This window comes from Calypte anna, chromosome Z, assembly GCF_003957555.1.
Source record: "Calypte anna isolate BGI_N300 chromosome Z, bCalAnn1_v1.p, whole genome shotgun sequence".
Lineage (NCBI taxonomy): Eukaryota > Metazoa > Chordata > Aves > Apodiformes > Trochilidae > Calypte > Calypte anna.
Genome location: NC_044274.1, coordinates 30,940,921 through 31,012,446, shown reverse-complemented (window position 1 = coordinate 31,012,446; position 71,526 = coordinate 30,940,921). Strand labels below are relative to the sequence as shown.

Here is a 71,526-nt window from a genome sequence, read left to right as displayed (position 1 = left end):
TTAATGGGGTATCTGTTACCTCTCCTTAATTGGCCCTTAATCGGCCACCCATCTGTAAATAAACCTTTAGTTTGTGCTAACAAGGTGTCAGTACTTAATTTGAGAAAGCTCCTGGGTAGTGGTTCTTTCTCACCCTGCATAAAGTAACAGACTGTGACACACCCGTAACTCCCAAATACTTCTACCTGTATTCAGAGGTTTGGTTCTCAAAGTTAAAAGCTCTGTTCTGTCCCACATGCTACATAGGAAAAAGAAGCCTGTGAAGGTATTATCTATTGATTTTAGTCCAAAAAGCAAAATCTCTGACAAATAAGTCATTGATAAATATGCTTAAATCATTTTACAGGATGGTAAAGCAAGTCTTGGAAAATTGTAAAAGGAAAAATATGGGCATTTATTGCTGTTTCAATTTGAAATATCTACAGTTTGAAAATATTAATACACAAAGTTAGTGGGTCGGTGTATATAAAGCAATGATAAATTTTCCAGTGATAAATTATCTGAGCCAGATATAGTTGACTAAATAAAGGCAAGAACATGGAGTGCAAGTGCAAAAATAGAACCAAGGAAATGTGAACAACCAAACAACCCCAAACCAAGCTGAACTAAATATCTTTAGATTCAATTTCCTTCTGATTGCTAAGTTACAGTATAAACTTTTTTTTAAAACATTGTTTTAGGAAAAAAAGCTTACCTGCTGGGACAAAATCCACCTTCTACAGCCTCAGGTCTACATGTCACTGTGGCTGCTCAGAAAACGTACCTATAGAGCCTTCCTAATTATTCTTTTCTGCATTCGAGGGATACCACCAAGTATTTGTATAATTTGTCATACATGCTATACACTAGCTTTTATTTGGGAAGAAAAAATAAATAAATAAAAAAAGACATGCTGTTTCTCCTTCTTTATTACATCATATGGGAATCTGAGAGACAGCTTCACAATAAATGTTGCAGGAGAACTTTTTACCTGCACAGGGCCCCACCATTTATTGGAATATTTTGCAGATGAATACAGATACTCTATTATAAACACTTCAGAAGAAGTACAATGTTTTCCTACTTGCATTGTGAGAAGATAACAAGCCTTTTGGAGGTGAAATAATATATAAATAAATTAGCAAATAAAGATATATTTCATGCAAGTGTAAAATAGAATGGTATTTCTTTTCTCCCATTAAATCTTTCAACTGCTCACTGTTTACTACATTAGGATTTTATTTGTAGAATATCTAAGAAAAACATCAGAATAAAGCAAATACATGCTTATCTCACAAAATTTTTAAGGATCCAGTTGAATTCAGGGAAGCTTATTAAATAATAAAGATGCACAAATTGTGCAAGACCACAAGAATATGAGAGGACTTATTTTAAACTCAGCAAATCAGAATCTCTAGGGACCCTGCTACCTTTATCTTCCTTATAATCACCAACATTTTCATATTTCAGGGACGTGTGTCATGGACCATCCATCAATATAGAATGTATTGCATGAACACAAAAATAAAACAAAACAACCCCCCCCTCCCCCCAAAGAGAACTCAGACATCTTGAAAGGATATCTGTGATTATCGAAAGTAGTTAGTGAGTAAATATACATTTTGGTCTGAGAAATTAACATATTCACCCCCATGATTCATAGACACTTTTCAGTGCACTGATAGAAATTAATAGAGAGCTAGCAGGAATTTACATAAATAACCCACACTTATGCTGCATTACATCAATTTTCTTACAACACTAGGGAACATGTATGGTAATACGTCACATATGCAGCAAAGCCAGCAGTTAATACTCAGTACAGGGAATAACAGGAGCAAGAACGTAACCAGAGTACCTATAGAAAAAGAATTAAAGAAGGCTTACAGTGACCTTACAGCTGCTTTCTAATACCTAGAACTAGCCTACTAATCTTGTAGGGGGCCTACAAGAAAGCTGGGGTAGGATTTTTTGCATGGGCATGTAGCAAGACTACAAGAGGCAACGGTTTAAAACTATAAGGAAGAAGATTTAGATTATGTAATAGGAGGAAATTCTTTACTGTGAGGGTGGTAGGGTACTGGAACGAGTTGCCCAGGGAAGTCATGGATTCCCTCTTCCTGGAAGATGGCCAGGTTGCAGGGGGCTTTGAGCAACTTGATCTAGGGGCAGGAGGGTCAGATCTAGATTATCTTTAATGTCCCTTCCAACCCTAGTCATTCTATGATTCTATGATTTCAGTTAATCTTAAACGGAGGAGAACTGAATTTAAAGAACCTATTTTGTCCCTGGCTATTGTTTGCACTGGGTAAATACTAGACAGTTCCTTTTCCAAATAATAGTCTTTGAGCATGTGATTGCCTGTATGATTGCACTGGAGCACTTCTGGTTGAATGACTAAAAGTAACCTGACCTTCTTCCCTCTCATATTCTGGAGCTGCAGAAAAAGGCATTTTCCATAATGCCCAATGATAAATGGGGTAGATTGAGATGCAACAGTTGAATGCTCACAGACACAGCTACAGAGCTCACTTAGAGTGACATAAGTATGACATCCAACAATCTCAAAAAAAGTGTCATGCTTACCAGATGCTAACAACTTCAATTTCATTTAATTTTGCTTTCTGAACAGTGAAAAATATTGTAATTTTGTCGGAAATACTGTCAAACTCACAGCTCTAATTACATCCTGCTACTTCAAAGTGCTTACATGTGCATTTAATGCTTCCAAAGATGTCACCCTGAATACTGAAATTCTCTCTTGATTCACAGAGGAAATACAGGATTAATAGCCAAGACAACAGCACCTTAATGTAAGACAAATCACCAAGGAAACTAAGGCTCAAGCTGACATTTTTCCAACTTGAAATCTGAGGTATATTTATGCAGCTACATTTGTAGTGTTGCAAAATACCCATCTTCTTCCTTTTAATCAGCTTCATGCAGCAGAAAGAATTCTGACAAAGCCAAAATAAACATTGAAGAACTGCTGATTTTAGACTGAGCTTGAGACCCTTCCCTCATATCTTTTTTTTTTTTTTTTGTCACCATGAAAGTGAAGCAAACACAAGGACAAAGATAATTTTATACTCTTACTGTCTAATTTCTCTTATCTAACTTCTCTTATTCTTTGATATGCCAGAGTAGATTAAGTTCAACATTTGCACAGGAATGTACAATCCATTTGCAATTAATAGACCCTCATCTAAAAAAAATCATCATGAACAACACTTGGAGCAAAACACATTCCTATCCTGTGACAAATGATAGAAACTGGAGCACTCAAAGCACTCTGAATTGATAATGCAGTATGCCTTCCACAAGCATGTTGTAGTTACAAAAGCTCAATCATATGATTGACAATATAAAAACCTAGATATTTAAACATATATAAAACCTCACTACCTAGGTCATCTCTTGGAAACAACACCAAACCCACACTTGGTAAGGCACTTCTGAAACAGAACAAAGTGATGTATTTTAGCAGTTGTGAGGGTTGCATGCTTTGGAAGTTTGGGTAAACTATGGGTTTTTTTAAGCATTTCTATCAGCCTTTAGTGAATTACTACCACTTAACATCCTTAAGGAAGGTCTTCCTCTTGCACCCTACCCATCTCCAGAAATAAGCTGACTGCATTGACAAACTATGCAAACCTTAAGTCAGCAAGTTCAAGATTCTTACATTCTGTCTGATGGCTCTATTCTAATTTTACGCTTTGAGACAGCATAGAATTAACCATCTTGAAGGTTAATTTTTCCCACTCTTTCAAATACAGCAGTAAGGGCTTAAACAAGGGCATACAACTTCCAAGTTAAGACTGTCATTCGATGCTACTAATTTACAGTAATTTACTTTGGTTATGTATAGATCAGGTAAGTAAGAGCATATGCTTAACTAACAGATGATACAAGATGTTATAGGACTGTTTCCTTGGTTAATCATTAATCATATGAAGCATTTTTTAAAACAAACTTGGCTTAGCAATGTTCTATTCTAAAATTCTTCGCTCAGACCTTTTTTCCCCTTGTGGTTCTATCTGCTGGTTGGAAAAAAAATTACAAGAAAATTTTACCATGGTAACACTTGCTATGCTACAAGACATAGGAAATGTAAAGACTTTGGACAGTTTTCAAATTCAAGCATAAGTAAGCCATACAAAGGTGCCCAACATAGAGAAACACTCCAAATATACTATTCTAGGAATTTCATAAATTTGTTATTTATATATATTTTACATTTTAAAAATATGACAGTGGAAAAATATTCTATCCCTAACAAAACACAACTTCACAGAATCACAGAACGTCATGGGCTGGAAGGTACCTCAAAAGATCATCGAGTTCAACCTCCCCTGCCAGAGCTGGGTCACCAAGTGAAGGTCACACAGAAACGCGACCAGGTGGGCTTTGAATGTCTCAGAGAAAGAGGCTCCACAACCTCCCTAGGCAGCCTGTTCCAATGCCCTGTCACCCTCACAGTGAAAAAGCTTTTCCTTATGTTTATACAAAACCTCCTAAGATCAACCTTGCACCCATTGCACCCATTTGACATCACTGACACGAGCCTGACTCTGTCATCCTGGCACTCACCCTTTACCTATTTATGAACATTAATGAGGTCACCCCTCATTCTCCTCTTATCCAAGCTGGAGAGACTCAGCTCACTCAGCCTTTCTTCATAAGGGAGATGTTCCATGCCCTTAATCATCATTGTGCTCTTTCAAGCAGTTCCGTCCTTGTTGAACTGAAGAACCCCGAACTGGACACAATATTCCAGATGCAGCCTCATCACAGGAGAGTAGACGGGGAGGGGAACCTCTCTCAGCCTACTAGCCATCCCCCTTCTAGTGAACCCCAGGATGCCATTGGCCTTCTTGGACATAAGGACACGTTGTTGGCTCATGGTCATCCTTCCATGCACCAGCACCCCCAGGGGCCTTTCCCCTATGCTGCTTTCTAACACCTCAGTCCCCAGCCTGTACTCATACATGAGGTTGTTCTTTTCCAGATGGAATACTCTGCACCTGCCCTTGTTGAATTTCATTAAATTTCTCTCCATCCAACTCTCCAGCTTGTCCAGGCCTTGCTGCATGGCAGCACATCCTTCTGGTGTGTCAGCCACTCCTCCTAGTTTTGTGTCATCAGCAACACATATTGCTGTTTAAAATACATTTCAAGTGCTCTCAAAGTGGGAACTGGCAATTTTGAAGGCTCAGATTCACTGCTCAGGATTCAAATATTGATGTAAATTACCCATGTCATTAAAAGGCAATTGAAAGGAATAAGGATTAGCTTTGAGAAACATTGGGCTGGTCAGACTAGGCTACCTCTCCACATGCTAATTTTGTTTTGATGAAAGTCCATCTCTGTCATCAAAGAGACCTAGATGACCACCATAAATTATCCGAAGTTTCTCCTGATCTCGTGGTCTTAAAAATCAAACTAGCCCTATCTTCACTGAGGGGTCCCTCGCAAGCAGCACAGATTAGTAGTAGCTGATACCAAGCAGGAGACTATAGAGCATGATCAAGTCAGAGCATTCTTCCCCTGTACAGCTTTGGATTTCACAAGAAGACCCTTCTAAATCCATATTGTGCTTGAGTATTTCTGCCAGCTGCAGTCCACGGAGAAGCAACTCCATTTCCTGCTTTCAGGGTAGATAATGACTCTGTATTCAACCTTTACTATTTTATTTTCTTTCTGCTGCACACCTGCCCCACGTATGATAATAATACATAACAGTAACAACGGATCAATGTAATTTGAATTTTTGCAAAGTATGGGGACTCATTTCAGATTTGTTTTGCCATTACGCATACATACAAAACAAACTGACAACACAAGATCTTCAAAATAAATTTCTTCCAACATGGAATGAAATGTTTTATATCTCTCAAGACCCAAACTCGAAGTATAACACCATATAACCAATGTGTAATAATTTTTCTAAGCAGTTTTTGTAACACTGAACCAAAAATACCGTACCTCAGGATACAAATAGTTTACCTAGTATCTTGAAACTCTCCTTGCTCCCAGTTTTGTTTTTGTTACCTTCCCAAAATAGATTTATTAGTCTAAAACCCAAGTGCATTTTCAAAGTTTTAGGCATTCAATAGCTTTTTTAACCACTACTGTTCCAGATTTATATCTTTACCATACTACAGTTGCAAACCAAGAGCAATCCCAGTTCTTTGTTAAGAAATATTAGACATTTAGCTTAATACAGTACATTTTAAATTCAGTTAATTACTCAGACTCAATAGTTTAGCATCAGGATGCAGGACTTAGAGCATAATATTGTGGAATTTGGTATACTATTTATTACTTAGCATGAGTATCTAGATTTGCTGAACTTTCTGTTTCACACTGTGAAAGCTGTGAACTTTCACCTAAATATGCTTTTGGCTGGGAAAATTTGTTTTATTCCTAGTAGATGGTACGTGCTGTATTTTGGGTTTCGTTTGAGAATAATGTTGATGACACACTGATGTTTTAGTTGTTGCTAAGTAGTGTTTATGCTAAGTCTAGCACTTCTCAGTTTTCCATGTTCTGCCAGCAAGCAGGTGCATAGGAAGCACAAAGCATAAGGATGCTTCAACTGTAGATAGAAGCTGCAACTCAAGAAGATAAGAATAGTTAAGGGTCTGTCTGGAGACAGAGAATGAATCAAATAAGGGGGTAGAAAAGCCCAGACCAGAAATCACCATTGGACCAAAAAGATGCATGGAGAGGGTGTGAAGAGAGCATGAGGGGATCTTAGGGTATACTTGCCCAGGGATTTTTTTGTTTGCTGCCCCTCTCCACAGTCACCCACCTTGAGCTAGTTTTCCACTGTACCATCTGAGCACATTATTTTTTAAAATTATATTCAATACCTTAGGCTGTACAACACAACAACAAAAGTTGAGTCTGAAAGAGGAGGAAGTGTGCCTGAGATTGTGTGTTGAAAGGGGCACCTGTGGGCTCCCTGGAGTCACCCACTGTGAAGAGACTTCAGTCTGAGTAGTTCCAAGACTGGAGTGGTTGCATGTGCAACTCCATAAGAAGTCAGTGAATGTTCATGTATCATCTATTCCCATAACATTCTATCTAAAGACAGCTGTAGGATTTGATAATGAAGTTACAATCCACTGGAAAACTACACCAACCAAAGACCTAGCAATGATCTTAATATCCAAAATTGTAAGGCAAGCCATCTAAGCTGAAAGGGGAAGCTATGACCAGGTTTGGATACTTATGGCAACTGTGTCTTGCAGTTCAATAAAGATGTGACTGCAAGCCCTTTCTACCACCCACTGTAGTTTCCACAGGAAATAAAATTGTGGCACACTTTGGCCAGTCTTTGGTCTGTGTAGTACAGAGCTGGAGCACCCAGGCTGCATCATGACAGGCACACAAATGCGAGTACACTGCCACTGAGCACATTCACTTAAAAGTGTGAATCAAGATTACACATCCCCACTCCTCACCCTGCTAAACACTTGCACTTCAGTCACTACTTTACCAAACAATTTCAAAACTCACATAAAGAGATGATAAATTAACATTTTTCTGTCTTCACAAAAAATTAAGCTAGAGTTTACTGTTTCGTCTGAGATTAATATCAGCACAGCCAGCAGTAAGTTTAGGGAATTCTGCAAAAGAAAATAAGAGAGAACCCATGAAGACTCATCAACCAGCAATATTTTGAGACACAATGCATCATACAACCTCTGGCCTGAGGCTGATGATGGGGGGAGTCACACAGACTCCAGCTCTGTGCTGTACAGCAGGTAGGATGAGCAGGACTGGTGCGTGAGTCTGGAACTGCAGTGTTGCCCCCCAAAGTCAGGCAATACCAGCATCACAGAGGGGAAGATGAGTTGGAGAAAGAGTCTGGGGGAGAGCAGAGATTGAAATCCCACTGTCTTCTTTTGTAGGCTGGCACATAGTATTAGGGTTTGAATTTACAGTAAATGACAAACAAATTACATCCATATGTATGAAAATAGACATTGTCTCTATTACAGACATGACAGTTTTAAGATACAACTGAAAAAATTCGGTGTCAGGAAAAGTGCCCCTAAAGGAAGTGATGCTGTGAGCCCACTGTGACAGTAGAGACAGCAGGTCCAAGGTCATCGGCCAGGCACAGGCGTGCCTGTGACACGGGTGGGATTGTCGCTTGGGTCAGATCCAGCTTCAAGCAGCTCTTGCAGTCTGGGGTCAACCCTGGCATGGCACTACCTGGGAGCCTCCCACCACTGACACCAGCAGTGAGGGGCTGGTCCTGGTCCCTGCAGCCAGCTCCACACAGAGGGGGAACACCTGTACTGAGCTGAAAGTATCAGAAGATATAGCAGTGAAAGATAACTATTTCCAATTCTGCTGTCAGTCCACATTTTGGACGTCTGATGAAAAGATTATGGCCCAAAATAAAAGTTTAAAAAAAACGTGTTTCAAAAGAGGTAGCCCCAATACTTAATATTTTGAGTCTGTAGGCCTGTCTCACAGGCATGATAGGAGTTACAGAGGAAAGAGAAGCAAGATACAGGAGGTGCACTACCAGATTAAGCCAACAGAAACATGCAGTTTCTAGTGTTTTCCAGCATTAGATAAATCTTGTAACATGCATCTAATTTTCAGCAGTGGAATAACACATAAAAAATATCTGACAACCATTATAAAACAGAACATTTGCTGTCATTCTACCGATTACTTACACCCAAGTCCAAGAGCTGCTGAGATAACTGAAAAGTTTTCACTGATTTCAGTTGACTCTCAACCAAGCCTTTAAGAATGGTTAATGTATAGGAAGGGAAAAACATATTTCTAGCACACCAACAAGATGGCAAAACAGAACCTGCTTCAGTTTCCATGACAACACTGCTGATGTGGTGCTAAAAACATGAAAAGGCATTAACACCTGTAAAGACTTCTGAATCAGTTTGCTTGTGTTCTTCTTCCATGATTTCTGAACTTTTTTTTTTTTTAATAGTCTATATATGCATATATGTAATGATGTATGATTCAAGTATGGCCAAGGAGACTTCAGTCAAGGACAACTGCTATCCTAGGATAACAGAAAAAAAGCATGCTCTCCTATGTTACTCTAACTGGAACCGTTTAAGGCAGAGGTAATTCCTTTCATTCGATAAAGGGATACAGACAGAAAATAAGGTTTCAAACTGTGCACATTTTCAGTATACATTCATTTTAGAAGTGAAGTAACCTGAAGAATTTTGTATCACATTTGCAACATGACCCCATGAACAGCAAGAATGGTGTAAATGCAATGCAGAGGTGAGTTTCGTGAATGTTTTTTAGACTGAGCAGTAGGAAGGATTCTGACTTTATTTCCAGATAGAATCTTCTTCCCATCTATGTTACAACTGTTACATTCAGTTTCCCTGAAGTAAGGCAACAGACTTAGCAAAATTCTGGGATAGTACACATAGAAGCAGACAGAATAATATAAGGCCACACTTCTGGGCCTGACTTACTGATGAGGCTTCTGCGTCACACACAGAGCAACGAAGGGATGTGAGAGTGGCTCCTCAAAGTGGCTCCTCCTTGCTCCCTGACAGGATGATTTTTACATTTTTATGGTAAAGGGCTGGGAACACTGGTTGGTTTTGTTTACGCTATGATATTTATCTCCTACCTTCCATGACTGGAAAACTAATGAAAAAAAAATCCACCTGGGCCTGTTATTTGCAAAGAAATCCCTCAACAGTAGTCCTTAGCATCTAGTGTAATCTAGTGTAATCCATGACTGGAAAACTAATGAACAACAAAAAAAATCCACCTGGGCCTGTTATTTGCAAAAAAGTCCCTTAAGAGTAGTCCTTAACATCTAGTGTAATCTGGGAATGTGTCATCTCAAACTTCTTCAACTCTTATATTAGAGAAGGCATCCATTACAGAAAGCTGCAGAGATACATTTGGCTAAAAAGAGCTTTTCTTAGGCCTAGAACTGACATTTTAAAGTTTAAATGTAACCTTTACTCAAACTATTTAATCACTGTGTCAAAAATATTCAATAACTAAAGAACTCTGAGATCCCACTGCAGATTTTTGCCATTGTTCCACTGTGAGATATTGCCACATTGCACAGCCTACAGGAAAAATCTGGGCAAGATTGTGCCTCATTTGGCAGCATCTTCTTGTGCTTGATTCTCCAGTCATTATATGCTATCATCCTGAATTTGTTATAGGAGCATTTGTTGCTATGGAGATCACCATCTGCTATATGCAGCATTTTTTATTTTGTTAATATGGGAATACTTTAGTGTGGCTCCTTTTCAGATCTGAGCTGTGGATTCCAGATCTAACCTGCAGCCTTTAGATCATGTTCTGATCACTCCCTTCACAGGAAAATCCACAGAAAGAGGTTAAAGAATGAAATCAATGCAATGACACAAATCAATTCTGGATTCAAATCTCTGAAAGGATCTGAGTGGATTGCAGACATTCTGTATTTCTGCCCTCAGTGCTGAAATCTGTGCTCACTTGGCATGACTTTGGACTACTTTATTCCAGAACACCTACAAAACACAGATCTTGAACCAGAATAGGTACTGGAAGGAAACTGCATCATAATTGGCTCTGCTTCTCAAGTCAGTTTATCCTGTCTCAGATGGAAATTTTCAGTTATGCAGCTAAATTATTTTCAAAACTTACAGTAGCTTATTTACAGATAGCACAGCATCAGGTTTCTCCAAGACCTGGTTCACATTTTTGTGTGAACTGAAAAACAACAACAAAAATTCCATTCTATTCATTAGCTGGAAGAAAGTTACAACTCCATGCTTCTGAAAAGTTTTTCAAATTTAGTAGCAATAAATACAAATTTAAGTACCTAAATTGAGGTTAACTGATTTTGAAGATAAGTCTGTGAAGACAAATTTTATTCATATTGTACAAACAAGTATCCAGATAAATCTGTAGGATCAGTGATCTGATGATTACTGGGGCTGTAAAATACATGGCAAATACCACATAAAGCCAGAAAGTAAGATCACAGTCAGGTAACGAGTTAGTTTACTAAATATCAGAATTAAGTAAGGCTCATTTTCTCCCAACTTGTGGCTTTCCTGAATTGTTTGCTTTACTGTTTCAGAAGGAATGCACATCAAAGTCTGAAGAATATTTACCAATGAGACATCTATTTGAAGTATTTTTTCATATGTTTTTTCTTTCTGCCTAGTCTGGCATGAGATTACTTACATCACTGCCTCCCCACCAGAGTACTTCTGATAGACTGGATCAATGAGCCCAGGCCAGTAATACGAGGTTCTGTAAGTCCTGCATTTTGGTCACAACCCCAGGCAATGATAGCAGCTTGGACAAGCTGGAAAGCTGCCCAGAAGAAAAGGACCTGGGGGGTGTGTTGGTCAATACCTAGATGAATATGAGCCAGCAGTGTGTCCAGATGGCCTTCTTGGCCATCAATAGCATCCTGGCTTGTACCAGAAATAGTGAGACCAACAGGAGAAGGGACATGATTGTTGAATAATGAATCATATAACTAGATGAAATGGCCTGAAGTTGCACCAGAGTTGGTTTAGTCTAGACCTTATTAGAAAGAATTTCTTTACTGAGAGAGTATTCAAGCACTGGAACAGGCTGTCCAGAGAAGTGGTAGAGTCACCATCCTTGTAGGTATTTAAAAACAATGCAAATGAGGCACTTCATGACATGCTCTAGTGGGCATGGTGATATAGATTTATATCTATATATCTATATCTCTGCCGTAGCAGAGATTTCCCTGGAGTCTGTGGTGAGATGGCAGCTGTCCTCCTGCAGAAGCCTATGGAGAAGTGAAGAAGAGAGTGGATCAGGCCAAACTGTTTATGTGAATTACTTAATGAAAAATTAAGACTTGTAATATATGCTAATGAATTTGTGTTCATAACTACTAATAATTCAGGGTTAAACTGAGAAAGAAGCTAACAAAGCAGCCGAGACATTTCACTTTCCCATACAAAGCAGCTGAGACATGTCATTTTTCTACTAGAACAATGTAACCAATACAAGGTCCTAACGGGATTAATTTCTAGCTAGCAAATAATTAAAGTGTAAGTCTTTTCTTCTGTAACTCTTTTCTTAAAACAAGTCTTGTTCTAAAAGCAAGGTACTGCCAAGGCCAGCTGGACACTAAAGGATGTGAACATCCGCACAAGAAGACTATAAAGATATCATCACCAAGGGATAAGAAGAAATTATGGCTGGGGTCTTGTAACAATATTGCTTTGTAACAACCTAATGAAGTCAGCAAGAACTAAGAATGTAGTATTGTTGTAACCTCCCCCTTTTACTGTATAAATACCCTAACCCCTTTTCCCTTAACCCTTTGGAACTCTCTGTCCGGCGCAAGCTGGGGGGTTCCCCGGATCCGAAAATAAATACCTTTGCTGTTTAAAGACTCAAACTCTGTCTCTAAACAGTTTTGTTTGGCCTTTTTCGGCTTCAGAAGCACAGTGGAGCAGTCCCTGAAGAAGCATGATAAAGCAGTCCTTGAAGGACCATGATGGGGTAAATGTGGATTTGTTGCCCCTAAAGTGCCACAAGTGAGTAAATGTGAAGTGTCAGCCTGCACAGGATCACAGAGAGGCAGAGTGGATCTGTAGCCATGGAGGACCCCATGGCAGAGGAGGTGACTGCTCCTGAAGCAGCCATGACTCTGTGAGCAGCCCAGGCTGGAGCAGTTCCTGAGGGACTGCACCTGTGGGAGGTGGTTCCACATGTTGGAGGGGTTCCTGAAGGACTCTTTGCCATGAGAGGGACCCTGCGTTGGAGCAGGAGAAGAATGTGAGGAGTCCTCCCCCTGAGGAGGGAGGAGCGGCAGAAACACCATATGGGGAGCTGACCCTAAACCCCAACTCCTCTTTCCCCTATGCTACTGAGGGGGAGGCAGCAGTGAAGCAAATTAAGGCCTGGAAAGAAGAGAGGTGTGGTGGGGAAGGTTTTAAGATCTGGCCTATTTTTCATTTTCTCCTCAAAGATTAAATTAGATTTTCTTTCCTCCCAATACGAACCTGTCTGGTTTTTGCCTGTAAATGTAATTGGGGAATGCAAACCTAAGAGAGAATCATAATAGGTCACAAAGCCTCATCCAACCTGAACCTTAAACACTTCCTGGGAAGGGCATCAACAACTTCTCTAGGCAACTTCTTCCAGTATCCTGCCACTCTCATGATGAAGAAAGTTTTCCTAATATCTAACCTAAATCTACCCCCTTTCAGTTTAAAACCATTACCCCTTGTCCTATCACTACTCTCTCTGGTGAAAAGCCCCTCTCCAGCTTTCCTGTAGCTCTTTCATGGACTCTTTGTCTCAATTAATGACCCTTAAGGTGGATTTTCTCCTCCCTGTCCCACAAATGGGGTGACGGTGAGCAAGTGGAGGCCTGGTTGATACCAGCGGGGCCTAAACCATGACAAGAGGTTCAAGAAGTAATTGAGGATCAAAACTGAGCAAGCATACAATTGTTTAAGCCTTGTTTCCATAGGAAACATAAAAAATATACAAGCACAGATAACCATTAATCATAATACGTTGTGAATGTGATTCCCACTCAAATTAATTGCAAATTATTGACTGTGTATCTGACTCATAAAGAAAGTACAAAGGGTTCCCTGACAGTGATCTTGCTGTTCTATTCAGGAAAATACATTCCAGTATCCAGCATTAGGGTTTTATAACTCATGGCTTGGCTTCACGAACAAAGCTTTAAGAAGGGCTCTCCCCACGCTTGCTGCAAGCACACTGATGGCTGATGAGGTCAAAGCAGGACAGGCAATGTGGCTGCAAAAAGCACAGCAGAAAGTCTCCTGTGAGGGGACAGCCAAGGCACGGTTCTTTCCACGCTGTCTTTTCTCCTTGAGGCTGATTCTACGTGTGCTTTCAAAGGAGGCAGCAGCATTATGGATGGTGTCTCCATGTCTTCTGATGGGAGGCCAGAGTGATGGCAGTCAGTATGGCCAAAGCTGAGGGATTGTTTCAGGGAGTCCTTGTGTCTCCTCTTCGGGGCTCCTCTGTTGCGGCAGCCAGTGGCAAGTTCACCACAGAGCACAATCTTAGGGAGGGGGTGATCCTCCATCCTGGAGATGTGCCCTGCCCAGCACAGATGTGTCCTCAGTATCATGGCCTCAATACTGGTGACCCCTGCCTGTTCAAGGACAGGAACATTGGTCATGCAGTCAGTCCAGTGGATGTTCAGGATTGTACGGAGGCAGCACTGATGGAAGCGTTAAAGGAGTCACAGGTGGTGGAAGTAGATGATCCATGATGCAGACCCATATAAAAGAGCAGACAGTACAGTGGCTCTGTAGACACTGATCTTTGTACTTTTCTTCAGGTGTTTATTGCTCCAGAGTCTTCTGAATTGCTGAGCCTTGGACTACATGGCTGGCACTGAATAGAGTTCAGGGTGGAGGTTTTATCTGTCAGAAGCATTTGGCCATCTGCACTGAGTAGGGGGCTTTGGACCTGGTGTGTGGGTCCATACACTGCTTTCAGCGCTTCATTGAGCTCTCTGTGGTCACCCATAACTGTGCATAGTTCAGTTTTTTCTGCTAAGTTGATCCACCAGTTGTTCTGAATGTCTCAAAGTTTCTGTTGGAGCTTACTGCATGCAAGAAAAAAGGCTGCTTTTCTTACATGGCAAGATGGCTGAGCAAGGTGTGCTTGGTGAGTGGTTCTCTTCTTTGTCAACAATTCTTGGATCTCTTGGATTTTTTCATCAAACTAATATTTGGGGTTTTTTGAGGATAACCCTAGAGATTCTTCAGAGGACTGCAGGATGCTATTTTTAATGTGTTGCCAAGGCACTTTAGGAGAGGGATGATCTAAAAGTCTAGCTTGAAGGTTTACCTGGAATGTCTTTATCTTTTTGGAAATCATTACCTGTGAGCCTCCTCCTTGGGATGCCACCCCTCTTAGGTTTGGGATTAAAGTAGAGGGTAAGTTCACATCACACAAGGAGGTGGTCTGTATGACATTCTGCATGAGGCATCGCTCAGGTATGACGGACATCGCCAACATTTCTCTGGCACACTAAGACATAGTCAGTGAGGTGCCAGTGTTTGGATGGAGGATGCATCCAGGTTGCCTTCAGTCTGTCTTTCTGTTGGAAGATAGTGTTGGTGACGGTGAGCTGCTGATCAGCACAAAACTCTTGCAGGAGACTTCCACTGTCATTTCAGTTTCCAACACCATGCTTGCCTGGTACTCCTTTCCAGGCTTCATAGTTCCTTCCTACTCTGGCATTGAAGTCACCATGGATTATGATCTTATCACCTGCAGTGATAAGAGGTGAGGGTGAGGCTGCTTTTGTGTGAGGCAGCACAGGCCAGTGTAGTATTTGACTTTTTCTGCACAGTCAGCTTGGAGGGTTGGGGCATAAATACTCTCCAAGGGCACCCCCTTGTCATGGGGGAGGAGCTTGCACGCCCTTGTGAGGTTGCGAGCTCTGCTGACAGTGGCATATGGCTCCAGGAGGGTCTCCCATGCCAAGCAGGTGACAACTGAAGGGTCAGACAAAGTGTGTCCATGGGCAGGACAGGGTTTTATATGGACATGCTTAAGAACATTACTGCAGTTAAGGTAGATGTGTCTTATTTTTTTCAAATATCTCATAGAACTGAACAGAAAAAACTGCAGAGAATTGTAATCAGAAATTGCTAAGAACACCCCAGATGGGAAACTCCATCTTCCCTCTCTGTCAAAAAGCATTGAAAATATTTTTTACCACCGTTTTCTCTTCAGCTTGGAGAATCAGGGGTGACCTCATTAATGTTTTTAAATACATAAAAGTAGAGAGCCAGGAGGATGGAGCCAGGTTCTTCTCTGTTATGGCTAATGACAGGACAAGAGGCAAAGGATATAAGCTTGAGCACAGGAGGTTCCATATAAACACGAGGAGAAATTTTTTTACTGTGCGGGTGACAGGGCACTGGCACAGGCTGCCCAGGGAGGTTGTGGAGTCTCCTTCTCTGGAGATATTCAAAACCTGCCTGGATGCATTTCTATGTGATCTCTTGTAAGTAACCCAGCTCTGTCAGGGGGGCTGGGCTTGATCTTTCGAGGCCCCTTCCAACTTTATGTCTTCATTCCATCTTTAATGAAAGGTATTTCACACATTTAACTGTATCGGTACCAAAAAACTGGCTTCATTTTGTCATTAAATTATGTGTTTCAGTATGCCCTAAGATGCAGCCCAGTAAAGAGAAAAATATTACTGCTAAATTATCATAAGCATTCCCCTCAGTGGCTGTAAGTCATGAGATGGGTTTAAACTTCAGCATTTAAGACATCAGGCTGCAGCACAAGCCAAACCAATGCTGCTAAAAGAAATTATCCCTACCCACATGTCAGCACACGTGCCTCACATTGGTTTTTCTTCCCATCAGAACAGATTCCAAGACATATGTATTACATGATCACAGAGAATACCTATGGTTCTGGTAGTATAATGAAAGCATAAAATTAGACACATCTTTTTTTACTACACAGGCCCAACAAGGAGAGAAGACAGCAGCCCTCCATGGATAGAAGGCAGTAAATGTGAAGAAGCAACTGTGAGACTGCTCTTTCTGGCAACATTCCCACAAGCATCTCATCTCATCTCACAGGGCAACTACACCCAAGAAGGCCCACAGGTCCCTAGGATAATAGCAGAATTCATTATTTCCATACTGAAAAAGCTTGATTCCAAAAATAACATTTTTACCCCAGGAACTGCAATGCATTTTACCAAATCCTGGCAACCTACTTAACATTTTACTGCGCTACTTTGCTAGCTCAGTTTGTAAACTTCAATCTTGCTCTCAAGCCTCACAGAGCACTGAACAAACGGTGCTAGATGCAAGCAACTGTGTATTACTCAGTTATACATATGCATTACAGAAGCATGTATATGCATACAAGAAGCAAGGTTATTCAGTTATTAACATAAGTCTCCACCCATCTCCACATGTATACTATCGCTAGGTTGTCATGTGGAGGCCTCTTCGGGATGAAGGCTTCAAGTCTTCCTCACAGTGAACTTTTCGACCGTTGGTTCAAAATGCTGAGTGGTCATGACCCGTTATTCACAGAGGTAGCTCAAACCAGCACTTATCTTAGCCGCCTGCCTTTGCATACCGCGAAGTTCCTCGGCAAAGTCCTACTCGTTTCTACTTTACTGTCCTCTTAGATGCAGCTGCACATTAAGGTATGCCTTGTAAAAAACTGTTAACCCAATGCCACTCCTATACCGTGTGCTATTTTACTAGTTTACACCACACCTTTATTAATTGCTCTGAAGCCCCCTTATCAGAACGCTCCCGGCACCAGCAACGCAGTGAGCAACCGACAGTGCTCCCGCCTGACGCCGCAGAAGCTGAGCCAAGCAACGACCGCAACCGCCTCACCCCCTCCGTTCAGCCCAGAAACTGCTGGAATGCGGGGCCCTGCCCGCGGCTGGCCAATCACCGCGCTCCGGAGCCTCAGCGCCCGCCTATCAGCGTCCGCCCCCTCCCTACTTCGTCCTGCCCCGCTGCTCTCCCAACCGTCCCCCCTGACGTAATGCCCCCCAGCAGCTTCCGGGGATCGGTGGGAAGGGGAGAGGTTGAGTCACGTGGCTGCCGTCGCGTCGTGGCTGCGCGGCACGCTATTGGCTGTGCCGGCAGCGCCAATAAGAGTTGAGCTCTGAGATTCAAACGGAGCGAGGCTCGGCAGCGGGCGGTTACTCTCCTGTGGCGGCTGCGGGAGCGTCTGGTTCGGTCTCGCCCCGTCGTTGTTCCTTCTGCCTCTAGCCATGGCCCACAAGCAGATCTACTACTCTGATAAGTACTTTGACGAGCAGTACGAATACCGGTACGAATCTGGGAGAGCGCGGGAGGGGCGGCTGAAGGGATAAAGGAAGCGTTTCCTGCTACTCTTTTCGAGGTCGCTCGGCGACTCTCCTGGGATTTAGGAGATGTCGGGGAATAAGACCCGCTGGCGGCAGCGGGGAGCGTGGCTTTGCCTTCCATGGGGCTGCAGGTCAGGGGGAGAGGGCATGTTTTTGCGTAGCTTTCGGGGACCAGCTAAGGGGAAGGAGCGGGTGAGTCGGCTGACGGTCTCGGCTGGCCTCTGTAGGGCGACCGTTCGGTAAGCAGGCGGCCTCAGCCCGTGGCGGTGGAAGGAGGCGTGTGGCGAAGCGGGTGCTGCTGAGGTGGGCTGGGGGAGCGCTCGGGCCCCTCTGAGGAGGCCTGCGCAGCGGACAGCCCCACACGCACCGCTGGTGGCGCTGACGCGGCTGGCGCGAGGCGGCGGCTGTGGCGGGCGGAAGGGCTTGGGGCCGTGCCGGGGGTTGGGGGGGAGCTGGCGCCTCGCTCGCCTCGCTGACGGGAGGAGCTGGGCCGCGCAGCTTTAAAGGAACGTCATATGCCGTCTCAGTTCGAGCTCTGAGTGTCTTTTAAAGGCAGTTCGTAAGGATACATCAAAACAAACTACTATTAACTGTAGTTTATGAAATCTTCGAGACCATGCTCTTTCTGCTAGTTTTCAAAGCTATGCTGTAGCACCAGTTTTGAATTATAACCGACACTCTTGAAGTTCATCCCTTTAAGCTTGCTTTTTGTGTGGAGATGTAAGTGTTGCTCTCCAGTGACTCTTCCAGTCTCAAAAGCAAGACGGTATACTTTGTTTTGCATTAAGAGATAATTGCAAACATGGGGAGTAAACTGTTTCTCCTCAAGGGGATCAGGCTCTGAGCATGCAGGAGAATTAATCTCTCTAGGAAGTAATTTAGCTTTCAATATACAGTTGCATTACCTATGTAATGTTAAGCAGACAAGGTGATTTTAAAACTGGACTCTGAGGCAGGTGCTTCATGATCGAATCAATAGTATCTTTAAGCACCCTATGCTTCTCTGTAGGGAATGCTTGTATTCATCACTGAACTTGCTTACTATATTTCAGTGCAAGTGTGCTCATGTTCACAGATATTGGTGTATGTATTGTGTTTAATAATTATACCTCTCCAGACATGTGATGCTGCCAAGAGAACTTTCAAAGCAAGTGCCAAAATCCCATCTAATGTCTGAAGAGGAGTGGAGACGACTTGGTGTTCAGCAAAGTCTTGGCTGGGTTCACTACATGATCCATGAGCCAGGTAAGCATATCTGAACAGACTTAGATTAATAAAATTCATAACACTTCATAAAAGCTGAGCACCATTTGCATGGTGCTTTGCTGGTGTGTAGTGCCTAACTGCTCTTGATACAGAATCCAGCTGGAATTCACTACCGAATGTTTAGGGTCCTCTTTATCTCCTTGCTATTGTAGCCATTTATCAACAAAGGGAACAGAACAGCCTGTGTCACATCTTCCTCCCAGGGCCGCAAAATGCTACCCTGTAGTCTTATCAGTAGATAAAACAAGTCACACTGGAAACTTCCTAGCTCTGCCTATATGAGTAAGCTTCTTGGGAGCTCTTGAATAATGTTAGTATCTCAGTTACTGACGCAAGCTTAATGTAGCAGTGTACTTTTAAATCATAAAGCTGACACATCCACTTCTTGTAAAAAAAGACTAAATAAGGTGGACAAGGTCCTATATTAATGCACTAAAAAAATCTACAAATATAGTTTGAGCTCCAGTTACAAACCTACCACAAGTAGCACTTAAAACCAGTCTTTCCACTGATTGGATGTGAAGCCCTAAAAACTCATACTGATGTGCTGAAAAAAGGCATTCAAGATAAGGTACCATTGATGAACGTGACTAACTGGTGACAGGTGAGTTGTGACAGCATCATGGAGTTCCCAGTTTCTGAAGAACCAGGTGAAGAAATTAGTGTAACCTTTTAGAATTTCACTTACCTTGGTGTCTTTGATAATTCAGGCTTGTTAAGAGGAGTTTACAATTCAGTCTGATCAGTAATGATGGGAGCTGGCTGTATTAACTAAAGCAGCTTTACCTAACCAGGACAGCACCAGCAACTTGGTTAGTGTAAGTTATAGCAACAAAACTCATCAAATAGCCTACTTTAGAGAGATGGAGTTAGTATTGATACTAACTAAAAATACTCTATATTTCCCAGTTTTTCCTTCCTTTAAGTATCTTATGATACTGCCGACATTCAATGGAAAGCCTTCCAAAGCACCTGTTTAAATGTTGTTAGTTACTTGCAAAGTTGGTCTGTAATACTACACTAATATTAACTAATACTACACAAGATGTACTTGTGGACTTATTAATCTGTTCGTATGACATCAAGCTTTAACTTCAGTGTTCAAGACATCTTAAATGAAAGAAATCACTGTAATCAAGACCTGTGTGAAGCTGACACATGTTCAATTTTGTTTCCACAGAACCACATATTCTTCTCTTCAGAAGACCTCTTCCAAAAGATGAACAGAAATGAGCTACTGTCTATAAATTATCTCCCAAATCTTCTGGAACTATGTATATGAGTGTATATATCTTGGTAGTATTCAGTGAATACTTTAAGATGTACAAAACATACATCCAAACCTGTGCATGAGCTGTATTATTCACAGCAACAAAGCTCAGTCAAATACAATTGCAGATAGGCTGCTATGGTGTTCAAAGAGTGATGAATATAAGTGCCTGTCTTTTCAATGGATTTTGTTTCTTAAAGTTTACATATTCCATGCTCTGATTAGATGATCCCTTGTTACCTCTGTTCAATAACTTTTGCACTCTGCTTTTCTGCTGATGTGTAGCTTGTTCAAATCCAGTAGGTCACCTGTTCAATAGTAGGCATAAGGAAATAAACTGGTTTTAAGGATTTATAAAGCCTGGTTGTCTAGAGTTTTAATTCACCCGACAAACCAAATATTCATGGTTTAGCATGTTTAAGATTACCCATTTCAGGGGGAAAAAAAAAAAGAACTTAGTGCATCTTTTTTTTCTCTCCAAGAATTATTTTGCCCTACAGGCCAAAGTTCCTAATGCCAATTTAAATAGGGAACTGCAGGCAGCCTAAGAAGAAAGCTGGCAGTGGTGGGTAATACTCTGGCTTCTGGCATGCTAAAATTATGTCTCTGATGTAGGTTTTCATGAGCTGAATTGTTCTGCAATGATTACTGGTCCTGCTTCTACATCCAACCAACATTAGGTGTGGGTGACAGGGTGGAAGGGAAAAACTTAACACTATATTAGGGGAAGTTCAGATTGGATAGGTAAAAAACGTTCACTGAGAGTGATCAAGCATTGGAACAGGCTCCCTGGGAAGTGATCATGGCCCCAAGCGTAATGAGCACACCTGGAGATACAGTTTTAACTTTGAGATTTCCTTTTGTGAAGTCAGGAGTTGAACTTGGTCCTTGTGGGTCCCTTCCAACTCGGAATATTCGATGATGACTTGATAAAAAATTTTCAAAAGGTGTTAAGTGCTTGATTTATTTATAGTAGTGCCAGTTTAGCCATTTGCCATAAACTGTGGGTTGTTTTTGTGTGTGTGTGTGTCTGTGTTTTAATCTGTACTTTCTGTTTTGTGTCCTGTTTTATTCTGGGAAGTTAGTTTGTACTTGTAGGCAGTAGTGGTTTAGACGCATTGCCAAAGTAAAGGGTGCTTTTCATCTGGCAAAAGCAGCTGCTGGCTTTAGGATAGTATGAATTCTATGTCTTTACCATGTAAAAGGTCAGGGTTAATACAGTGAGTGATTAGTCCATTTTTAGTGTGCTGTGTGTGCCAATGAAGGTTTGCTCCTGCATGGAGCGAATCTCAGTTACAAATTTTATCAAATTGATCACTGGCATCTTGGGACCCTATACAAGTAGCCGTAAAATCAGATTTTAAAGAGTTGATTCAGTGTATTTGGTGTTCAAATAAGCGCATAGTACTGCTGGTGGTATCTTTAATTTATAATCCAAGCTAGCGTTACATCTGTGTGGGATTCTGAAGGGCAGTGAAAGTGGGAACATCTGCACTTAACTGGCAAGTGCACGCTCGCCCTGTGTCATGTGTGCACGGCATTAAGGTTGCTACAATGGACAAAGGTAAGTAACCTGCCAAGTTTAGTGAGGAAAACAACCCTCTGGTTTTTCCTCCTAAACGCCCGTGTCTCCGGTGGTCAAACGGTGTGTAATAGGCTCTCGGTGCTGAAGAGCAAGACTACAGAGTCCTGCGGGCACCTTAATTGGAAGAAACAGCAGTAAGAATCTTGTTGACTGGTGCTTATGCTGTACTTTTCTCGAGGGCTTTAGCACCAGAGTCCACGATGGTCTCTTTGATGTCCCCCTGCCAGTGATGGTCCGGAATTATTCTCCCCTGTGTCTCCCTCTGGCCCCAGGAAAAGGGACTGGGGGGCACAGATTTCAGCTGCGCGTGCCGGTAGGACGCCTCAGACAGGATCGAGACCCCTACGCTGCCTCTACCTGTTCCCCAGCTGCTGGGCAGGGGCACACGGTGGCCGAGCTCGCCCGTTCCCCCCCAACTCCGCAAGCGCCCTGTCCGTCTTTGGGCGGCGCTTCCGCCGCTTACCCGGGCTGCGGGGGCGGGATCAGCAGCACCGTGACCGCCCCGCTTCTGTCGCGGTGGCGTCATCGCGCCGCGCCGCTGCGCAGACCTCGGGCTGAAAGGGAAGAAGGAACCGAGGGCCTGCGGCCCGGGGCTGCGGCCCGCCCAGGTAATGTCCGCGGAGGGGCGGCCGGGCTCGGGCCAAGGCGTCGAGGTAAGGGTAGGGGCAGCTCCTCGGGGTCCCCAGCTCCTTCTAGCCTGTTGCGTAACGGGGGCGCGTAGCCACCTTCAGCCAGCCCGGTCCCTAGCCCGGTGTGGGAGGCGGGGGGGGGGGGCCACCTCGGCCCTACGGCTCCTGCCTTTCTCTCACCCAGCGACTGAGCTGGCGCCAGCAGAGGAGGCTGCGTGCGGCTCCATCCGGCCTTGCGCTCTGCCTGTCCGCGGACCGCCACCGGGGCCTTGGGTAAACCTTTGGTTCAGGACAGGGGAGGCGAGTCCTGGAAGGGCAGGGGGAGCTCGAGCAGGTAAACAGCGAGACGCTGCTCGTCACCCTAGTGGGGTGGGGGAGGGCAGGGGCACCGCTCCGTTCCTGTGATCCTAAGTACGAAGCCCTCTACTTAGAGTGTAGAGCCTGCTGCCAGACAGGTGGACAGACATCCCAGTCGCTCTAAAGATGGGTGCAGAAGTTGTCGTCAGTAACAACAGCGTTTCACTGCGTATGGTCAGGCTCGATGGTCCCTAAAGTTAGTGATAAGCCTGCAGTGACAGAACAAATAGGAAATCGATTTTAATGGATATGTTGAGCCGGAAAGGAGAAGGCTATATGCTTAAGTATTGATTTAAGTCAGATTACCTTAAAATACAGGGGTACACAAAGACATTATTGTTACATACTTCCAGAACTAGATTTCATGGTAGTGCTCATAGATGCTATGACCTTTAGCTTATTTGAATAATACTCAAATCCAAAGTAAGCATTTGTATAATAGGATATACTGCATCTTATATAATCAAGCCTCTCTCCCTTCCTTAACTGATCTGTGTGAGTATTTTGTGATAAATGTGGTTACTACATGAAAAAACTACAGAGCAGTTACATTTCTGTTGGAATTCCTTGATTTTCTTTCTCCCCCTTCCACCGTTTCTTTTGGCGAGCTCTTTTGTTTTAATTATTCTGTTAGGGGATAGCAAAGTAACACTTTCTTATTGACAATTAAGCTCACAAAGGTGAGCATTTTTCACTGAAAGCATTAATGTCCAAATGCATGTAGCCAAAACCTGTTTTGTTTCTCAGGGCATCAAGTTGTCAGCAGAGGTCAAACCGTTTGTCCCAAAACATGCGGCGGAAACTATGGCACAGTCAGAACCCTCGGCAGCTTGTGTCTTTCCTAGGTACTTAACTACCTGCTACCCATTTGTTCAGGAACCATCTGTGGAGAAGTATGTATATTTTTCTGAATTTTATTTCTTGGGGGACTGTAAGCTTCCTGGTTTGGACATGAACATTCTTACAAAGTTGGCACTCTGTTAAAATCATATTCTAACTGTAGAAATGCTTATGCATTGTCCTCATGATTTAGGTTTTTTGCATTTATGTTCTTTGGGCATATATCTGGTACTGAATTCCTTCCTTCCAAGGACCTGCTTTGTTACAGAGTATTAAGGGAGATTTATTGGTCTCTAATGATTGATATGACTAGTTTGAGCTTTAGAAGAACCTGAATCTAGTCCACGGGTCAAAGAATGGTTGTGTTACAGCAAGGCTGGGTTAAGTACAGTCATACAAAACAAAGAGAAGGGGCATTCAAGAAGTTTTCTTATGTTGTAAAACATTTAAATGATATGTGAGGCTCCTCCTGGATCTTTTTTCCACATCCTGTTTCTCATCAGAAAGTAGTTTTCTTAAGAATGTTACGGGTTTCTAGAAACTTTTTCTCTTAATAGGGCCGCCTTGTGATTTTAACCCAGCAGGCAGCTAAATACTATACATCTGCTCCTTCACTCTCTCCAGTCTCTCCAGTGAGTGGTGTAGAGAATTGGGAAGGTAAAGAGACTTGTGAGTTAAGATAAAAATAATTTAATGATTTAAATAAAATATAATAACAATAATGAAATACACTACCAAGTGATGCACAGTGCATCTGCTTATTTCCTGCTGATCAATGCTCAGTCTCTCCCTGGCTAGCAATCCTGGAGGAGAGAAATTCCAAAACCACAATTCTGGAAGACAAACTTACTGGCCAGCCATCTTCTGTAGACTGAGCATGATGTTGCATGATAGGGAGTATCCCTTTGGTCAATTTGTATCCAATGGCTGTGTTCCCAGCTTCATGTTCACCTGTGTATTAGCATAGCATGAAAAGCTGAAAAGTTTCCATGCAACAGCTAAAGCCACCAGTATGCTATCAATATTTTTCTCATACCCAATCCTTTACTAAACCCAAACCCCAATACTATTCTAGCTAGTAAGAACTAGAATAGAATCAACTCTATCCCAGATGAAACCAGGACAGGGCTGAAAAAAAGTTATTGTGGTAGACTTACAAAATTGTTTTTAATCCCAGAGCAAGCTAGAAAAAATTCTACATAATAGGATAGGAAGTATTGAAGTACTGTAATAATAATCTTGTGATTTACATAGCTCATTGGTAGCTTTTCAGAGCACTTAAGCATTGGATTAATTAAGCATTTTGCAGTTCCTGTGAAGTCATTGGTGCATCCTAGCAAGTATAAAGCCTTTATGAACACATTCATTATAAGCCTTCATTTTACCCTGAGATCTTAGTATTTTCAGCCCACTTTGGTCTATTTGATAAATAGAAATTTAACATTGAGGTGAGTATGGCCTGATCTGTGCATTAGAAAAAACATAGCATTATCATTAAACTAGTAAGCATTTATAAAAGCACCAACAGATAGCAGCAGTATTCTGATTGCCTTGTTGCAACTGAGTCATAATTTTTTTTATTCTTATTTATTCTCTGCATGTAAACTATTATTTTAAGCATTGTTTTGTTTAAAGTCTATCAGAATTGCAATAGGCAGTAAGAAATGTGTTATCTGAAAGTCCTGGTGTGAAAATCACTGTTTTTCATTACCAACTCAAGATACAGAGGTTGGCCTCTTCATGGTGAACAGCTTTAAAAACTATATGCAACTTTCTTAAGCTGAGAAATTTCTTTTTTCCCCAAGTCAAATTTGGATAAAGTATAAAGTTTCTTTACCAAGTGTAGGAGGAAAATGGAAGGGAACTTTGAGTATACATTTGAGGCAAAAAGACATGCCCCAGAGATGTTGTGTCTCCATAAACTGTGATGGTTAAATGAAGGTCAGTTTATGATTATCTTCTGATTCTATATTGTATTTCACACATGTCTTAAGCCCCTTAAAATGGTACTTTATATATAATTACATGCAGAGTACTCTTGCTTTATTGTTTTGGCATGTTATGACATTTTACTCTTTAATTTTTGTATTTTGCAGTCACATATGTAATATAGGTGATGTAGTTATACTGTGCTTTCAGTTTGTTTCACAAGAAAAAGCCTACTGAAAATAAGTATGAAGAATCTTGATAATCTTAAACAGAAATGGGGGGTATAACTGCACAGCAGACTGGCTTTGAAACTTGGAAACATATATCTTTGTTTTAAAATATTTGCTAAGCAGCATGGTTCGCTGAAATGGTTTTTGTTTGTTTTTTTTTTGAAAGTGGTCTGTACCAGTGAGGAAACACATAATTATAACACAATACTTTTCTTTTAAAATACAGTTTTCTTGTTAAACAATTTCTTCATCACGGGAGTATGTTTATCCAGGTAGCAAGTGTATGCTAAAGTTTGCCCCAGGATGACGTCTACTCTCTTTCTCAATGTCCATCACATAGCGTTTTGGGAGATCCTGCCTTCTGTGAATACTCCAGCTGCTCTTACTCACCTGATGTTTCAAATGTATATACAGTACCTGGCTCACAATGCTGTTCTAACAACTCAAGATACACTGGTTCAGGAATAGTCAGTGAATCTGCTGAGCGAATGTATCCAATCAGACAAGAAAGTAAGAATCTTTCAAAGGTAAGCAAATACACGTTCTTTTAAAAAATAAAAATTATTATCGTGATTCAGTACTTCCAAATGTTTGGTTCATTTTTGAAGGTGGATGATCAGCCTCTGTTCTTGTAGAATCGCATTTAAAGAGCATGTTAGTAATGTGCCCAACTTGAGATTTCAGAAGAGTTCATGGAATACCATTTTTGATGTAATATTTTTGGAGCATGAGGGGAATTTAATTGTTTTCCTAAGAAAGAAGCAGCTGGGGAGACAAAAGCAAAGGACCAGTGATTTGTGAACTGCCTTCTGTTGTTCACTAGCACTTGGGGTAGTAGGGAAGAGATTTTTCTGAGTGTAGTGGCAGCTTCCATAAACCTGAGTTAAGGGAGACCTGATGGCTATAACCAGCTATGTGGCTCGTAAGTGATAAGACCATACCTGCTGAAGGATTTGCAAGACCTTCTGCAGGTAGAAAACAATCCATAGGACAAGAGAAACCTGTGTTGGTGTGCAGGGGGGGAAGGAAGGTTTCATATTAGAAATGTTCTCTTTCAATCAAAAGTAAAAACAGACCTTCCATCTTTGTTTGTTTGTTTGTTTGGGGATAAATTTCCTGATACTTGGGTACTGTTTTCAAACAAAAAAAAATACAAACTCCTCAAATATAGTAATTGGGGGAAAAATCACATGTGTTATAGATCTGTTCCCCTCTGTGATTATAGGTCTCTTGGCTTTGTAAGGCTGTTTCAGTTTCCAGCAGGTTCCAATCTGTTCTCCAGCCATCCTTGTGGTGCACCATACTCACTAGGCAGGGGCCTGGTGACTTCACTATGGCCAAGCCTCTATAGAGAAAGTTGTAAGATTAGGTCCTAATCATGCATTACTAAACATAAGATACAAAGGCTGGAGACCTACAAGTAGTGGTTTTCTTGCTGAGAGAAAAATATAAAAAGCTGAATGGAGAGATGATTAGCATAGTTTTAGCACAGTTGATGTAAGAATTGCAAGGCTCTCAGAACTTTATAGATAAACATGTTTCCTTTACTGGTGTCACACAAGTTTATCTTCTCTAATTAGTTTGTCTGCTTCAGATGCTCTTGATGTTGTAACATCAATCTTGCCTAGTTTTGGCCATAAGTTGAGTCAGAAGGTTGGAATACTTAAAAGGTCTGAGCCCTGCTGTAGAAGAAATTCAGTTTAAGAAAATCAGACTGGACAATTTACTACCAGGTTGGGTGGGGCTTGAGCAACCTGATCCAGTGGTAGGTGTCCCTGCCCATGGGAGGAGGGTTGGGTCTAGATGATCTTTGAGCTCCGTTCCAACCCTACCCATTCTGTGGTTCTGTGATTTTGCCGTATTCAATATACTCTGATTAATGATACTAAAAGTAAAGTTGCATAGAATCTTATGGTATGGTCCCTCCTGTTTGGGTTATAATATGTGTTAGGAATAACGCAATTGACAAAGGTAGAAAGGTAGATAAATAACAGTTTTCTAACTGGCTGTTCCTGGGTTTATTGTTTATCTATGGTTATGGTATAATAACTGTTGTATCAACTTGAAGGTTAAGCTCCAGATGCAGAAGTAGTTAACTGTAGCTCAAGGCAAACTTGATGACTTTAGAAAGTTCAATTAGAATCAACTAAATATGTCAAAAATACTTGCAGCAGAGGAGATCGAAAGAGAATGAGAAGAAATTAGGCAAGAAGAAGCATGATGGAGATGACACCTCTGTCAGAATTGTGAACAAGACTTCATTCCAGACCTTCACATGCAGTAGAGATTCTCTGAAGTCAGGTACAAATGTGTTGTTTGATTACAAATTTGTCACCTAAATGTAGAATGGTTGAGTGTGTTATAGACTGCAGTTTGTTAACTATGTGTTTGAATCTGGAATAATTAGGGAACAGTATTCCTTTAATTGTGACTTTCTGACAAGGGATAGTGATTTGTTAACATTTTATCACTGATTGAACAAATTATATGTAAACTAGTATCAAAAATTGCTAAGCAAGAATCTGAATTTACAGTTGCTTGTTGAGTCAATGTTGTATGTACACTTTGCTTATAATTGCTAGCTTGTTCTTGAGTTATGAATAGCAATAGTTTTTCTGATGATTCCTGTAGTTATGTCAAGTACTATGCTATAAATCATACCTAGACATTATTGTTAGCAAGTAAAAAATTTTTAGACTTCATATGCTTTATTCAGACAGGTTCAATAAAACTACAAACAAGAAATCAACTCAAACTCCAAAAGCACAGTCTCTTCCTGTACCTGCATTAGAAGCTACCATTCTGGATTTCCACAAGTCACAGAGTTTGGAAAGCAGTGAAATACTGAATATACAACATAAAAATGGACAAATATGTTCAGCAGAAAGTAACATTACGTGCCTTAGCCATCCACAGATGTCTCTTTTGTTGAACTCAGAGGTTAGCTAATGCTTTCATGTTCCAGAAGTCATAAAAATAAAACTTGTTTAAAGCTTGGGCATTTCTAAATGCAAGTATTTTGCATTTAGTATGGTAGATTAAGACCTATGTAAGTACCTTGAAAGCAAGGAGTTTCATAGCTAGAAGTTTGATGCTTCTTTTTGTGGATGTTGTTGACAGTGCTTGCTGTCTTTTACCCTTTCTCACTGTTCTTTCCTTGTTTGTGCTGCCAGTAGGTACGGGAAAGCCAAGTACTGTTAGAATATAGATGGGTGCTGCTGTGGTCTAGACTTTAAACTTACTGTACATAGTATATATATTTCTGAGGTTTCCTAACAGCTTTTATTTTCTCTCCTGCCTAGAAATAATAGGTGAGCAGTCAACTAACAGATATTTTTAACAAATTTAATTTTTTTTAATAAAATATGCCCGTAGTATTTACTAAATTGCTTTGTTCTTAAAGGATAAAAGTAAGAACCTGAATTTCAGGAGGAGGAAAGATACTGTTAGAATATAAACATTTAACTTTTTTCTTCTTCTTGATTTCTTTTGTCCCTTCTTTGCTGGTAAATACAGCATTAACATATTCATCAGTATGTCACATGTATTGAATCAGTTTTCAACAGTGATTGAAGAGAAATAATTTTGAAGGTTCCAAACAGCATAATATTTCCAGTGCCTCTCAGTGGAACACAGCCTGTGTTGGAAAAAAGACCTTTCTGCTGTCACTTTATTTTGGTTTTTTGGTTTTTTTTTCATTACTAGCTTGGGCTTGATGATGGACTTGGAACATTAACACTTTATTCATTCTTAGAATCATTGCTTGCATGCTTTTGTAAAATGTAAAAAACAAAAACAATTGTCTTGCATGTATAGCACTAGAGACCCATCTGCTTGTATTTTGTAGTGCTATAGGGCTGAAGTGATGGTTCCTCTAAGAACAACAACAGCAACAAAAATTAGACCAGAAAATTACTTTCACTTTAATCTGTGCACCAGTTGATATTTTAATATTTGGGGTTTTTATGTCTAACTCTGTTTAGATTAGTAATTTGGGGTATTATTAAATTTGGAGTACTTTTATGATACTTGACTGTTTTACAGAAAGATACTTCTTTGGAAATCAAAGCTTCATCTAAAACTTTGGATGTAACAGCACCCAGCCTAATTCGTTCTTCATTTGATGCTAGAGGTAAGTGTTTCAGATACACATTATTTGCCTTTTACTATGTGCCTATTTTAACAGCTTGCTTCTTATCAATTTGGAGAACTTAAGTGTTCTGAGAAGCTGCCGATGTTTAAAGTAAAAAGGAATTAAACAGCAAACTCAATACAGAAGAAAAGAAATGGAAAAAAATGTTCTATCAGTTTCACTCATAGCTTATTCTTGCTAGTAAATTTAATCACCAGATCAAAAATGTTTTTTCTTCCTTATCAGTTGTTTCCTTGATGCATAAAGGCAGCTATTGCCATACTTGCCTCCTCTGTTCTTTAAGAGGAGAGAAAGCAATGCATATTGATTATTGGAAGTCTGAGTAATCTTCAGATTTTTTTCAAGAAAAATGGAAGAGAAGTACTTGTTCATTCTTGATAAGCAGATTTGTTTTAAATAGCTGGCAGTATAGATTCTAGTATGTACCTAAAAATTCTGCAGCATATTATTTCTGTCAAGTCTGTTAATATATGTGGAGAACTGATGCTGAAATACCCCTTTTTTTGTTTGGTTTATCTCCTGTTGCCTGGCTCTGGGGGATGCAAGAACTTTTTTTTTCTGAGCTATCAAGTAGCTAATTTCAAGAAGTATAGGTATTTAAACATAACCAAAATACTTAAATCCAGAATTGTGTGGAAAAAAGGTTCTATTCAGCAGGACTCTTGTCTTGCAGGCATCAAATGCCTTGTGCATTGGATTGTCTAAGTGCCTAAATGTTCTTTGTATATGTTCTTTGTATAGTGTCTTGTATAAACAGACATTAACTAGCCTGGACAGTTTGGTCCTGATGCTCCTATTCGCTTCAGTAAGGATTCCAAAAGCACAGGTTAGCCTGCTGAAGTGCCTTGAAGGGTCCTCTAAAGATAAAGCTATTCCAGAAATTTTGAAGTCACCTGCCAATGTTTTTTCTCTGAACTTTATCCTTGGTTCCTATGCTCTAAAACAAAGTAGCAGTTTGTGGTGGGTTGGCCTTAGCAGGTGGTGGAAATACTCTTCAGCTCTTAAGCAGGACAGGAAAATTGTCCTGGTTTCAGGCAGGATAGAGAGAGTTTTCTATCATGTAATATTGCTTTCAGCTAGGTCTCTTGTTGCTGAAATTAACAGCAAGTTTCTCAGTCAGTGCCTGCTTCTAGGACTGATAACACTCGATGTTTATAGGTAGCTAGTGAATGTTATGCAGAGCCAAGGACGCTGCTCAATTCTGAGAAACATCTTGTGCTCTCGAAAGAGAAAAGGAGTAAAGGGATCACACCGGCAATGCTTCTTTGGGGAGGAGCAGACAAAACAGACCAAAATTGACCAAAGAGAGTTGACAGACCAAACAGAGTAAACAGACCAAATTGACCATCCTATATGTGTCATACTCAGTATAAATTTGAGGAGTCATGAGGGTCAAGCCCCTTCTCCCTTCCCTTCAGCCTTTCTTCACCTGTCCCTGTTTGCTTCAGAATCCTGGGACAATTCCATCTGTTTGTATGCCTGTGGTCCTGATCCATGCCATCCTGAATCTGTGTGTTCCTGCTTCCAGCTCCCAACTGCTGCTGACTCCAGGAGTCCAGCCTGGACTTTCCCAGGGCTGCCCTGCAGCCTCGATGGTGATGTGAGAGTTATGGGGGGAAGGAGGGAAGAACATGGTATTGTTTTTCTGAATATTTGTACAGTTAATAATTTTTCTTTTTTATCATTATTGTTTCATTAAAGCTGTGTAGTTTAGTTTCCAACGTGTAAGTCTCTCTTCCTTATTCTCTCTCCTTTCTTTATTAGAGGGGGGATTAAAGGAGAGCATCTGTCATTCTGTTAATTGCTGGCCCAGCATTAAACCATGGCACTTAAAGCTCAAAGGCAACAATCTCTGAAAAAGTGAGCTAGCCTTTTTCCTGTTTGCAATAGCACTGACCTTATCAGGAGCACTGAAGTCAGAGCAGAAATAAGCTTGTGCATCCAGATATGACAAGGGAGTTTGTTCACCAGTTACTCATCACAGGCAAAGTGGTCAATACTTGCATAAGAGTAACTTGTTGACAACTAAAAGTAGGGTAGGATGATGAGAAACAAAGACATAATTAAAAACCGGTTTCTCCCCTGCCCTCTCTTCTTCACAGGCTTATCTTCACTACTTCACTCATTCTACCTCCTTCCTGCCCTAGTAGCACAGGGTATTGCAGTCAAATTGTAACAGCTCATCTCCCCTGCTCCTTCCTATGCAGGTGGAGAGCCTGCTCTACTGTGTTCTTCTTCAAGGACTGCAGGGGAATCTTTGCTTCAGAACGCAAAGCACCTTATCCCCTTCCTTCTTCACTGATTTTGGTGTCTACAGTGTTGTTTCTATCACATTTTTTCTTACCTCTCCCTCTAACATCTCCTGCACACTGTTTTTTATGCTTCCTTAAATATGTTACCTTATAGGCAACACCAGCATCACTGATGGCCTCAGCCGTGTGTGGCAGTGAGTCTGTTTTGGAGATGGCTAGGGCATGTAGTGTCCATCTTTTCACAGAGTCCACTCCTGCAGTCTCTACTTGCTAGCAAAACCTGTAAATCCATTATGCTCTTTGTTTGTTCAGTGAAAGTTTCTCATTCTTAAAGAAAAAAATATATTTGTTGTGTATTTGCTGTATGGTAGGTGTATTTAGTCATGGGTAACAGGAGAGGTGCCTGAGGACTGGAGGATAGCAAATGTCACTCCAGTCTACAAAAAGGGCAAGAAGGAGGACCCGGGTAACTATAGACCGGTCAGCCTCACCTCCATCCCTGGAAAGGTGATGGAACAACTTGTTCTTGTCACTATCTCCAGGCATATCAAGGACATGGGAGTCATCAAGAGCAGTCAGCATGGTTTTATCAAGGTTAAATCATGTTTGACTAACCTCATAGCCTTCTATGAGGAAATTACTAGGTGGATAGATGATGGAAGAGCAGTAGATGTGGTTTATCTTGATTTCAGTAAAGCATTTGACACCATCTTTCACAGCATCCTTGTAGATAAGTTGATCAATTATGGGTTTGGTGATCAGATAGTGAGGTGGATCAGGAACTGGTTGAAAGGAAGGAGTCAGAGAGTTGTAGTTAATGGGGCAGAATCTGGTTGGAGGTGTGTGACTAGTGGAGTCCCTCAGGGGTTGGTGCTGGGACCGGTGTTGTTTAATATCTTCATCAACGACTTGGATGAGGGTATAGAGTGTACCCTCAGCAAGTTTGCTGATGACACTAAGCTGGGAGGAGTGGCTGACACACCAGAGGGCTGTGCTGCCATTCAGAGAGACTTAGACAGGCTGGAGAGTTGGGCAGGGAGAAACATGATAAAATTCAACAAGGGGAAGTGTAGAGTCTTGCATTTGGGGAAGAACAACAAGATGTCCCAGTATAGGTTGGGGGCTGACCTGCTGGGGAGCAGTGTAGGTGAAAGAGACCTGGGGGTCCTGGTTGACAAGAAGATGACCATGAGCCAGCAATGTGCCCTTGTGGCCAAGAAGGCCAATGGCATCCTGGGGTGCATTAGAAAGGGTGTGGTTAGTAGGTCAAGAGAGGTTCTCCTCCCCCTCTATTCTGCATTGGTGAGGCCGCACCTGGAGTATTGTGTCCAGTTCTGGGCCCCTCAGTTCAAGAAGGACAGGGAAGTGCTTGAAAGAGTCCAGCGCAGAGCTACTAAGATGATTAAGGGAGTGGAACATCTCCCTTATGAGGAAAGGCTGAGGGAGCTGGGTCTCTTTAGTTTGGAGAAAAGGAGACTGAGGGGTGACTTCATCAATGTTTTCAAATATGTAAGGGGTGAGTGTCAGGGAGATGGAGTTAGGCTTTTCTCAGTAGTGACCAGTGATAGGACAAGGGGTAATGGGTGTAAATTGGAGCACAGGAGGTTCAAGTTGAATATCCGGAAAAATTTTTTTACTGTAAGGGTGACAGAGCCCTGGAACAGGCTGCCCAGGGAGGTTGTGGAGTCTCCTTCACTGGAGACATTCAAAACCCGCCTGGACACGTTCCTATGCGAGGTACTCTAGGTGGCCCTGCTCTGGCAGGGGGGGTTGGACTAGATGATCTTTCGAGGTCCCTTCCAACCCCTAGGATTCTGTGATTCTGTGATTTACAAAATTAATTGTGAGTTCTTTCAAAACATTGATATTTCAGAGTGGTAGTGTGTAAAATTCATCTACACTGAAGCACATTAGGAAGTCTTTCAGCTGGTATATATGTCTGTAAAACTGGAAAGTTTTTAGAAAGTACGTGTGTGGTTTTGTATGTGAAAGCTGCATGAGTGAGTGAGATAAGTATTTAGGGAATTTTGTATATAAATGTAGTATAAGTTCATTATTTTAAAGAAAAATAGCTTAGAAAATAAGTGTGGAATTATTTGCATCTAGTTAGTATGACACAGTTTTCCAATTAAAATTTGATAGGCATAAATATGTGTATATAATGTTGGACAAAATATGGAGTAGCTACAACACTAGGGAGGTTTCTGGAGAAGTTAGATGCATGTGCTTTATTCCAGTTCTTCCTTAGAAGGATTGTGGCTCTCTGCATATTTACTAGTACTTGATTAATTTATTGCTGATCCTTTTGAATTTTTTATATATATTTTTGAGACAACTTTGTATATCTTTTTTTTCCCAATAGCATTTCCTGGACCATCTGCAGGTGGCTCTTCTCAGCAACAGGTGTCTTGGGCCATGGTCCTTACACAACCCCCAAAGAAAATTGTGTCATCACCATCGTCTGAAAGTCTTCCCAGAGGCAGAGGGAAGCAGGACAGTCAAACAAAGGTACAAGAGAATTGTCTGCTCTGAACTAATTTCTGTCATGATATCTTTTTCTGTAAGACTCTGAATTATTTTTTTTCTGAGTCTCTGTACAGTATCCACTTTTATTGTAGCTGTAAAGAAACAATATAAAGATACCTTGTCCTTATTAGATTTTTTTTTTCTCTTGTGGTGGAAAAGAATAACTGTCAAAAGGAGAGTGCTACTGCAGCAACATGAACTTCCAAATAGCTGATTTGAATGCATAACTCTAAAGCTGAACTTTGTTCAAATTCCTGACCCTCATAATGAGACCTGCAGCAGGGAACATCTTGAATCATTTGGGTGGATATTGAACTCTCTGTAGTCCCAATAAGACCAGCTAGCCATGCAGTGTGCTTCAATTTAAGAACTTTTGTGATATCTTTGAATTTCTAAGAGATCTGGAGTTTTCTTCTCCACTTAATATTCTACCAAGTGGATGATTGAATTGATTAATGGGTGAATGGATTGATTAAGATTCCATTTACATGTACAAATGCATTTCTTGGGTAGGTGGTATTGAAATAAATCAGTTTCTAATGATCATGCCTCTCGATTTTTTCAGCAGTCAGAAATAAAAAATGATGCTAGTGGAACGGAGCTTGAAGAAGAGTCAGAAAAGAAGAAAAAAAAAAGGAAAAAGAAGAAAAAACTAAATTCGCCCACTGATGTGGAGAAACCTCAAAGTGAAGCTACTGCAACACAGGAACCACCAAGGATTGAGGTACAGTGAAGTGATTTTCATTGTTGTTCTTTCAAGTGTTGTAAGCTTATCAGAAGAGCAGATGTTAACACAGTTTGTACAGATTTAAGTTCAATTCCTGTGTGAAGAGGATATTGGTTCAGTCCATTTCAGTTGAAATATGTCTGAGAAATTACTGGGTTTGACTTACCATGTATTCAGTGAGCAGAGAGGAGTGCTGAAGAGATTTTAGAACAAATTTGTAGTGATGCATCTGAGTCTGTTTGTTAATGATAACGTTAGAAGTAAAATTTCCTGAATTAAAAATATTCTGTAGTAACTCTTGAAGAAAGCAAGGTGCACTAGGAAGATACTGGGTACATTACTCTGCCACGATTTTAACCAATGTGGTACTGGTGTGACAGTTCTGCCCATCTCACATCTGGAAGCCATTTCTATGGAACACATTTGTCACTGATTACATTCTTGAATCATAGAATGGTTTGGGTTGGAAGGGACCTTAAAGATTATCTAATTCCACTACTTGTGAATGGACAGAGGCACCTCACACTGGACCAGGTTGCTCAAAGCTCCATGCAGTCTGGTCTTGAGAAGTTTCAAGGATGAGCCATCAAAAGCTTCCATGGGCATCCTGTTCCAGTGTCCTGCTGCTTGTATAATGAAGAATTTCCTCCTAATGTTTAGTTTTAATCTACCTTGTTCCAGTTAAAAGCCACTACTTACTTCATGTCCTGTTGCTACATGCACTTGTAATCTTCTCAGCTTTCCTAGAGACCCCGTTCAGGGGCTGGAAGATCTCTCCAGAGCCTATTTTCCAGGCTGAACAAGCCCAACTCTCTCAGCCTGTCTTCATAGAAGAGGTGATCCATTGAAAGCGTAACATTGTACAGCACAACACACACAAGCTGACATACACATTTGATACAGTGTACATAATGGTCAGTTTGTGAAATGACAGCATGAAGAAGCTTTCCTGGTTGGATTCTGTTCTCTACATTTTAACATGGAGCAGAACCATTGGGTACCTGTTCTTTTCAGTGCATGACTCATTGTTCTGAAACAGTACCATAAATGACTGTTCACAGAGGTCTGTTAGGGAGCCTGGGGTGGAATCAAATATTTGCAAGTTCTTTGTCTCATGAGAACGTCCTCAGTTCTACTGTATGTTACAATGCAGTGTCTGTCCTATGAATTACTAATCTTCTCCAGAGTAAGAGAATGACAGGACTAATGGAATATAGTAGGAAGGTAATGGGACTGTTGAAGACCAAAATGGAAAAAAATGGATAGCATCATGGACAGGATACATACATTGCACTGAAATCAGGTGTGTGGATGGAGCATCTCTTGTGGGGGACATCTTTCAGATCCTCATGGTTTGCAGCAAGTGGCCTGTATGCTCATCAGTTTGATGAAATGGTGAGGTGTGTGTATGATGTTCTTGAAACAGAGTACCATAGTGGAAAGAGACATCTAGTGGAAGGTGATTGGAACTGAATGATCTTTAAGGTCTTTTCCAATCCTAGCCATTTTATGATTCTATGAAATAGAAGACATGAAAGGATCATACACACATAATTTCTGGCCACTCAGGATATTTAAGGTTTTGCAATGTGCAGCAGCTCACTGGAGCAGCATATTGGGTTGCTTACTAGTTTTATAAAACTCACTGTTATAGACAGTCTTAATGAGCATAAATTAATATATCTGAGGAAAAGTCATCCTGTTTTTCCGTACACAGTGATAGCCACTGAACTAGTTATTTTTCCTGAGGTGAAAAAGATTGAAGTTGCTATTGATAATCAGGTCAGTGCTGGTATTACTGGTCAAACATGCAAACAGTGATGATAATTATTAGGAAAATAGAAAATAAAATTGATTATAACAATACATAAATCCAAGACATGTCCAATGTAAGTATAACATGGATTTTGTTTTCTTCTGTTTCTTCCACTTCCTGAACTAGAAAGATGGACAAAAGGGTCAAAAAATAATCAGAGTTATGAAGCAGTTTTTGTGATACAAAAGACTGAAGAGGAGATTTGTATTAGATATTGGGAAAAAAATTCTTCCCTGTGAGGATGGTGAGGTGCTGGAACAGGCTGCCCAAGGAAGTTTTTTATGCCCCCTCCCTGGAAGTGTTCAGGCCCCAGTTTGGATGGGGCCTTGAGCAGCCTGGTCTAGAGGTTCAGTTTTTGTACAGTGAAACAAATGACAGTGAATGTTTGATAAGCAGGGAGAAAATAGTATGGAATGTAGGAAAACTCAGTTTTAAGGATATGCAATTTTACAAAATCATTACCTTCTGATTTATTTGTTTAGGATGCTGAGGAGTTTCCTGATCTGGCAGCTGCTTCTGATAGGAGAAGCAGATTAGGATCTCAGAAATTAGCAATTACTCCTGCTGTCAGAAAGCAGCCTGAAGTAAGTAATGTTATGTCATTATGTGAATATTAAGAAAATAATCGGGGAAAGACTACAGGTTTTAAATAAGACTAAAGATGCAGTTCTCTTGACAAAATGCGAGGGCTTCTGATGGGCTCTGCCCGTTACAATCCCCTTAGGTATTCTCTGGACAGTGCAAAACTACTCACTGTATTCAGTAGATTCTTACCATTCCAAAGGAAATACATGCCACATGGCTCTGATCTACTAATTCTAATAAAGACAACTCTGTTGTGGACACTTGAAATTAGTTGAGGTGATTTCTGTTTATATAGTTTATTTCCCACAGGCAGTGTTCCGGTTTAATTTTGCAGTTCATAAGAATAATACTACAACTCTTCCAACATCTGCCTTTACTTCTTTTTCTGTAAACAGTGTAACACTTTGTTCTCAGGCTGTGCAAGGGTAAGAGTTTGAGTCTAATTTCAGTTAAAATTTCAAGCTTTTAAATTATTTTTTAACATAAGTGAAATGAATCTTAAAAAGTAATTTGCAAATTCATTATGGGAATGAATCCCAGACATAAATTACAGCTGGATACAGGTGGAGTCTCACCAGAGTAGAAGGACAAAGTCACCTCCCTTGGCCTTTCAACCACGCTTCTTTCTATGCAGCCCAGGATACAGTTGGCTTTCTGGGCTGTGAGTGCACATTTCTGTCTCGCGTCCACTTTTTAGTCTACCAGTACCTGCAAATAGTACCCCCAAGTCCCTCTCAACAGGGCTGTTCTCAATTGATTCATACTTCAGTTTGTATTAATGTTGGGGATTGCCCCAACCCAGATGCAAGACCTTGCATTTGGGTTTGTTGAATGCATAGGCCCAGTCCTCAAGCCTGTCCAGGTTACTCTGGATTGCATCCTTTTCTGAAAACATATAAACTGTACTAGTCAGCTTTCACAGAGTTGCTGAAAGTGCATTCAGTCTCACTGTGTTCCACTTTAATATCATCTTCACTTTACCTTTTTCCCTATATTTTAAAATATTTTCTCTTCATCTTTGTAACCTTTTGTCTCTAAATTTCAAAGATCCATCTCCCTGAAGAGCCTTGGGATAGTCGGTCTCCCAAACTGGATGGAACTCCCAAGGTGGATGGAACGTCAAGGAAGCAAACTTCATCTTCTGTATTAGAAAGAAGGAAAATGCAGGTAAATGAATTCATGTTTGAAACTGAGTTTGCAACTCAAAATGCCAAAGGAAATTAGCACATTTTTAAATGTAAGAGCAAGTTGAAGCTCATCTGTGATCATATTTGTACTTTGACATTCATACCTGGAGAAAAGTGACAAGATCCTCTTGAGCAGAAGCACTTGGTGGTAGTAGTTGTTAGCCCCCAGTTTGTGATAAAGTATTTAGTGGAAAACAGTAGCTATTCATGAATGGCTGCAAGTTTCAGGTGCCATTTATCTTTTCCACCTGTCTTATTTGATAATGGCACAAGCCCAATCCCAGCTGATTGCCTTAAGGAGTTGGGAACCTCTTAAAAGTGGTTCTGCTAGATTAAGACAAGGAGGAAAGGAGATGCACTTTGCTTGAGGCAAGGAGAAGACATACAGAGCAAAAATAAGGTTAGTAAGTGGTGAACCCATGTTGGTGAGTGGGTTCTGGGATACCTCTGATGCAAGATGAGATCCCAAGCTCAGAAGGAGGAGGTGACATTCATTAACCTTACTGTAACAGAAGTTTCAGGATAAGACTTCTGAAAGTACAAAAATCTGTGTTCCGTAGCATGTTCTGGCACTGTAGATTGTTCCTTTGTAGTGCTTGCTGGACTATTAATTTGTAATATTTTTATAGTTTGAATCATTAATTGTGGGACATTGCTTTTGTCCCTTCACAGCAGACAGAGATTATTGCATATGTTGGGATGCTGCTTAAAGATGTTAACCTCTTTTTTTTAATGAGACATTAAAGATAATGATATATTTGTATTGCAGTCACATGCTCTGTAAGATTCACTGAGTAGTTTTCTCTTCCTTAAATAAAACTTTTAATTCAGGTAAGCCTTTTTTTCAAAGATTGGTGGCAGTCTGACCAAAGTAGGAGCCTCACATAAAGCACCTTTTTACTGAAGACTTTATACTTTTATGCTGTATTCTCATAGCTATTCAAAAGTTATTTGAACTGTTTCTGAATTTTTTTATTTTCTAAAATAAAGCTGATGTCTATTTAAAGGCCAAAATACTTCCACTGAATGAATTAAAAATCAAAAGTATTGTGGATGAAGATGTTGTGTGTATTGCACACCATACAAAATACAGTCTTTACATTCTGTCATTGAGAGCATTACTCATTGGTACTGACTGAACTTGTTCAGGAAACACCCAGGAACAGTGGTAAGAAGAGTCAAATTCCTGTGCAATTGGATTTGGGTGGCATGCTTGCAGTTTTGGAGCAGAAGCAGCAAACAGAGAAGTCAAAACAGTCTTCTAAACCTGTGGTGTTTTCAGGTACTGGTTACAACGAAATTTCCTTTCTTTCAACTTGATTTGTTTTTAAGTATACAAACATTATGTATATCCTGTTCTCTGATCTGTAACCATGTCCGAGTATGTTGGCAGTAGCACAGTTTGCAAGATACAAGAGAATATGAAGGTTCTTTTAAAAAAAGTAGAAGTATGGCAGTCTGAATTGTTTGGAGGAACACTTCAGGAAAGAAAAAACCTCATTGTTAAGGAGTGCTTTATATGAGAGATTGACATTTAACTTTGATGAAAATTCTAATCTTTGTAGAGACTTTTGCTGTGAGTTAGTTAAATACATGTTAGCTGCTGTTAGTGAACCTGTGGGAAGCAACAACACAGTAACAAAGTCTTTCTTAAGCTCCTTTGATACTAGAAATCTCAGAGCTATAACATGGTGAAAAAGCTCCTTTTTCAGGGTATATAAGAGTCAGTCAGCTTAAACCAGTGGATGACTTCTGCCATGCCTGGTAATTGTATGATAATTGCTGTTAATGAAGTTCTAGGTTCCCTTGGTGAGACAGAAACAGCTCAGTGTTTTTTCTATTGTGGACCAAAATTTGTATTTGGCTATGTTAATGCAGTACATTTTACAAAAGGAAAGTTATGTTTGCTGTGATTTTAAAATTACAATAAAATTTCTCTCCTTACGTCGGTAATTTTTAAAAATTATTTCAAAAAGACAGTTAATTGAAAGAATTTATCTCACAGTGTATAATATGATAGCTGAATTTCTTAAGCATTGATGAGACTGAGAGAACTCGTAAATGGTTTTTAAATTGTTTTTCTATAGTTGATGTCTGTTTTTCATTTGAGTCAGTCAGTCCTGCAGAAGAGCTAATAACCAGGTTTGTTTCTATAAAATCATATAGTGTGTGGATTGGCTAATAGATGATGGTGTACAAAGCTATGGGTGACAATACCTGTTTTCTAGTATTGAATTTCCTGTGTCTGAATCCGCTGCAGAAGAGAAATTGATGTGTGATGTTCATATCTGGGAAGTATAATACAGGTGTTACCTCAGCTTTATACTTTTTCTAACATTTAGTGCACCCATGAAATTGGTGTGTACCAAAAATATAACTTTAGTTTGTGAAGTGGCATTGTGCTGACCTTTGCAACCAGAAAATAAAAATAGTGGACAAGGAGTGTGATTTCAGACAGTTACTTCATACCATTTACTACTACAAATGATGTGTGGATGGAACAGCACAGTAATGCAGTAATTAGTTTAATTTATATTACATTTGGGAAATGCTTCAACAGTGCAAAATGACACACAGTTAAAGCCAGCAAGTTCAGGAACATGAGAACACTGAATCTGAAATGAAGAGGTGATGTACACAGTGAAGGAAATATCATGTGTCTGCAATATATATATATACTTATATATTATAATACATATATATGTGATATGGATATGTATATAAAATATATCTACTTATAAATAAAATTCATGTATGCTTATGTATTGTTTCAAATCCAGCTTTGACCATTAAATGAAGATGGCTTAAGACAAGCTGGCAGAAGCTTTGGGGTTTTTTTTTAGGGGAGAGAGGTTGCCAAAGGTGCAGAGGTGTCAGGCTCATTCCACTTGTAACTTATGTCATTCTCTTCATTGTAACCTGGTTTATATTGCAGGTGACTGAAGTTTGACCAAGTACCTTCATGATGCAGCAATTAGTAATGATAGTGATTTCAAAAGGAGAGCAGTTTTTAGGATGTCATGTTGTAGTTTGAAAGAACCGGTTTCATTGACTTTGCCAGCCATTTGAACCCTTTATGGTCTAAACCCTCTGGAAAAATGGGAGTATATGTCTCCTGAGAGCTGTGCTGGTTAAGCATAAGAGAGTGAGCTGTAGCTTTGCATTACTCATTCCCCAGCTGCAAATTAACTTCATCCAACATCATTAGCATGTAGAAAATGGTAGGAGCAAGTGCTCCAGATTATTTACAGAACTTAAGTCTAAATAAAATTTGTAATACTGCAACACAGTGTTTATCCTAAGGCAGTAGTGCTTCTTTGGAGGAGGAAGTGCCATTCATTACCATGAAAGATTCTTGAAGGTTTACCAAGCTGTTGTAGCATGGTGGTGAAGGTAGCTTGGACAGCAGTGTTTTTTTAGGATTGCATGTAAATATTCTTAATAGCAACGCCATGTAAACTTTATATATATATATACTAGTTCTAATCAAGTCATTAAACTTGTATTGGATTCTACCTTTGTAGGTATTTGTTCTAGTTACCTGGTGAAGACTGATTTGTTTTGTTTTTTTTAATCTCAGTTGGTGGTGCTATCCCATTGCTTTCTAAAGAACCTGCTGCAGCCACAAAAAGTCACCGGTTAAACCAAGGAAAGATGCCTCATAACCCTTTGGATTCCAGCGCTCCTTTGGTAAAGAAAGGAAAACAGAGGGAAGTCCCTAAAGCAAAGAGACCAACAGCTCTTAAAAAGGTCCTCTTATTTTTACCTCAAATAGTACAGTATAGACTAATGCAACTTCAGTATTACTCTGTGACTCTATTAAAGCATCTAGTGTGAAGATCTGCATCTCAGCATGCACTTGCCTAAATTCAGTTTTAGCTTTCATTGGTTAAAAAACGGGAGGCCAGAGCCTGGGAAAAGAATAGTCTCGATAAATAGAGTATAAAATTTCCCCCGGAACATATTTTCTCAATTAAATCACTTGATAGCTGAAGAAGTCCCACTACAAAAGTGTCCCCACATAGTTGGTATATCAGAAGAAGTCTTACTTGGATGGGCAAGATGTGCTTATTTACAGGACTGGGGAGAATGGATAGTGGGTAGTAGAACATGGGTAGTATTTAATGTTTCTATGCTCTTCCAAGCCAGAACTTCTCCTGATCCTACAGCAATTGGTGTTAGATATGCTTGGTAGTATCTCCTGAGTCTTCCCTCTTTGCCTACTCTCCTTGCTTCCTGTTACGGAGATAAACAGTCCATCAAGAGGTCACTTTTTGGTCTGTTAGAATTCTTACAGAGTTAGTAAAGTCTGTATTTGTCATTCTGTACTGCGCAACTGAGAACAACATGTATATACTCATATACTATTTAAATAATGTATAGCATTATATATCTGGGAGGTGATACTAATTACTGTGTTTTCAGGCTGTTCTATTGTCATGGCATATGTTTTATACAGAAAGGTTGAGAAGACAAAGACTGCTTTTTCTGTGTAATATTTATGTTCTTAATATGGCAGAGTGCTTCTTTTTGTTAATTGCTCATTTTTGACAAATGCAGATGGAGAAATTTACTTTAGGAATTCAGTGGTGTTAGTAATTCATTACTAATTTTGCTGAGCTATAGTAGTCATATACACAATAACTGCTCCTTAAAAGCTGTGAAAGCAGAGAAGGAATGGGGCTTTCTGGAAACTGATCACTGATTTCACCTATGGTAGCATATTTGGATGCAGCATATGTCCTACTTTTCTTTATTTCCATGTATCATGACTTAGCTATTCTGTCATAATTTCTTCTGTTTTATTTCAGTCAGCAAATTCAGAGACGGTGATCTATTAGAGTGACTCAGGGTTTTTAACAAGGTCATGAAAGTGAAGAGTAACTGCACAAATAAATATATGTACTTGAGTGTTGGCTGAATTGCTACAAATAGATAGTCTGAAGAAGAAATGTAAAAAGGGAGACACTTTCACCTTCTCTGCATTGAAACAATTTGTCACATTAACTTCTAGTTCTGCCCTTGTGGTTGATCCCTAATAATTATTTTGTCCACATAGATACTGGTGATAAAGGAAAAGATCCTTCTCTATGTAGATTTAGGAAATACATTTCTTCCTTATGTGCAAATTAAAAAAAAAATTTTGTAAACTTTGAATGATAGTGACAAACTTTATCAGTGATCTGTATACATACACTTGGTAAGCTAAACTGCTTTGTCATCTAGGTGACGTAATTTATTTGGGTTTTTTATCTATAAATATATAGATTATTCTGAAAGAAAGAGAACAACGAAAGCAGCAACACCTCTTAGAACAGACAGCAGTATCAAAAGATGAAGATAATATTTGTCAGTCTGCAGAAAATACTACTGAAGATGAAACATTTCTACAGGACGGTCAAGCAGGTATCTTTAAAGGGGACATAATACAGGATGTAGATGGAGATTTGAGAGAACTTCCAAAGATATGGACCAAATAGTGCCAAATGAAAACTGTAATTGCAGGATTTAATGATACGTATCTTGGGCTTATCTCAAGTTTAAGTGTTCCAGAGCTGATAATCAATGTAGTTGAATGATTGGAATTTTGATTACTCTTCCACACTTTTATCCTTATTGGGTTTGTTATATGTGCTAGTGAGAACCCCTGCATCTTTCTGCCATCTGTTTAAAAAGAGTTAGATAATAAACCTGAGAAATGAGAAAAAAAGTGTATCACCTGTTCACCCACTGCTGCAGCCTGTTGTAATAGTGAAGCAGTAACTCTTTAAGAGATACTTGCCATGTTATTCTCTTCACAATACTTTTTGGTTCGTTGTTTAATGAAATGTCTTTTATTATATGATAGCTGCTCCTGTAACACAAGTTGCTGAAGGGTTTCCGGAGGACACAGGGAAAAGGGAATTCACAGAAGGTTCCATGATTTCCAAGCAGCTAACCCCCAATCTTCCAAAAATCCACAGTAGGAATTTTAGAGAGTAAGTATTGATTGTATTGGTCTGCTTTTTCACAGTGCCACCAATATAGCAATTTTCAAGTAAAATGCTTCATTTGCATTCTCTGCAAGACTAATTGGAGTTTAGACTGAAGGTTCTAAATTTTTTTCCAGTTTTTCTGTCAGCTGACACATCTGAGAAACAGTCTCTATACTGTTGTAATTCTCATTTCAAAATGTGTTTCCTGAAGAAACAGAAAGATCAGAAGTCAAAATAAATGCCCTCAGAAAAATGCTTCAGTAGAAAAGCATATGTACATAAATATATATTGTTATAAAATACATTTATGTAGTTTTATTATACATCTGTATATGTATTTTTATCATAGTTTGATAGGGAAGCCAGACACCACAAGTTACAAAGCTTTATAAATTCTGATCTGCTGAATAAATCCTGAGTAAATTTTTGGTTTTGTGTATATAAAGTGTATTTGCAGTGGAAACAGAAAAAAAGACAAAGACACAGAATAGAACGTAAACTTTGTATTTTACATATTACATATTTGTGTTACATATTTGTCATTTTAGGTGTTTTAATTGATTTTTTTTTCCAGTTATTGCAGCCAGGTACTTAGTAAAGAAGTTGACAGCTGTGTGACAGATCTTTTAAAAGAACTGGTTCGATTCCAAGATCGCTTGTATCAGAAGGACCCTGTGAAGGCCAAGATAAAACGCAGGCTTGTTATGGGTCTTAGAGAAGTTTTGAAACACCTGAAGCTGAAAAAACTGAAATGTGTCATCATCTCTCCTAACTGTGAAAAGATTCAGTCAAAGGGTAAATATGTTTTTTAAAAAATACATGTTCCTACAATAAAGGAATTGTGAAAAAAAGCAGACACAGTATACTGGCAGCAGTATTGTTATTGGGAGGAACTTGTTTGAGTAGCCTTTGAAATCCAGTCGTGAAGATGCCTGCCTTCTTCCGTTTGTGTACTGCTGTGCAGCTGAATTGTGAGCTTACTCAAGACTGTCTGGGGAAAGTAGTCTGTAACTAGGGTCTTTTAGTTACCAGCTAGCAATGCAGCTACACGTAAGCCTGCACTGGCACAGCTAAGAAGAGAACAGACCAAGGTTACTGATTCCAGCTGTGCCACCTTAAGAAGTTCTGCTGTATCAGTCTTTTTTAGGCCACAGATTGACAACAAGTTGTCAGTGATTATTTTAAATTTGCTTAAGTACTGTCATTGATTTCTGTTAGCTCACAAATAACCTCTTATCTGTGTTACTTTTTCAATAATATATGAGACTGCACTACACATATAACAAAATACAGACTAGAAGCAATCTAAGGAAACTTCTAGTTAAGAATTTAAAAAAATCAATTTCTTCCTTAAAAATGGAGAGCTAACACTACTGTTGAGGCCCTTGTGGATTTTTTTTCCTTTGAACTTTGGTAATAACAAAATGGACCCATAATCATGAGGGGTTTTTTGCCATCTTGTAACTGTCCTTTAGTTACCTACAGCTTGAATAGGTTCATTATTTGCTAATTCTTTTGTCCACTCCAGGTGGGTTGGATGAGACTCTACACAACATTATTGACTGTGCCTGTGAACAGAATATTCCATTTGTTTTTGCCCTTAATCGCAAGGCCCTGGGCCGCTGTGTAAACAAGGCAGTGCCTGTGAGTGTGGTGGGAATTTTTAGTTATGATGGTGCTCAGGTAAGCTGAAATACCGAGGTTTGTGTTTTTGTTGAACTTTACATTTTACCTGTAAGGAAAAAAAATATTCTGACTTCAAAGTTTTTTTGTTCTGCTTTTTCACACCTACTCTTTCTCCTAGGTCAGTCATTTATATGGAGAATTATTTTAGAATTACAGCTGTTCAGCAGTGTTCAAAAAAGTATTTTGTCTGTCACTTCCTTACATCCTCTCCATCTGTATCTCTTTCCAGTTTAATTTTTTCAAGGGAACTGGTGTTTTTATAAATGCTTATGCATAGCATAGCTTTTGTGTGTTTTTGCATACTTAGCTGCTCATCTTTTATAAAGAATATTTCATTACAATTGGGGCTGTTAATTCATAGAGATACTGAAACTTTTTGTGGGATTTAAGTTCTACTAATATTTTATACTTCCATAGGATCATTTTCATAGAATGGTACAACTGACAACAGAGGCCAGGAAGGCCTACAAGGATATGATAACAGCTTTAGAGGAAGAAGCTGAAGGAAAACTAAGAGAAACCCAGTCCACCATCTTAGCTACTGACTTCGGAAAAGATGGTTTATCAGAAGTGGGTAAAACATTTTCCAAGGACTCTGATGAGGATGTACCAAATTATAGTGAGTATATACTGACTTGTTTTTGGTTCAGTTTGCATGCAAATTACTCTTCAGTTCTACCATTTTAACTAAAACGGAAGACACCTGACACTTTACTGGTTAGTAAGGGGGGAAATTCTGCTTTTCTCTGATTTCTGCCTGCTCCTCTAGTTTTATAAGCCTGAGGTCATTATTAGCTCAGATTAGAGAAAATTCATGTTTGAAATCCACGAATGGCAGGCAGGACTCCTTGCTTTGTCCACTGAGGTTTAACAGAGTGCCTTATTTCTTCTTGTTAAAAAACCCTCTAAAATTCTTTTTCTGGAAATGGATAATCTCTAACTATGGTGTACTTAAGTTTTGTGTTGAAGTTTGTTAGAAATGCATCTTCTTATCCAAAAATGTTCATGTTCTGTAAAGGCCTTCCACTTCTAAAAACACACTTCTCCAGCTCTGTTCATACAGTCACCAGGCAACAACAGTTATCACAGGTACTAGGCAGCTTAAAGCTCTGAAAGTTTTAAAAATGTCTTGACTTGTTCTAAAGTTAGATCTACCTTCAGGGTTAGCCTTGCTGGATTAGGGGGTGGGACACAAGGACTTCAGTGGATCTCATCACTCCTGAAGTATTCTTTGATGTGCCATGTGATGTCAGGTGGTACAGACACCAATTAATTGCAGAATTTACTTTGAGAAGGAAGTAGAGAGTTGGTGTCAATTTTTATTTTATGTTTTTCCTCATGTATTATATTGTAACCTGTTGGGTTTTTTTGTTTGTTTTGTTTTGGTTTTGGTTTGTTTGTTTGGTTGTTTTTTGTTTTTGTTTGAATATTCCCTAGTTAAAATCTGGAAGAGAAAACTTGAAGAAGAGTATAACCCATATGCATTGGAACTGGAAAAGAGTGCAGCTGCTGACATGGTGGTAATGAATTCAGAAGAGCATCAGTAAATCAAGATCCAATTCTATTTGGCTTCTAATTGTTATTTAGACCCCTAAGAAGAGGGTAGAAAAATAAAATAATTTAAGAAATACACGACCTCATCTAAGTAAACTGTTCTGGATCCTTTTAAGCAAAATACACACTGGAGCACATGAGGCAACAGCTGATGCTTTTTCATTCTGTGTTGTATATGGCTGATTACAGTAGCAGTTGGCAACATCAAATTGTTCTATCCCAGAACCACTTGAACTGGTTTGGCAGATTTCAATGGTTTATGGACTAGAATTGATTTGTTAGTGATGAAATATACCAAAACAACTTGCAGAAAGATAATTATATTTGGAAAGAGATTCCACAAGCCAGAAGGCTGGGCTTGCAGGGAGTTGTTTTTTAATTTTTGTTTAAAGAACTTTAGCACATTTTTGATTGTGGGCTCATTTTTGGTTTTCTCACATAAATAAACCTGCTCAGGTGGAGAGGCTCGTGTCAATGTCACTTCCTTCCAGTCAGCAAGAAATTAATTTGCTTGGGCAAGCAGCTTTATTGAAAGGAATTAAGGAAGGCAGTGATGACAAAGTTCCCAGTTAATTCTCCGCTGTGTGATAGTTTGTTCTTCTGAGATCATGCAGCAGTTGAAAAGGAGAGAAGACCTCCAAGGTGTGAAATTCTTCAAGTGAAAATGATCTGTTTATAAAATTGGTAAAGCTTATATATGTGTACAATTATGGTGTTTCTGCTGCTTCTGACACTAGTTTCTCACAGGTCCCGCTTCGAAGTTAGAGGGGATATTGAAGGACAGCAAATGTGCTGTCCTATTTGTACCTTCTCTGTGCTGACAGACTCCTCATTCCTTCCGTTTTGGGGTTGTGTTGGTGAATGTATGTAAGAGTTTTTGATTAAAATCTCAGTTTGTATCTAAGGTAGGAAAAATTTATATGTTACAGGAAATATGTCCTACAGATAATAAAATTCATATCTTACAGGAAATAAATTTTTTTAAAACAAATTGTGCTCATAATCATGGTCAAGTACCATAGTGGGAATATCCTTTTTAAAAACTGTTGTTAAGATTCTGAAGACATAACAGGTAAAGCCCAAAAAGTACTTGGAGGATGCACATGTAGCTTATCAGCTGTTCTGAAGGATGGTAAAGATACCACATGCTTCTTCCAGCATTTCTGAAGTGTATCTGTAAGTGCTTCACATATTGAGTATTCGTAGTGTAAAACTTTGGAAGGTAGCTGCCATGTGAAGTTAGAAGTGATATGAAAACATTAAATAGTTTTGAAATCCAGAGAGCTTTGTAGAATGTAAATGGTATAAAATCAGTTACAACATACTGTTGTAACTGTACCAGTTACAACAAACTCATCTGGTTGGCACTTAATGGTACTGGAAATCTCAGTTTTGAGGAAGAAGGTTGGTAAGGGAAGCCAGCCTTAAACTAGTTAGAATGATAATATTTTTGTATCAGTTTCCCCTAATCTTAATGGAAATTGAGAGTGAAAGGTTCCAGTGATGAAAGATGGTTTTGACCAGCAGATACCTTTGGTCCAGAAGTAAATTGTAGTTTATAGTACTTGTGCCACTTCGATAGATCTCTAAACCTCTTAAAATGCTAAACCTAGTCACTGCATGGAATGGGGCCCAATTACTGAAGCTCACAATAACAGGTAGGTGTTTTTGACCAGGTTTTGTGTTCTATCTTACTCTAGAAGGCATGAAAAGTTAGTTTGGAAACATAGGTTGTTAAAAATCTTACAGAGTTATTTCCTGTTCTTAGAATGTAGCAAAATAATTTAAATGTAAGGGGTCACAATTGTATTCACCGATTCTGTTACACAAATGTTTTCCCACAAAGTTGAGCTAAGCAAAAAAGTCTTCATCTCTACTTTCAGTGCTTTGCAAGGTGAAACTCTAAAATCTGACTTTGGTCTTAAAAAGCCTTACCTTCCCATTCAGCACCACTTAACACTTCAGTCAGCTCCAAATCTATTAAGGAAACAGAGGACAGACAATTCAAGAAAAGGCTTTTTTGTAATTGTCCATTAGCCTTAATGGACAAGATGGCAGAGAAACACAATGAGGAAAAAATTCCCTCTGAACATTTTTGTCAGAAGTCTGTCTCAGCATTCATTTGACTGCCAGTGTGAAAGATAGGGAAAATGGTTTGTATATTAAGAATTTGCATCATGTATTTTTGACCACAAGGTGGAGAAAAAAAAAGAAAAAAAGGTAATTCAAGGAAAGCCTTAGTGTCAGGTGAACATAGTCTTCAGTGTGGGAAGCTAATATAAATCCTATCCCTAAGTTATCCCCTAACTGACGAGCAAGAACATTTCTGCTCTTGCTAGGAGCAGCTGCCCCCATGACTCAAGCAACAGTGATTCTTAGGTGGCATCTTACTTGCTTTCAGATGTCAAAAACCATTGAGAATACATAAAACTACCGCTGTGCTTCAGATCATTCTTTATGAGATGTAGAAGGACAGAACTCTGAAGAACAGTGCAGTAAAACAATTTCACTGGACTAAGTAGGTATTCAGATACAGTTTGTTCACTGGAATAGAAGTGAACATGATACACTTGTTGTCATAGAAGTCATTCAGTGTGATTTTTTGATGCTACCAGTTACTGCAAATATAAAAGAGTAATTTGCTAGAACTAAAGAGTATGCCTCAGTTTGGGTGCTTTGTAATCTGTCTGTACTTTGAGCATTAGTCAGAAGTTCTTTAATTGGTACAAAGAAGTTCACTATCAAAGGAAACACCTTTAGAACAAATGAACTTGCTTGCACCAGAAAGGAATGATCTTCAAATCACAGCAAATCTGTGTAAGGATATCTACATTAAAAGAAAAAAAAGTGACAAGTTGAAGTGTGTTTAAGTAAATGTGATCCACATCTTATTAATCTCTAAATCATACACTGAGATCCTCAGGCCCCAAGCTAACTTGTTTCCTTAATGAACTCAAAACAGAAGTCATACACCATATTAGTTTGAACAAGAGACCACTTTTGTTCTTCATTAAGCTAAAGTAACTGGCATCAGGAAACCAGAGATAGTTCCAGCATGAGATGGGTGGCCTTCCTTGCAGTGTGATTTAGTTATTCTTTGTTGAAGTGAGGATATCCTCTTCCACCTGAAGCTTTGGGTGATTCTCCTGTATATCAATTTTAATGCCAGCACTAGCATTTGTGACTACCTTTTTGAAGACTGATATTAAGAGTACGAGGTACTCTAACTTGCATACATTTCTCCTTCCAGCCTGTTTATTCCCTTGTCCATTAGAGGCTGGTTTTCTTGTTACAGCTTTCCTGAAGAAAAAAAAATTAAGAATGGTATGTTAATACTATTTTAAAAATTAAAGTGGGGTTTAAAGTTTGCTGGTATTAACTGTTCCACATGCAACAAGCGTGAGTCCTATGCAAAACTTACCTTTGTTCTAACATGGTTATATGTGGGTTTTTGGTTTTTTTTTTAGGAAGGACAGCTTTGATGAGCACTATTTATGGAGTCCAGTAGTCTCTGCAATCCTGCCAAATTGATAAATTTACTATACTCAGTATACAGTGACTTAACATTTTGGGCAGGACAGGATGAGAACTACTCATCCTACATGACTCACTAGTATTTGGACAGTGCACTGAAGGAGCAAGCTGACACAACCATAATATATGTTACGGACTGAACAGGCTTCACTGTTGGAAAGGTCAAGGATGATGACATGTACAGGAACACTAATCACTTTGTTATACAAATATATTTGATTTCAGAAGCATCATAGGCTATTTATAAAATTGGAGCCATAGTACACTATGTAGTAAGCACTGTAGGAAGAATCTTTTCCAAAAATTCTTACCCATGTTTTTCTCCAATTTTGCATCATCTTGTCATGCTCATTGATTGCACTTCTCCAGGTATCAAATTCTTTGGTCCATCCATCCTGATCATCCCTAACTGAGAATTGTACATGGGAAGATTATGTAATTATGTAATGATGAAATAAGCTGATATCCACTCAGTTGCAGTTCCTGCAGTTCCCACTCAGTTCTTGATTTCATTCCATTGAAAACTGAAGTAGGGTTATTTTGCTGCATCTTGACAAAATTCTATTTCTAATTCTGTCTGGTCATTTTATCTTGCAGAATGTTAACACTGGTGGTGACATCTGCAGATTTAGTACTTCCTATTTATCCTTTGGGATACTAGCAACAGCACAAAATGTTTTTGGAGTACAACAAAAGCCTCCCTCTATTTTACATTTAGAGTAGTTTCATTGAGATGCTCTTAATTTTACTCGTAAGACAGACTTCGAACTGAAAGGATGGCATGACATATACATCTTACATAATTCTCACTGCTTTTTTTTTTTTCACTATAAATAAGTTGAGCTGTTTTCCACAAATTTGTGTTTGTTGTTAACCAGATCATTAAAATAATTCACTCTTTTTTCCCCCTGCCAAGAAAATCCATACTCTGTCATCTTCATTACTCCCACTGTCTTTTTTAAAACTACTCAAACCTTCTTCAGCTCTTAAAAGCTAGGTGCAAATGATACCCAAGTCAGTTGTGGGTACCTGAAGATTGTGCACAGCTTCTGAAGTTTGCTAAGAACCTGTCCAGTGAGTGTCCAAATGAAGAGGTAGGAACTGAGCAGCCCAGGTACAGTTGATTTACAAATCATCTCATTTTTTTAGTATCCTGGTTGTAAGGGATTTCTGTGACTTCCTTAAAGATTTTTTCCATGTTGCACTGTTAAAGAGTTCTGGCAGGGTTTCTACTTTTAACTCCTCAGTATCCATCTGACTTTGCATTTGCGTCCATTATTTTAACAGCTCTATTTTCATATCTAGATCTTAACAGATATTTTACAGGTTCGTCAATTGTGGGAGGGGTGAAGAAAAAAATTTTTGTGACTCTGAAACCTTTTAATAAACAATTGAATTGGATACCAATACAGTAAGCAAGAGCTACCATCTTCAGACGTGCACATGTTCTATGGGTAAAAACTGCAGAGCTTTACTTATATCAGGATTGGGCCAAATGTGGCATATGCTCAAAACCTACCTTCCACTGTGATGCGCACTTCTGATGTTGTGTTCCCAACTTTAGAGATGAATGAACATTTATATCCTGTATTTTCTGATACTGAATCTTTCACCCAACTCAGAACATGCACTCTGCCATCAAACAGCATATGAGATTGCTCAGTGATGCATGCCTTCATCTTCTGTCCATTCTTCTCCCAGACAAAGTAAGAGTCATTCGGACCTGTAAAAGCATCAGTAAACTTACTCTGTAAGAAAACATAACATGAGTTCTCAAAAAGAAAACAAAAACCTAAAACTTCAACATTAGGCTGAAAGCATAAATGGTTGATTCTAATGGTACTTTTTTTTTCATCCAAAATTCTGGGTACCAGAAACCTGGGACAAAAAGTGCCAGCACAGCTAGTTTAGGTTCAAACCAAAGTTGTCTGTGAGTCCATATGTATAAAGGAATTATGTCTGGAGTTGTACAAGTGGGTATTTACCCCCAAAACATGATGGAGCAGATGATGAACATCAGCACTACCTGCCTAGACAGTTTTTGTAGAAAACATTACCTGCTGCTGATAAGCTAGCTTCTGGTACAAAGCTGAAACCAACTAAGACATGTCTTGCTAAATCTGAAATAAAGGTGAAAACGTTGGAGAACTCAATGTAACAAAAATGCTGGAGCTAATAATGAAAGAGGCAGAATTTGAAAAAGCACAGAACCATTAGTCACAGTAGGCAATTAGACAAGACAGAACTTGGAAGAAGCTTGGATCAACAACAAAAAGCCATCTAATCTTTTAGCCATATTGCTATTATTCATCTTAACATGTGAAGACAGAATTTGAATAAATTGGAGATTGACAGTAGCCCAGAGGACAGAACAGCTGTTCTCAGAAAATTAGCAAGGTTAGCTGAAGTGTACTTGGCAGCATCAGAGCCTTTTCTTTTAAAAGACAGACATTTGAACCAAGCTCAAAACTTTGCAGAAACATGTTCAACACATTTATTTCTCTCTTGGCTCCTAGAATCCAGCCTAGCCTTAGCAGGAGAAGACAAAGAAAAATCAGCGGTAAAGAGAAAATAAACTTTTTTGAAAGTATGTCTTCAGAGAATAGGTAACCTACAACAAAGTTAGCTTTTACTGTGGACATTTCAGATAGCAAATTATGTGGCATCATTCTTAGAAAAAGATTTTATTCTAGGTTGCTGTCCCAAAACCTAATTTTATTTTACATAATTATGCAGGCAGACACGCACACACACAAAAAAATAGTCTTAACATCTGTGCACTTCCTTAGTATATCATGCTATATTCTTAAATAATTTGAAAATAAAACTAAATATATTAAAAATGCAAAGACATACTTCAGTAGTAAAAGTAAGGGTGAATGATAGAGAATATGATCTAGTTAAAGCCTGGTAGAATTTATCTCTGAGGGAAAGAGGGAAGAAGCTAAGTGGCACAGTGCCTTAAGAGGGACTGGCAACAGTTCTGACAAAGTAGGGAGGGTAAAGCATCTTCAGAACTGAAAAAGTAAACATTTTTAATAAGGGTTTTATGGATTACAGTACTCATTCTACAATTGGAAGTAGGTAAGGTAGATGCCACTAAATTCATGGAAAGTCTGGAACCAGCAGAAATAGACAGAAATATTAAAAAAAAAAAAAAAAAAAAAAAAAAGCCTTGAAGAGTAGAAACCTATCTCTAACTTCAAGAACATTCTGGATTAAATTTCTAACAGATGCTGCAATAAGTCTGACTGCAATATGTGAAGATCAGCAAGAAAATGGAATGCTGTGGCATAACCCTCAGGATGAAACTTTCCAAGTGTAGAGAAGCTGAAACTCTAAGCATTGTAAAGCTGAAAGTGCAGGTGTTCAAGTAAATCAATGAGCTCACAAGTTTTATCTGTAGTGGTTCAAGTCTTGACGTGTGGGAATAGGGCTACTACCTAAAACCATGAACTTGAAAGATGCCATTTTAGGGCCATGCAAGAAGGTGACGTGTACAATGCAGAATGTATTAGTTGGAAGAGACCTTAGAAATCATCTATTTCCAACCCCCCTGCACTGGCAGGGACACCTCCCATTAGCTTATGTTGCTCAAACCCCATCCAACCTGGGCTTGAATGCTTCCAGGGAGGGGGCATTCATAACACCCCTGGGCAACTTGCTGCAGTGTCTCACCACCCTCACACTAAAGAATTTCCTCCTATGTCTAACCTAAATCTACCCTCTTCCAGTTTAAAACCATTACATTTTGTCCTGTTGTCCACAACTTTATAAAAAGTTCTTCGTCCTGCCCCAGCTTTCCTGTAGGCTCCCTTCAGCTACTGGAACGCTGCTCTGAGGTCTCCCTGGAGCCTCTTCTGCAGGCTGAACAAGCTCAACTCAGATTCTCAGGAGAGGTGCTCCAGCCCTCTGATCATCTTCATGGGCCTCCTCTGGACTCACTCCAAGAGCTCCATGTCCTTCTTGTGCTGGAGCCCCAGAACTGAACACAGTTCTCCAGGTAGGGTCTCACAAGACTGGAGCAGAGAGGAAGAATTAGGAGAATCACCTTCCTCAAACTGCTGGTCATGCTTCTTTTGATGTTGTCTCATGTTGAACTTGTCATCAACCAACACCCTCAAGTTCTTTTCCTCAGGGCTGTTGTCAGTCCATTCATTCTCCAAACTGTGACTACTCTTGCGATTGCTGCAACCCAGGTGCAGGGCCTTACTCTTGGCCTTGTTGAACTTCATGAGGTTGACATGGGTCCACCTCTCAAACCTACCAAGGTCCCTCTGGATGGCTACTCTTCTCTCTAGAGTGTTGACCACACTACACAGTTTATGTACTTGGCAAAGTCCACACAATCCTGCTGTCCATGTTGCTACTAGCAAAGGTCCCAGCAGTGACCCTTGAGGAATGCCCCTCATCACTGGTCTCCACTTGGACATCAAGCTGTTGACTGCTGCTAACTCTCTGAGTCCAACCAGCCAGCCAATGCCTTATCCACAGTTCCATCCATCAAATCCATGTCTTTCCAATTGAGAGACTAAGATGTCATGTGGGATTGAGTCAAACACTTTACACAAGTGCAGGTAGATTGCATCTGTTGCTCTCCCCCTGCCCACTGGTACTGTGACCCCAACATAAAAGGACACCAAATTTGTCAGACATGATTTGGTCCTGGTGAAGCCATGAGAATTGCCATCAACCCCCTCCACATTTTTCATGAGCCTTCAAGAGGATCTGGTCCATGATCTTGCCTGGAGAGACTGGCCTGTAGTTTCTTGGGTCTTCCTTTTTTCTCTTTTAGAAAATAGTGGTTATGTTTCCCCTCTTCTAATCATTGGAACTTCACCAGACTGCCATGACTTTTCAAATATGATGACTTCCCTAATGATTTATTATAAACAAATAAAATTTAATTTCCTGAAATCTACTTTAAGTGTTATTGTTCACACCAGAGAACCTGCTCTATATTCTGGTGCTGAAGACCACAATAGTTACAGAAATCTGCCAAAAGGTCAGCTTAGACACGTTTCCTGAAACGACTAAAATGATATAATTTTCTTACATGGGAAATTTGCAACCTGTGTTATTTTGTATGGGCCCCTTAACAAGTTGCAACTGGGCAATTTTACCCTATCTTTTTTTTCTGTGCAGTCTGAAGCACTGGAAATCCCCACAGAGCAACACTCATGCAAATTAGTCAACAGCAAAATCAAGGTTCAGGGTTTTACAGATCTTTTGTGTTTCACTGAAGCTTAATCCTGGTTTTCCAGGCACTGTGCTATTTACCTTCTTTACTTTGATTTGCTTTTTAGGATTGACCAACAGTAAAATTACCCTGTGAAACAGTTTAATCTAGAAAAACGTGGAATCATACTTTTCTACGCGTAGACACTGGTGTCACTGTTCCTTCTCACTGATCTCGGTGGTGCTCCTGCTTTTTTTGCTGCTGGCTTGCTGCTGATTCACTTCTGATTTTTGCCTTTTTTCCTCTGAATTTTTTGTAGTAAAAAGTTCCTTCTTACTGATTATTGCCAGAGGTTGCAAATTGGTAAATGCAGGTCTTCCCTTTCTATTCTGGAATTGTTTAATTCTTGTATTTGCTGCCAATTTGCATTAGCTGTCTGGTGGCTTATCAGGAGTCATTCTAATTAGCATTTTGATGAGGTTAGTCTTGATCATCTAAAGATTGTAAACAGGAAAAAGGCAGTTGCCAGTGTTGAAGGGGTTTGCTAATGGAAATAAATTTGATACATTTTAAACAGAGTAAACTATGCCAGGATGGCTCATGCTAGCTTGGATGTAATTTTGCTGATTCAAGAGGCAATTTTTAAATTTTCAATGTATACACAGAGAAATTCCAGCAGGGTAACGACAACTTTTTTTCTATAATTCTTATAATCTAGGCATAGAACTGCTGCCAGAGGCTATCATGCGTTACAGGAAGTTTAGGATTGGGAAAAAACCTCCCCTGTAATACGCACCAGAACTCCAAAACTTCTTCCAAAGCTCTCAACATGCAGCACATTTAAAAAAAAAAAAAAAAAAATTAACAAAAGAAACCAAAACCAAACACACACACACAAACCCCCAAATTAATCTTAAAATGAGTGGCATTTAATGCTTGTTATGCAGCTTGCAGCTTGGGCTCGTTCTGAGTGCTACTGAACATCCCGCATTTCAGAAAACCAAGATCATACAGGAAGCTCTCATCCAGTGCCTGAATTAAGTTTTTAAAAGACACTATAATCTGGGCTCAGAGAAAGCATTTTAAAACAGATAAATCAGAGATCCAGATCTCTACAGTACAAAGGTTAGACAATCATCAATATGATTGACTAACAACACTTTCCAGTGAATGTATGAACGAAAGTCAGACTTGAGGCTGATCACAGTTTGCAGAGTTGTAGGAATCTGAGTCACTGCTGCTTGCAAGCTAGGAAAATAATAAATAAATAATAACAGAAGCAGTCAAGAGGGTAACAGATTGGAAATGCAGGGAAATTAAAAATCTTTAAATTGAGACAAGCGTCTTTGCAGTTTTCTGAAAGCAGCTGACAAGAGTAGGTAGATTTTTATGTCACAATTGGGTTTTTTTAGTTTTGGTGTGGCTTGGGGTTTTTTTTGTTCATTTTTTGACAGTTTTTTTAATGGGGTTTTTTTGTTTGGTTGGTTGGGTTTTAGTTGGGTAGAGGATGGTATTGGTTTTCTGGTTTTTGTTTGTTTTTTTTAAAGTAGGGATAATGAATTCTAGAAGACAAAATGGAAGTAGCTTGACAGTAATTTAAAAAATAATCACGCAAATAGCCAAGCAAAAGCAGACTTCTCAAATGCCAACCAAGAGTATTACTTTGAACTCATACTTTGAGTATGAACTTTGAAATAACCCATACAGAAAAACTCATTGCATGCTCCTTCAAAAACCTCGTGCCTTTATTAATTCACAAGTGCATTTCCTTAACAGCACCACAAGTTGTTCCAGCCTTATCAGGGCAGATTAAAGGCAGGAAGTACTTTCTCTGAAATGCAAACCACATGAAAGTTGGAAGAAGTCTCTGGTCACTAGATGAGGTGTGATCCCCAGTGCGTGCAGATGAAGGTAGGATGTGTTTACCCAGAATGGAATTTAAAAGCAGCAGAATGGCTGACTCATCTATGAAATGAAACTGCAATCTGTAACTGTCCACATTTCCCAGCATGAACAGCATTTAATTAAGTATTTTCTGAGTGGGTCCAAAAAAGAGGTTTTGAAATTGGAACCCAGATAATTGCCTCTGGAGAGTAATTAAATGAAGCACCAGCAAGCTAGAACTAGGGACTTTCATAAAAAAGTTCCCAGTTTGCCTTTACTCGTTACTTATTCAATCAGCCAACAACGCTACATTGTTTTAAAATAAAATTAAGATAAGTGGAGAACCTATTTTAGAGAGTAACATGCTTTCAGAAATACCTCCTGCTCTACAATCAGCACAAGCTGCTGCTTTTGTTCCTTTGTTTGCCAGAGAGACCTAGCAGATAACTGGAAGAGAAACCCCAACATGAGGCAAAGTTTGCCTTTTCATACATCACTATTCATACTGCAAAAGCTGCCATGGATTCTGCACTACCTCTTTTTCCTGCACCCTTTATTTCCCTCATAATCATCTGTACATCAAGTTCAGGTTGATAATACTGACTCCTCTGTGAACAGATCTCTACAAAGAGCCCCGGCAGCACCTGATTCCAGAAGTGAGCTGAAGAGCTGAGGCAACCAACTAAGCACTACAGCTGCTGCTTCACAGACGTATTCCAATGAAGGAGTTTTCCTTAGTCTCATGAGACTTTTTAAAAAAGCATTCTCTCAAAAGGATGGCTTATGCAAACTAGGCAGATACAAATAAAAAACTTAAAATGATGCAATTGGATTAATTTAGCTAAGCTCTCTGCTGACATACGATAGAATTTACACAAGTGCAGAAGAACAATTTACAGGTATATTTGGGATACACTACAATATACATGCAGTCATACATGTTTTAAGCACATTCCAATTATGATAACTACTTGCAGGCTACACTTACTAGCGGTAACTGGACTGATTTCCCCACAGGGAGGTATTTGAATGTCTCATTTTACTGTCTCTTTAAGAATTTATGAATTATCAAAAGTCACAAAAAAGGTTTCCCAACTGCACCTAATTATTCATTGCACAGGGAAAAGCTGTGTGAATGCAGTTAGCAGCAGACTTCGCAAGGTAAGATTCTATTCAGAAGTAATTGTAGAATCATAAAACTTTAGGGGTTGTTGGAAAGAACCTCTAGAGATCATCCAGTCCAACCCCACCTTGCCAAAGCAGGATCCCCTAGGGCAGCCCACATGGGAATGCATCCAGGCAGATTTTGGAAGTCTCCAGAGAAGGAGACTCCACAACCTCTCTGGGCAGCCTGTTCAAGTGTCCTGTCACACTTACAGTAAAGAAGTTTCCCCTCATATTGAGGTGGAATTTCCTATGTTATAGCTTAAAAATGAAAAAATTAAGGAAATCTTTTCACCACCCTTCTGCATGCCTTTCCATGGAACTTCAAACTTCAAAGAGAGAAACTGTAGTGAATGGCTTGTGATTATGATTCTTTGAAGTGATGCATCTTCTCCTTCATGGATGTTGGAAGCTTTCTTGTGCTCCCTTAAAAATAGCATAGGCACAGGGAACAGGCACTGTATGTGGGTGCTGTCAGGTACCCATCTCAGTATCTCGACTAAACAACAACTCCTTTAAAGTATATTGCTGAGTTTGCATCACTTTTATGTTCACACTGCTGGGGTTATTTTAATGAAATTGAAAAGGTAAGAAACCATTATGGAAAAACTCCATCCTCAAACAAAGGGAGAAGTTAAGACTTCGTGACACCATGGATACTGAGGGAGGCTGAATTGCAGGCCAGAAATACAAATAATAGAGCATAATATTTTGCACTCTTTTTGGGGTGGGAGCCAAAATGACAGTGCTTATGCCATCACATCCAACTGGGGAAATAATCTGGGCCAGCCAGAGCAGTGACAAATGCTCCTTAGCTGCCTCCCACTCTGAGAACCAAAAGGCCAAACATCTCAAGGGTGTGTGTGGCTATGGTGAATCCTCTTGCACCCTTCCAGGGAAACCTGCATATTCAGTTCCCTCCCTGGAATGCCTGTACACCAATGCATGTAGCGTGGGCAACGAACAGAAAGAACTACAGAGCTGTGTGTTGTCACAGGGCCACAGTCTCATTGCAGTCCCAGAGACATGGTGGGATATCTGACATGACTGGAATGTTATCATGGATGCACTTTTTAGGAAAGAGGCCAGCAAGTGGATTTGCTCTTTATATAAGAAAGCAACTGGAATGTATCAAGGTCTGACCATGAGCAGATGAAGAACAAGTAGAGAACTTACGGGTAAGAGTTGAGGGGAAGACTAATATGGGTGGCACTGTTTTGGGTGTTTACTACAGAACACCTGGTAAGAAAGAGGAAGTTGATGAGGCCTTCTACAAACTGGTGAAATCACTTCACTATCACATGCCCTGTTTTTCAAGTATCCCTGGATTTCAAACACCCTGATATTTACTGGAAAGACTATGCAGCCAGTCATGCACACTCCATGAGTTTCCTGCAGAACTCTGAGAAAGTATATAGAAAACTTAACAATTTGCCAGCGCATATCTAGCAGACATGTCTTTGGAGAAATATAAAGATTTGAGATATTTCATGGGATAAAGAAACTGGGAGGCAATTTGTGAAAGGAAACATACTCCTTCCTTTTCAGGAAGGACTGAAAATTCTTCCATCTGGACCATTCTTCTCCAGAAAAAATATAACAGTATATGACAAATGGCTATTTGTACAGTATATACTTTAACTTAACTTTGCTGAAATGAGTCAGTTACAAGGTTGTACTGTACCATCCTCAGGCAAGCTTTCAGGTTAAAACATGTGTGATGAGTAAGAGATGAACAAACAAACTCACCAACTCCTGTAGAGTTTCCAGACAGCTTGATGCAGACATTTACAATTAAAAAAAGGAAGAGATTCAGTCATTCTCATAAAAGTAATTCTTGTAAATTATTTTTAATTAAAAATAAGCTTCCAGTTTTTGATGGGATGATGTGGCAATCTAAGCATTTGCATTATGCATTTGCTGATACCATACCCTTTATGAAAAAGCCCAGGTTTAATTCTCTGCCATCCTCATTTAACCCTTCAACTCTGTGTGAACACATTTTACCTTATATTCATAGCTGAGAGAAATAAAGCTTCATTACAGCTATGCTTATATAAAGAAATATCAATAAGCACTGAAGGACTGTGAATAAATCAAAGTAGAGATCTTCCTAGTAAATGCATTTGCTTAGCAACATCCCACCCAGGATAAATTTACCCATCCTCACACACAGGTCCCAGAAGGTTGCAAAAGATCTACCTCAGTCTGGTATGCTGGCTTGGTTCTGTTGGTGGTTGTTTTTTCGTTTTTTTTTTTTTTCAAATCAACAAATTTAAGTTGTAATTCTGGATAAAAGAAGGGTGTGTGTTTATTGCCAAATATCTCATTTACCAAAGGGACTAAGACCAAGAGAAGTCAGCAATGCCACCACAGATGGCTCATCCCCTGCCTCTGCCACCACAGCATCTCTTCAGTGTCTGATTCTTGTTCCAAGTTCTTACACTACTTGTCCCTACTTCCTCAGGATTGAATTCCACTGGCTGGTTTTAGGACACTGCTCCTCCTTTCTTTTGTTCAGTGCCAAGGTAACTACAATTACTGAAAAAGTTTAAAAAGCAGCCCATGAGTATCATGTTAAAACACACAATGCTGGATTAAAAAAAAAAAAAAAAAAAAAAAAGCCATTTAAAGAAATTCCAGATCTGTTTAGAATCCTCTGTGCTATTTATGGTGTTAGCATTTTTTTTTAGAGTGGACAACAAAAAGTTTCTGAATTGTCTATAGCAACATTGGACAAATTATTGCTGAAAGGTATTTTCCAACCTAAATATTTCTGTTACTGTCTTCTGATAAAGAACCCTGATCTTGCAGTTTATCTTTTTAGCTACAGAAATAAAAACCATGCCTTCGTAAAGACGTACTCTATTGCATTTTGATCTGATTCCATATAACATAACACAGACAGACCAAGAAGAAACAATGCTACCTATAAAAAATAATCTACATCTATGATCTCTTCTTTTAAGGAACAAGTTTGCATTTTAAGACCCATTTAGATCCATGAAATCTTTGCTTAAACAGGCAGCCATTATCCAAGCAAAAGCTGAAAGACAAACGTTGAATTTCTACAAATAGAGTAACTTTGTCCTTCACCTGTACACCTCAGATGATATATTCTTCATAAAATGGAAACTGTCATTGCAGTAAGTACTTTACCAATTAATATAAGTTAAGACTAAGAAGGAATAATTGGCCTGATCCAGACAAGTATGCTAAATTCAAATCCAACAGAAGTGCTGTTTTGTTTTTTTTTAATGGCACACATACTGACAGTGAAAATATTTACCAGATAAGCATCCATATGCAATCATGATTTGGTGCACTCCCTCAGTACACAAGTGAGCCTCTTAATATCAATTTATTATTAATATACTGAGGTATATTAATATATTACAGCCTGCATTTCACAGTGCAGTATTCAAAGTGCCAGATTCTAGGTAACAGCATTCTGACTATGCATTCTGAAATTCTCTTTTTCTCTGTGTCTGGGTTTTTTTGGTTTTCTTTAAAGAGTACAATATATGCAGTACAGGGCAACATAGCTAAATCCTTAATGCAAAAAATGCTGATTTATACAGGGGTCCTCCAACTTACCTGTGGCTTGACAGAAGAGGTGAAAAGGTCCCCGGACACTAACATGCTGTGCCTGATCACTTAGGAAAGGTGGCAAGAACATGACCTTTACAGGGTCTGTGCTAGACCAAACATCAGGCTGGGTACTGGTGGGTGAAGGAGGTGAACCACTTCCCACACAGGACAAAAAGGAGATACCAGTAGGAGGGAAAGGTATAGGAGATGAGGCTGTGTGACAGAAAACGACAGAAAAGAAAAAAAAGAAGCGTACTAAGGAAAAAAGTTGTCAGAAATACATCACAAACTGAAAAAATAATGCAAAGACAACTGAATTTTTAAAGGGTAGTAAGAAGTGTCCCTAGGCCCCCGAGGAAGAGTGCTCCCCTCCTTCAGCCATGTTTCTTTTACCATACTTCCAATTTCTTCCCACCCATCCCCTGCCCCCAGTTAAAACCAATCAAGTGAAGCTGAGCAGAGAATCTGCTTCAAATCAATTACAATTTTTTTCACTTTTTCCCCTTAGAGGAAACTGTAAGGAACATTAGTACTTGCAATATAGAAAGCAGTGTCATTGTGTCAAGTTTCATAAGCCAAGATATAATACAATTTATTTTAACATTTATTCTGTTGTGTGTACATAATTAAAATAGAAAAATAAAACCAAACTGAATCTTATAAAATATAAACCGTTCACACTAAGATGGCCTAAATTATATTCGCATGAAAGTTCAACATAGAAAAGCAGCCCAGGCATACTGCTATTTACTGTTAAAATGTATTCTACTTCTAGCAATTTTTACAGAAAGATGCAGTGAGAGGAACAATTCTTCAGGACTGTACCGCACAAAATGCTTTTACAGACAAACAGTGCTGCTGTGAACCAGGCTGAGAACAAATGCACACTTTGACGTTTGCAGGCATGATTCACATAAACAGTTCAAATGAATGATTGTTTGAGCAGCTCCAGTTTCAGTCTCCAGTTGCGCAGGAGATAGGAAGGTGTCATCCAGAAAGGGTGACGCTGCAAAGATTTGTCACAAAAAGCAGCTGAATTATTTCTGAATCTGAAAAAAAGAAAAAAAATGGCAACCTTTCCTCACCAGGCTGTATCCTAACAGTCCATTCCACGGAGCCAACAGTTGAATTACTGCAGATAATTCTTCGTGATTCCTGTTTTGCTTCTATAGTGAAAAAAACCTCTGTGTCACTGCTAACTGACAGCTGCTTGCCTGTACTGTTTCATTAAACAAAACAAAAAATCCAGTTTTGTGTAGAAAATAAAACATGACTATGTCCAGCTTGCAGGTTGAGAGCAGGGCAGGAAAGATTAAAAAAAAGGAAAAGCATTCCTAAATCTATTCTTTCTTCCCTCCCCCCATCACTTACTCCATGTTTTGTACTGGTACTGTCGTACCTAAATTTCTAGAAAGCAGCAGAGAAAAAAGCCTTTAAACAACATTATCCCTGAGAGTCTTACACAAATCAAGCCAATGCTATTATCCCCATTATATCTTAAAATCTAAAACACTGAAAAAGCAGTTAAAAAATTTAACATTAGCCAACCAGAGCTAGTCTAGAGATCTAGAGTGCCAAAACACAAAGCATAAAAATTAAAATAACCACTAGAAGCAAAGAACTAATAAAAAAAAAAAAAAAAAAAAAAAAAAAAAAGTGTCCCAATCTGGACAAAAGTCTATAATTTACCAATCTGATAAAACTAAACTTAATTTCCAATTTGGAATTAAAGTGAAACTAAATCTTTTTTTTAATGGCAGCTAAAAATATATGTAGACTGAAGTACCTTTTAAAGCCAAATTAATTAGAGTTACTTTTATCCTGTGGAAGAACAGCGCTGAAAAACAAGAAAGTAACTGTTCAGAATGAAGCACTTGGCTGGGGAAAATCTGGGAACAAACAAATGGTGATCTGAAACTGGCCATTTTAAAAAAAAAAAAAAAAAAGAAAAAAAAAAGAAAGAGAGAGAAGTACAACAGAAGATGTTATGGTCTGCAGACAAGAACACCGCTTCTCTAATCTAGCAAGATCTAAAGCAAACTGGCTTGCTTTACAGTTTAAGCATGTAATCCCCACAATGGCTCGGCTGCCACACCCATCCTCCTCCTCCCTGTGCTCCAATGGACAGCCACAAGACCACAGCTGATTTCCACCACTGAAATGGATGACTGGGTCCTTCAGTCTCCCTCAATGTCCGAGTCAGCATACTTGAGCTCACACTTGACATCAAAGGGCTTGTCCTTGGCCTCTCGGGATGCCTGTGAATCCCCAGGCTGCAGCTGGCTGTTTCCACAGTCAGGTTCAGTCTCGTAGCCAGTATCGTGTGCCGGCTTGGGCTGCTCTCCACTCTGGTGGCTGACGCTGCCTTGCTCCACCAGTGTCTCCTTCACACTTGGCTCGCAATCAGAAAAATCTGACTTTGTTTTCTTTTTACCAAGCAGCATGAAAGAGCGAAATTTCAAGCACTGCCCTGGCAAATACCCTTTGTAACAGTTGTAGGAGAGCAGGCACAAGAAGAGAATAAAGAAGAAGAGGAAGAGGAACATCAACAGGAAGTTATCATTTGACTTGAGGAACATTGTCTTTTCTGGGACCGCATCAGGAAGTGAATTGAAGAGCTCTGTGTTGGAGGCTGCGCTTGTTAGAACAGGGCCAATGGGCTTTGTTACTATCCTTGCTGTTGTTACTGGTACCACGTGAGTGGTCAAGGTGTGAGCAGCAGACCCCTCGGCTGACACAGTTGAGAGTTTTGGCACATCACTATTACCTTCCGTTGGTGCAGCTGCCATGGTGGGGCCCACTGTGGTATGCTGGACCTTTTTCAGTTCCAAAACATGCTTAGCTAGCACTTGAGAAAATTTCTTATTTTTCACTTTTTCTTCTGACAAACACTGGTAAACACCACTGTCTCCTTCTGATAAATTGAAGATTAGCAGAGCCTTTTCCAGTAGACGATACTTGGGGCTCTCCACTCTTAGCACATCATCTTTGAACTTCCAAACTACCTGTGCCAGATTGGACTTTTGAGAACACTTGAGCTCTGCTGTGCTCCCGTGCTTGAATGTATGCTGTAGGGAATTCTCTCTGACTTTATCTGGAACATCAAAATAAATGTGAAGAATATCAGCAATGATTCCTGTTTGCTCTGATCTGTACAGTTTCACAAGACTGTGCTATAATCTTAAACGAAACATGATGAAAAATGAAGAAATTGAACAAGGTAATTCCAACTCAACTAAACTCTCATCTAAAACAGTATCAGCACTTACAAGCACACGCACAACACAAAACAATAGCAGAAGTCACAGCGGTGGTCCAGACTTTGCTTGGATTAGAAATAAAAACAGAGTAAATCAAACTCTTAAGAGTTTTGTTCACTGCATAACAAATCTCCTGTAACACTACTCTTCTTTAAGATCTCCTAGATCTGGTGGCAGCAGTTCACGCTATAAAGAAAGGACCTGTGATTACCTGCCTTCAAACACTATGGAGGGTACTTCAGTTGCTCTGTATGATGTTTTGAGTACCTCTCTACTCACCATAAAACCTGCTTTTTGAGGATCATTTCATCTGACCCAGCAGCAATACCCAAGCTCTTATCAATGCTCACAATAGAATATCAAATACTGTATCACAGAGACAGAGGCCTCTGTACTAGAAGTACTTATGGTAAATAATGCTTTCATTCACATGTCACTGTAGAGATGCCTCTGTTAATTTCAGAGGTTTGTGCACTGCACACTGAAATGTACACAAATATAGACATTAAGACAATATGCATGCTGTACAGATGTTCAAATATTTAAAAGCAGAATCTCATATGTATTAAAATATAATTAAATGTCCAGATAATTAAAAAACAAACCCTAATCTAAACATAATTCTTTCACCAAGACATGTGAAATAGCTCTTCAAAGAATATCTCACCAGAACAAGATGATGCATCTCCACCAATGTTCTGAATCCAGTTCCTGTAAAAGGAAATGCAAGCATTAACAACTTTAAATCTTGTTTCCTAGAACCACCCCATGGTCTTGTACTAAGTAAGACTAATCTCATCCAAATAGCACAAACAGACATAGATGTATAGAAAAAGTCTGTATTTGGAAAAATGCCAGTTATGGTAAGGAGCAAGACTAATTCAATATTGATTGTACCGGTAAGGTAGGCAAAGGATAGAATTACCTTTCAGTTTCACTTTCTTTAAAAATATCGATGCAGGAAGCTTCAAGGGGTTTCCAAGCACAGTAAGGATCCCTTGCTAAAACACAGTCAACACAAGTGGTATATTTGTCACAGAATGCCACAGGAGACTGAACCACACCAGAATTTGAACCAGCATAGAGGTATCTTCTACCCTAAAAAAACAAAAGCACAAAAAAGCCCAAAACCCTGCAGCCAATCACTTTCTCAAAGCTGAAAAATCCAATTCATCATATAAAATTTATTAACATTAGGGAGTTACATACAGCCATGTTTGTAAAAACTAGAATATGAGAAGCACATGCATTTTGATTAGCTTTTATTTCTAGAAAGGAAATAAAACATCTTGGAAATATTCAGTGATGCTGGAAGTGCAAAAACACAGAACAAACACCTGAAACAGACACAGTTTATGAGAATGGAAAGTTAAACCATGTTAAACTGTGGCTTTATCACACAGTTCTTCCACAAATACAAATGCACTGACAATCCTCATATGAAGCAGGGGAGACCTGTGCTGATGACAGGGCTGTATGCAGCAGGCACACAACAGCCAGAACAGCCAAGGCTTGCTGTATACAGTTAACTCTATGTTAACTATGTTAATGTTAACTCTACGTTAATGTTCCTGTTAACTCTCAGCAGCCCAACTGCCTTCAGCTCTTTTAGCAGTCAGGACTCTGCAGCCACATCAGCATCAGCCTTAAGAGTCAAAGGCAGCTGTCTACTTGCTACTCAAAGAGGAAGACTGGATAATAATCAAATGAAACAGCATTGGCATGACACCTAAGAAAAGGGGATATAAACAGAAAGGCCATTTGATGTGCTGTTGCTGGGAATTCCAAACAAAACTCACTCTGAACATGTCAGAAAAGACTACACTCTTCCCAAACACTCTTCTAATAAATGGTGGGGACATGCCATATTTCACTTACCTGTTTCAAAGCCCAGGGAAACAAATGGCTAAAATTTGTGAATTTATATACTATTGTCATAACCTCAAGAAAGACGTCTGCACTGCAACCCAAAACCACCAGTGACCAGTCCCCTAGGCCTTTTGAAAGGCTATGCATACGGACTGAACATCACACCCCACCTTCAGAATAGGCTGACTTTATCCTGAAACAGAGTGGGTTTATCTGCACACTATTGCAGTTGTAAGGGCAAATAAGATGATCCAAGCTTAGAGTGACTTTTCCTGTACTGCAGCCATATGGATCTCAGTAAAGGGGTCACGTCTGCAATGAGGCTGCTTGACTCTGGCAGGATTAATATGGTCACAATGTGATCCAAGAAATATTTCTCGTAGAGAAACATTCTTAAAAAACCTCATGTTTGTGATGCAGACTTTTGGTCTTGATCAGAAACGGCACCAAGAGGTAATCTTAGGGCTGAATTTATATTTTGGGACTCACTCTTTAATAAGGATATTATGATGTTTTGAAATGAGAACTCAGGACAGGTTAGTCTCTTTAATGCAATACGATCATGACGAAATCTGCCTTAAAATTAAGTTAATGAACAATGCATTCTGAATAATAGCAGTCTCTAGAGGAAGCTGCAAGACCAAGCACAAATCAGTTTGGATTCATCTCATATATGAAACATGAAGATAACTTTCAAGGAAAGTTTTTATACTGAAAGATGAAACACAAAATCAGATCACAAAAGAATCAGCAGGCACTGCTGGAAAATGGACTTTGAAAGAGAATGGACTTTTGAGACACACACTCAAATGCAATCTTGCATCATGAAATTTAACTTAAGTTAGTGTTGGACTATGCTGACATGTCCACAGAAGGAAGTCTGCAGTGATGTAAACATGACTTTCTAGGAAAAGCTTCCCACTCAGCGAGAAAGCTCCACCAAAGCACCAAGTGCTGCTCATCTCTCTAGCACTCTGCCAGCTAACATACAAGCCAAAAATGCAGCACTGTGCACAGACTGAAATGCTTGGCATGTTGCCCAGCTGGTACATCAACAAGTTCAGAAAACATGGAGAGAGCTGAGCAGACCACTTTTTAAAAATCCAGATGCATTTTTCTTTGAAGCAGGAATTACAAGGAGCTACTGTAGGCTCATCTGACACTGCCCACGAACCTCCAAACAATGTGAACATATATTGGAAGGGCTTGGAGACTACTGCAGTACCATGTTCAGAAAGGATTTGACTCCAAGAGGTCTGAAACCCTACCATCAAAGTAACAACTATTATCCTTTTGTGATAAATCCATTACTATGGGATGCCACCACACATCTAACAATATCAGCTCTAAGAAGACTAGTAGCCACTGTGATTTCCAAGGAGCTAAATGCCTGTGTTTTAACACTGGGGATCAGAAGTAACCCCTACTTGGGTGGTATCATGATTATATGGCTTTACTGACTGGCACCTGACCCAACCTCCAACTCCTCACCACTGAAAAGGACAACTGCTTTTATCAGAATGTACTGGGTAGCGCTGCTTCAGTTTTGGGTTTAGTTTTATGTGTCAATAGTTAGTCTACCAACACCAAAATTTTAAGACTTGTAAGACTTGTCCCCCAGCTGGAGCTACAGCTGATGCCCTGCAGGAGAGACAGGACCCATCAGAGACCTTCAACCCCAGCCACACGACGTGACTGTTCTCACAACGCATTTAGTATGCAGAAACCTGTATAATCTGGGACAAAAAACCAATTATTTACACAGTTTTGAGTCTTTCTGGTAGATAAAACTGTTCTCTCTTCTTAAGACTGTTTCCTCAGAGACATAAACCACTCTTCTGCTAAACCCTCCGAGTACCTTTCCTCATGGATTTGCAACAACCACAAGGGGTCAGGATGTTCACATGACTCCTAACCTGAAAACTGGTACTTGGAAACATGCTACAGCTTTCAGCTTCTGCACATGGAACACAAGTGAAGATCTGCATGCCTGCGCTCCCCCTCCAGTCCTTATCATTATCTACAGTCTTTCAGAAGGTTGCACGGACCGAACACATTGAAACCCAACAGGCAATGCATAATGTTCCTGCAATGCAAGCAGTTAGAGATGCAGACTTCGGCTTCTTTCATCAGGACGAGGTTACAAGGTGGTACTAAAGAATATTGTGGAAGAGAAAAATGAGATGAATGCTGTGATGCCTATAGCACTTACCTTTTTGGATGAAAGCAAGAGAGTTTGGACTGGCTCAAAGTTTGGAAAAAGCTGTGTTTCTTCAATAATATGCATTCCATTTTCATAGCTGATAGCTTTGTGCAGGGCTCCTTGATCTGCAATAAAGGAATGTATTTAGGTAAGTTCTTTAAAATAAAAAGGTAGGAAACAAATTGCACAACTGCTATAAGTAATCTGCCTGCTGTTCAGCTGAAGACTTCACACAACTCTGACAATGGCAACTATTAAATATGCCATTATTTAAGGAGCTCTGAGTAAGAAACAACAATCTGGGACAAAGAATAACAACTTAGAGATTATCTTATATGTGTTTTTGCTGCACACGTTGCACTTCTGCAGTTCCTTTCCTGCAATACTTTTACAAAGCTCGTAAGATTCTCTGCTTTGT

The 71,526-nt window shown here is 39.6% G+C and overlaps 3 protein-coding genes across 6 annotated transcripts in view; 2 read left to right on the top strand and 1 right to left on the bottom strand.

The window, feature by feature from the left end:
* The first annotated feature begins 17,682 nt into the window (after nucleotides 1–17,682).
* CKS2 (CDC28 protein kinase regulatory subunit 2) lies at nucleotides 17,683–20,735 on the top strand. Its single transcript, XM_008505803.2, has 3 exons — nucleotides 17,683–17,820; nucleotides 18,975–19,102; nucleotides 20,304–20,735. Exons 1-3 carry the CDS (start codon nucleotides 17,762–17,764, stop codon nucleotides 20,354–20,356), a joined length of 240 nt encoding a protein of 79 aa, XP_008504025.1. The 5' UTR covers nucleotides 17,683–17,761; the 3' UTR covers nucleotides 20,357–20,735.
* A 1,782-nt stretch (nucleotides 20,736–22,517) lies between these two features.
* Nucleotides 22,518–49,703, top strand: SECISBP2 (SECIS binding protein 2). Of its 4 annotated transcripts, none has more exons than XM_030467769.1 (18): nucleotides 22,518–22,631; nucleotides 23,712–23,857; nucleotides 26,304–26,490; nucleotides 28,135–28,264; nucleotides 28,680–28,903; nucleotides 30,008–30,095; nucleotides 34,731–34,876; nucleotides 35,460–35,618; nucleotides 37,920–38,021; nucleotides 39,070–39,189; nucleotides 40,359–40,491; nucleotides 42,790–42,959; nucleotides 44,477–44,615; nucleotides 45,058–45,187; nucleotides 45,759–45,979; nucleotides 46,713–46,867; nucleotides 47,288–47,489; nucleotides 48,881–49,703. In XM_030467769.1, exons 1-18 carry the CDS (start codon nucleotides 22,590–22,592, stop codon nucleotides 48,928–48,930), a joined length of 2,544 nt encoding a protein of 847 aa, XP_030323629.1. In that variant the 5' UTR covers nucleotides 22,518–22,589; the 3' UTR covers nucleotides 48,931–49,703. The 4 variants fall into 4 exon arrangements, with proteins under 4 accessions (XP_030323629.1, XP_030323628.1, XP_030323626.1 ...); XM_030467768.1 differs by lacking the exon at nucleotides 48,881–49,703 and adding an exon at nucleotides 48,308–48,862 and having other exon boundaries at nucleotides 35,463–35,618; XM_030467766.1 differs by lacking the exon at nucleotides 48,881–49,703 and adding an exon at nucleotides 48,308–48,862.
* A 16,141-nt stretch (nucleotides 49,704–65,844) lies between these two features.
* The window catches only part of SEMA4D (semaphorin 4D), a 20,217-nt gene continuing 14,535 nt past the window's right edge, over nucleotides 65,845–71,526 (bottom strand). The window contains exons 11-14 of the mRNA XM_030467216.1: nucleotides 71,118–71,233; nucleotides 67,962–68,134; nucleotides 67,704–67,747; nucleotides 65,845–66,870 (exon numbers count right to left, since the gene is read on the bottom strand). Coding sequence (XP_030323076.1) covers nucleotides 65,954–66,870; nucleotides 67,704–67,747; nucleotides 67,962–68,134; nucleotides 71,118–71,233 — 1,250 coding nt within the window. The 3' untranslated portion in view covers nucleotides 65,845–65,953. The remainder of the gene's footprint in view (nucleotides 66,871–67,703; nucleotides 67,748–67,961; nucleotides 68,135–71,117; nucleotides 71,234–71,526) is intronic.

Bases quoted from the DNA above. Each gene is read 5' to 3' on its own strand.
- CKS2 (XM_008505803.2), top strand. From the start codon at position 17,762: ATGGCCCACAAGCAGATCTACTACTCTGATAAGTACTTTGACGAGCAG. The intron at 17,821-18,974 runs GTACGAATCTGG...ATACCTCTCCAG, and splicing joins GACGAGCAGTACGAATACCG to ACATGTGATGCTGCCAAGAG. The intron at 19,103-20,303 runs GTAAGCATATCT...TTGTTTCCACAG, and splicing joins CTACATGATCCATGAGCCAG to AACCACATATTCTTCTCTTC.
- SECISBP2 (XM_030467766.1), top strand. From the start codon at position 22,590: ATGTCCGCGGAGGGGCGGCCGGGCTCGGGCCAAGGCGTCGAG. The intron at 22,632-23,711 runs GTAAGGGTAGGG...TTTGTTTCTCAG, and splicing joins GCTCGGGCCAAGGCGTCGAG to GGCATCAAGTTGTCAGCAGA. The intron at 30,096-34,730 runs GTAAGTGTTTCA...TTTTCCCAATAG, and splicing joins TTCTTCATTTGATGCTAGAG to CATTTCCTGGACCATCTGCA.